The following is a 55,889-nucleotide window of genomic DNA, read 5'->3' on the forward strand; positions in this document are numbered from 1 at the left end:
TTTTTTGCTCTAACTTTTGCTTATGCTGCCCTTGCGGGTTTTCGACTTAACGAGCTTTTTTTTTCTTTTTTTATGCATTTATAGTTGTGGGCTTTTGAGAAGCTACAGGTGATGACTCCACCACCGGACCATCTAATGTTTGATTATAAACCATGAGTCCATGTCCATCGTCAACGTCGTTTGATTGGCGAGACTATGGGAGACTGGACTATTATTTTTCAGGATCTTACCTCTGAAGGAGTTAGATGGACTTGCCCCTGGTGGTAAATAGAGTGAGTCACAGTTTTCTCTTACATGCATTGTGTGCCCTTGTGTGGATTGTCTATGGCACTTGCTTATTATCTTAGCCGCATAGCTAGGCAGTACGATCATCATTAGGCTGTCCTTGATTACATGTGGTTTGAGGGTGGCCTTCTTATACAGCGATTCATGTCTCGCTTTATTTCCACCTGGCCTAGTCGCACGATTGTACCAATTTTTGATACGGCCGATACCTTTTCCTCAGATTTATATTGCACTTGGCTGTAGGCTTTTTCCGGAGTCAGTGCTAATTCAGAGTTGGTTGATCTATTGACAACTAGATTTTTATTAGGACCTAGCATGTAGATGCTTTTATCCTGATTTCTAATGAAATGTACTAAACAATGTGCAATTTATGAAATGTATGCACTTATTATGAATGAAATGACTTTTGCTTTAAAAATGTTTGATATATTTTCTGCTATTCTATTTCATCAAGGTGAATTCACAACATTTGCTTATTAACATAAACTTATCATAACAAGCTTCAAAGTTAATAAGAACACAAAAGGTGAATTTATTAATTGGGCTTGGCCATAAACGTTTCAACTCATACATAAAATTTCTTCAATATATCCATATTGACTAGTTCAGTAAACTCATTGCTTTCTATGTCCGATAACTTCACTGCAACTTTGGAAAACATCTTTTTAATCAAGAATAGGTCCTCCCAGTTAGGTTTGAACTTCCCCCTCGGTTCATGTGTGTTCGGCCGCATCTATTTCAGAACCAAATCCCCTACTCTAAGCAGCTTTGGATGAACTCTCTTGTTGAAGTGCTTAGCTGTCCTCCTCTTATATAATTGATCCATGAATCTGGCATTAAGCCTTTTTTCATCTAGGAGTGCTAATTCTTGACAGTGATTTTCTGTCCATTGATATTTTGGAATCTTAGATTCCATCATTATGCACAAGAACTGCACTTTTATCTCAATTGATAGTACAGCTTCCATCCCGTAGAATATAGAATAAGGAGCTGCCCCATTTGCAGATTTGGTTGTGGTCTGGTATCCCCATAAAGCATATTGTAGCTTGTTTGCCCAATCACGGTGATTTCTGCCATTTTCCTTAATATCTTCTTGATGTTTTTGTTTGCGGCTTCTATTGCCCATTAGCTTGTGGACTGTAAGGTGAAGACTTGTGCTGTTCGACTCCATATTTCTCTAATAGAGATTTTACTTCTGCTTGGAACTGAACTCCATTGTTTGTCACAAAATGATGGGGGATTCCATATCCACATATCAGGTTCTTTTCAATAAATTTGGCCATTTGCTTGGCACCTATATTCTTAAATGATTCTATTTCAACCCATCTTGAGAAATAGTCTACTGCAACCACTATAAACTCGTGGTGAAATCTTGCCAATGATATCTATTCCCCAAGCTGCAAATGGCCATGGCAAAATAGAAGGATGTAATTTTAGAGGAATGTGACTCCGGTGTCCATGTATTTGACATTCGAAGCACTTTTCATAAAATAAATACAATGCCTTTCCATTATCCACCAAAAGAAACCCTGTCTGAGAATTTTCTTAGCAAGCGCTTTTCCATTCATGTGGGTACTGCAAACCCTTGTATGGATCTGCTCCATAATCCCTTCAGCTTTTTTCTTCGATACACATTTTAACAATACCCCATCTGCCATTCTTTTGTACAACTTTTAGCCATCCAATGCAGAGGATATCATAAAACAATAGCTTCTCTTCTTCCTCAATATCCATAATCTTTTCACCTTCCTAACACGGGATGCTACCTAAAGACATCATAAACTGTTTCTTAAGCATTACCAAAATCTCTTCCCAAGCTGATGCTAAGTTAGCCAAGGCATTTGGTACTCGGTTATTTGCTCTGCTTGTATGTGTGAAGGTTACCTTCTTGAAGTTTTGAACAACAATGTGCAGATGGACAATGTAAACCTTCAGCTTGTACTCTTTAACTTCCCAATTGCAGTTAGCATGCTCGATTACCAATTTCGAATCACCAATAACCTTAACTTCTTTAGCTTTAACTACAATCAGAGCTTCTAACCCAAATAGGCAGGCTTCATATTCTACCATGTTATTCGTGATTGCAAATTGTAACCTCTTCAACATCGGGATAACCTCTCTTTGTGGGAATTCTAGTAAAATGCCTACTCCTGCTCCTTTACTATGAGCAAAACCATCAAAGTAGAGCTTCCACCCTTTCTTTTCTATCATACTCAAATGTTCATCGGGAAGATCGATCTCCCACTGTTCATTGTCTTCAACTAGATGTGCTGCTAGAAAGTCTGCAACCGGTCGTCCTTTGATGGTTTTCTTTATAGCATATTCGATATCAAATTCTGATAATAGGATTAGCCATCTTGTAGTTTCCCACCAGTGCTGGTGTTCCATATAAATATTTGACTGCATCCATTCTTGATACTGCTATCACTTTGTAGGACTAAAAGTAGTGTCGAAGTTTTCTAGCAGCCCATACTATTGCTAAGCAAGTTCTTTCAATCAAGTTATATTTATGTTCATTTGGAAGAAGCTTTTTACTCAAGTAATACACTACCTTCTCAACACCAGCTTCATCAGCTTGTGCTAACGTGACTCTAATTCCTGCATCTTCCACTGTCAAGTACAGATTTAGGCTTTGGTGGGCACAAAACCGGGGGACTTGACAAGTATTCATTGATTTTGTCAAAACCTATCTGGCAGTGATCATTCCACTTTACTGGTTGATCTTTCTTTAAAAGCTTAAAGATTGGATCACATAATATAAACAACTTCGATATGAACCTGCTAGTACACTGAATCTTTCCAAGAAAGCTTCTCAGTTGCTTTTCCATCTTGGGTGGCTCAATTTCTTGGATCGCCTTAATCTTGTTTGGAGCGATCTTTATTCCTTTAGGTCCTATTATGAATCCAAGCACTTTTCCGAAAGTTACCCCAAACATACATTTCTTCAGATTCAACTGCAACTTGTATTTAATCACTCTGTCCACGAACTGCCTCAAGGGCTACTGGATGCTCTTCTGATGTTTTTGTCATGACAATCATATCATCGATATACACCTCTAACTCCTTGTGGATTGTGTCATGAAATAATGTAGTTGTTGTCCTTTGATAAGTAGCCCCAACATTCTTTAAGCCAAACAGCATCACCCGGTAGCAGAACGTATCAAACTCCATCACAAATGTTGTCTTGCCTTTATCTAATAATGCCATGAGAATCTGTTTGCCCTGCAAATCCATCCATAATGGATTAGCATCCCATCATCGCTGCATTGTCGATCAGGATATCAATATGAGGGAGAGGAAAATCATCCTCCGGTGATGCTTTGTTCAAATCCCTGTGGTCCACACACACCTGAACCTTTCGTCTTTCTTAGGAACTGGAACTATATTTGCCAACCATTCTGGACAGTGAACCACTTCAAGAAACTTGCATCTATCTGTTTGGTCACTTCCTCTTTAATTTTCTGGGCCCATTCTGGTCTTATCCTTCTTCTTTTCTACTTCATTGGCTTGGCTCTAAGATACATAAGAATTGTGTGCTCAGCCATATACCTATCTATCCCTGGCATATCCTTATAACTCTATGCGAAGGCTTCCTTTTTGTCCATGAGTAGACTTTGAAATTTTATGTTTAATTCTGGTGTTAGGTTTGGCCCAATTAATAGAATTCATGAATTATCTTATGCCGATATTAAATTCAAGCATGCATGATGAGTTAATGTCAAATATGCACATGTGCTTATCTGCTCAATGAATGAAACCATTAGGAAAGACATCAAACAAGTAAGCAAAATTGAAGTTCATCTCATTAAATAATAAAGAAAGTTCATTATAATTACATTTTTCCTTGATAGAAATCAACACATAAGAAGGGGTCTCAGCTTCTTCAAAGCTCTCTTCTATGCAGGCCCGGATTAGCACTTGATCCGTAGGGTCCTCTTCTTCTTCAGTGCTTGCCTTCCCTTTATTCTTCTCTTCCTTCTTCACTTCCTGGGCCGCTTGCCCCTCTTCTGGTTCCTCTTTCTTTCTTTCCTCCTCGACCGCATGTGGCCCCTCAACCGCCTCTTTTTTGGGTGCTTTCTCTTCTTTCTCTTCTTCTAACTCAAGCGGCCGAAATCCTAAAGAAATACTACCCATCAACTGATAGTATTGTTCAAACCTTAAATGAGTGCAGTTTTAATTTAACAAATACTTTGATTTCACAACTTCTGGAAAGATTTAGCAATGATTGGGTTTTGGGATTTGGGGCTTTCATTTGGGCAAAAAATCAAACTGGTTATGTGCATCCACCTAAATTATATAGTTCTATGGTTGATATACCAGGGAAGCGCAAGAAATTCAACCTTGTGTGGGAATTACTCAAGGAAATGGAGAATTTAAAAGGGTATGTTTCATTGGTTACAATGAGTTAGGTGAAGAGGCGGCTAGCTAGAGCTGGCAAATATGAAGATGCTGTTGATGCATTTATAGGGATTGAGAAATGTGGTATAAGTCAAGATTTAGAGGCATTGAATACAGTAATGGACACATTGGTTAAGAAGGGAAGAGTTGAGCATACTTACAGTGTTGGTTAAGGAGGTACTGAAGGGGATAGTTCCTAAATATGACACATACAGTATGTTGGTGCAGGAACTTGAACAAAGCAACATGACAGAGCGAATTAAAGGATTGAGAAGTTGATGTTTCAAGCTAAAGAGCAATAGCTTTTAGTCTAGCCTTAAAAAAGTGTAGCAAGTTTTTGCCTATTCTTGACCTTAGCGTGCATTCCATTTTTTTTTTTTTTTTTGTTCCTAAAGAGATATTTTTTGCTATTCAAATCACCATATGATTATTAATTTAGTGCACCAAATACAAATTTGATAGTTGGATAAAAAAAAAAAAGACAAAGTCACTTCAAGATCATAAAGCTAGCTTCATTTATTTATATCTACGTACTAGAGTTAATAATGTGGTAATGGAGAGGGGTTTTGAGCTGAAATTATTTTCATTAAAATTGTGGTTCTGTTTGTGAAACTATAAGATTGATTTGAAACATTGTTCAAATATTAAAAAAATATCAAACAATTATTATCCACATCCAATAAAAATGTCTTTCTGGCTCCCCATCATCAAGGCAGGAAGGAAAGGGAAGAACTTGCTAAGTTCTTAAAAATAAGCGGTGCCACTATACTTTTTGGTCATAAAATCAACATTACTATAATTTAGAGCTAAGGCATCTAAACACGCCGTATCAATTCCCAACACGTCATTCGCCTTCCCCCGAAATATCCTCTACATGTTTCTTTTCGTTGTGCTCACTCACTCCTGCTCTCTCTCTCTCTCTCTCTCTCTCTCTCTCTCTCTCTGTGCATCTTTGGCTGGTCCTCGATCTCGCTCACTCTCTCAGCTCAAGTCTTACTGACCCAGGTAAGCTAGCCTCCGCCCGGCTCAATTATGTTGATTTTTAAATACCCTACCAAAATTGCAAAAAAGAGAAGATTTTGCAATATAGTTTAAGCCGCATTGCTTCTTGATTTTCTTGTTTACTGTTTTCCATAGTTTTTTTTTTCCTTTGCCTTAGGATTACTTGTGTAATTTTTTCCGAATAATTTTGAAGGAAAATGAATGGAAGTGATTCTTAATTATAGAGAAGAAGTAACATTGATAGACAATTCTAAATGGTTTATGGTATAAGATCAAATTATTAAGATAGATGTGAAATCTTGATGGATTCCCTTTCAATATTTTTTTCTTCTATTGCTGATTTTATTTTCATAATGAGATTCTCGCCATGTGTTTTTGGTTGCTTATTCTTGTACAATATCCACTTGCAGATTTGGATTTCAATTTTATTTTGCCCAATCTAGATCCACTATATATACAAATCCAACAACAAATCAGAAACCTGTGAATTAGTCAAAACCACATCGCACAAGGAATTGCTATCAATGAGTAACACATTTGCCGTGGTATAAGTGCCAGATTGCCAAAATAAGGAATTCCATGCCGATGCATCAAAGTATCTATCTAAGAAAAAAATTACATAGTAAAAAATTAATTTGGACTTGGGTATAGAAACTGAAGGACTTTGAAATGTTAGGTTTTAAAGTTGTGAAATTTAGGGATTTGTTATGATATGGTATTTTCTATAGAAATTGATAGAATTAAACTCCATATAAATTTTGCTTCGATTTGACGTATAATGGTGAGATTTCGGTATGCCACCCCTTCGACAACAGTGGACGCGACGACGGTTAGGAATGCTCCAAATAGGCAGAATTATATTTTTAATGCGTAAATTATGATTATCTAACCACTTTTACAATCAGACATGATTGGTATCCAATGTTTTAATCGAGTCACTAGGTAAATAGGCTTCAAAAACCGAATATAGCTGAAAATGACAAGAATAAGAATTAAATTAGAAAGAAATATTGTTAGCTAATTAGCTAAATGTTTACCGTTAATGATAACTAGAAACAGTTTGCAGTGTGAATTAATGATGGGAAAGATTCTAACTAGAAATAGTTTTTAGTGTGAATTAGTGAAGGGAAAGATTCTAACTGTTTAATGAAATTATTAGTTGAATGTTTTTCAAACTCCTTATTTTAATTAAAAAAATCATTTAATTCAATTTGATATTTTTACCAATCAAGATAATTACATAGACTTGTGAAATTGAAAATTTATAATTACTCTAATTTCACGAATTTAAAAATTTTATTAACTTGAAAATCCTCAATTTAAGGTTTTTCCTTGAAAAATATCATCGAATTGATTCTGCTGTGCACCGTACAATATAATTTTATAGATCACTGTCTTGATATTGATAACTTGAAAAAAAATACAGTGTCACGAATTCGTAAAAGATTGTTCTTGCAGTGCTATCACAAATAATAATTTTAATTTTTCAGGAACGGAATGGACTCAGTCTAACCAACCTTTGACCACGCCCCTCCTACGAATATTTCACTTACCAATGGGCCTTCAGACCAATAAGATCTACTGTTCTTACTCAACGGGCCCATATAGCAGAAAGCACCAAAATCAAAAAAAAAAAAAAAAAAGTTCCCCAACTCCATCTTATCGCGGCTGCTCTTTCGCGACCTCTTCGTTAGGGTTCGCAATTGCAGATATCTTTGATCTCTCTTCTTCCCCTTGGAGCTTCTCTATGTCGCTCAAATAAAGCTGCATTAAACCACATTTCATTTTAGCAGTAGGTTTATGGATTAGATCTGTAATTGTTTTTTTACTTTTCTCAATGGAAGGTTCGGCAGCGATCTCTCTTGAACCATTGGTGGCTTTACGAAACCCAACTGGGTGAAATGCAATATCCGTTGCCTACAGGCGATTTGGGCTGGCCTGTCATCGGCAATATGTGGTCGTTTCTCAGAGTCCGGATGCATAAATGCGCACCTTCGCCATCAGGTTTTTTGCTCATTCGTTGTCTCCTCCAATTTACACTTACACATATATACATATGTCTGTCTATCTAACTTGATTAACTGCTTCCTACCCTACCATGTGATTGTTAGGGGATTATATTTTGCATGTAATATGAGAAACTATTGTCACAAAAAGTAAATAGTAATAAATTTTTATTTGAAATTCTGAAGAATAACGGTTCTGAAAAAGAAAAGAAAGGACATAAAAGTGTCATTCTAGGCTTAGATGAGCAACTGACTCTTTTGGATCTTAATTATTTGTGTTCAACTATTCGTCAAACGGAGCAATTCAGGAATCAATTCTTCAACTACTATAATGTTTCTTTTGTTGATAGGCTTTATGGATGGGTTGCTTATTCTTGTACACTATCAAATGCTTTATTGGCTTCCTTTGATGTGTGGAATATGATCAATTCTTTTTCTGCAGGGTTAAATTGTGTGTACCGTGAAGAGGTTGAAACTCTTGCTTTATAAGTTGAGAAACTGTTGCTTCCCTGTACTCTGCACCATTTCTCTGCTTCGACTTTCAAGCTTTCCTCTTTTGCTTTGACCATTTCTGGGTTACAACGAAAATGGCATCCAAAAATCAAATTCTCAAGCTTTCTCAATTTTTTTTGTCCCAAAAAAGTACCCGAACTGTACCCTTATTAACTAAGCCGTCACAGATACCCCCTACTCCTGCCTCTCCCGAGTCACCTGATGTCCCCACTTGGCTCCGTGAGAGCAAAAACCCAGAACTAGCGGGAAACAATGACAATGATTTTGTCATTCCTTCACTCGCTAACTGGGTTGAGAACCACAACCTTGTAAATGAGAATAATGATCTCAATCACCTAATATTTGAAGCAGACGTTAGTGATGTGGATAAAGCTGCTGAAATCCTAAACAAACACTACCCATCAACGGATAGTGTTGTTCAAGCCTTGAACGAATGCAGTTTCAATGCAACAAATACTTTGATTTCACAGCTTTTGGAAAGGTTTAGCAATGATTGGATTCCGGCATTTGGGGCTTTCATTTGGGCGAAAAATCAAACAGGTTATGTGCATCCACCTGAATTATATAATTCTATGGTTGATATACTAGGGCGGCGCAAGAAATTCAACCTCATGTGGGAATTACTCAAGGAAATGGAGAATTTAGAAGGGTATGTTTCATTGTTTACCATGAGTAAGGTGATGAGGCGGCTAGCTAGAGCTGGCAAATATGAAGATGCTGTTGATGCATTTAGAGGGATTGAGAAATATGGTGTAAGTAAAGATTTAAAGGCGTTGAATATAGTAATGGACACATTGGTTAAGGAGGGAAGCGTTGAATATGCTTATAGTGTGTTTATGGAGTTTAAGGATTGTATACCTGTGGATTTAAGTAGTTTCAATATTTTGATACATGGATATTGCAAAGCAAGGAAATTAGAGGATGCGAAAGAGACTATGAATGAAATGGAGAAACATGGATTTCACCCTAATGTTGTTTCATACACTTGCTTCATTGAGTTATACTGTAGATTGAAAGACTTTCGAAATGTCAAGGCAACTTTAGATGAGATGCAAGAAAAGGGTTGCAAGCCTAATGTAATCACTTATACCATTGTTATGCTTGCTTTAGGGAAAGCAAATCAAATAAATGAAGCATTGGAGTTCTATGAGATAATGAAAAGAAATGGTTGTGTGCCGGATTCTTCATGCTATAGCTCTTTGATTTTTATCTTGAGTCAATCTGGAAGGCTCAAGGATGCTTGGAATGTTTTTGAGGATATGAAAAAACAAGGAGTCAGTCGGAATTTGTTGACCTATAATACCATGATATCTTGTGCTTGTACCCATTTGGAAGAAGAGAATGCCATAAAATTGCTGCAAAGAATGGAAGAGGATTCGTGCAAACCAGATATAAAGACATATGCACCATTATTGAAGATGTGCTGCAGAAAGAAGAGAATGAAGGTGCTCAAGTTTTTGTTGAGCCACATGTTTAAGAACAATGTTAGCATTGAACTTAGTACATATACTCTTTTGGTGCGTGGGCTTTGCAAGAGTGGGAAGCTTGATTATGCTTGCTCGGTCTATGAAGAAACAGTACTGAAGGGGATGGTTCCTAAATATGACACATACAAGATGTTGGTGCAGGAACTTGAACAAAGAAACATGATAGAAGCCAAGGAAAAGATTGAGAAGTTGATGTTTCAAGCTGAAGAACCACAGCTTTAGGGCTAGTTGCTTTTAATCTAGCCTTAAAGGTGTAGCAAGTTTTTGCCTATTCTTGACCTAGTGTGCTTTCCATTTTTTTTTGGTTATTCCTAATACGATCTTTTTTGTGCTTTCCATTTAGATTCTTCTCGCACTTTTTGAATTGAGGATAACTGTTACTTGATTATGGTTATCGCATTGGTAGTAAGTTTTATGTTATTGCAACTCTTTTAACTTTTTTCTAGTTGAATTAAATGTTTAGCAGGCAATTTGGGCCCTTATCAGTTGCGTGTAGAATTGAAGGTTGGAGGTTTAGTTGGTGTTCATAATATGTTGAGAGAATACAGCAGTGGCAATGCTACTGTGAAGATTGATTTTACGGACTTGAGGTAAGAAATCATTTTCTTGCAGATTCTGTTTGTTTTTTCACTGGACATGCAATTGCTTTTGTGATATTAGAAATTTAAGCATCCATGTAAGATATGTTACACCTTCCCATTCTGTTTGTTTGGCATGAATTTTCTAAATAGAAGTGTCCTTCTGTAGTTTTGTTCATTATATATTTGCAGTAATCTATGCATTATTTCGATAGGATTTTAAAGAATGAAGCTAGGTTCTAGTTTAATTTGGAAGCTATGTATATGAGAAATTATGAATTCCCAACTGTGGACTTGGGATTTGTAGAACGAGATGCTTTAATTTCATGCTTAGTTGAATTAAGAAAAAGAAAATTTGTGGGTGTTCCTGTGAGTTTGCTCATTCAAATGGCTGGAAGATAATCTAAATTATTAGCTCTTCCGCAACATTTATTTTTGGATTCTTAAATTTTAATTTTTATCTTCAGTTGTGGCTTGGAGTACCATCACTCTGTAGTAGATCTTATTTTGAAGCGTTTCTTTGTCTACTTGATTAATTTGGTTATGCTACTTGTGATAACTGCATGTGTTATTACAACTATATGTCAATCAAGAAACATTTTTTTTTTTTTTTTACAATATTCATTCTTCTAATTATCATCCTATTAACCAATGTTTTGTTCAATGCAGCTGTCCCCATTCATGGTACCCAAAAGCTTGGAGGAAGCATAGCAAGGTTTATCTGCATGTGGGACCCACAAATAGTGGTAAAACTTATCAAGCCCTAAAGCCGCTGTAGTCAAGCCCTTATGGTGTGCTATTACTACCTTTACAAAGATTTTTTTATTAATGTTGTCATCTAAATTACTTGTTCAAGAGTAAGACAGGAGTGCATAAGGCAAGGGTGAAAAATATATTTGCATTGGCTTTGTCACTTGGTAGGTATATATTGTGGTCCTTTGAGGTTGCTGGCATGGGAGGTGGCAAACAGGCTGAACAAGATAAACGTTCCTTGTGACCTAATAATGGGGCAGGAAAGAGAGGAAGTTGAGGGTGCAAAACACAAGGCCGTGACAGTTGAAATGGCTGATGTAAACTCCGATCATAGTTGTGCTGTTGTTGACGAAATTCAGGGACATTGATATGGACTATATGAAAGATTTACTTCAGGGATATCTTCCCAAACAATTGTAAGACTTATGATCAGTTGCAATGTAAAGTTGCAGAAAATAAAATGAAATACACATTTTTATTTTGAAATAATGCCTGTTAGTCATGTAATTTTTAATTTGAAATAGTCTCAATGATAAGGCAAAAAGTAAACAGATATTCATCATCCTCTATGATTACAGTGTCCATATCTGTCTGGTTCCAAGCACATTTTCTCAGTTTACTTTCCTTATTTAATATTGATAATCTTGTTTATTTTGTTGCTCTTCACACGGAAGGGGAATTTTAGCTTAATCTTTTCCTAGTCTTTAGTAAAGTATGATTGCCCTTAAAAATCTTGTTGTACCTGTAGCTGTAGAAGTTAAAAATGTGGATTTTAGAACAAGCAAGTAGGCATGGCCGGGTTCAGTGAACCGCCGGTTCGAGATGTTTAAAATTTTGAACCGGAACCGACCTTTGAATCTCTGGTTTTGGTTTCGGCACGGTTCCGGCGAACCGACGGTTCGAATTACTGTTCCGATTCGGTTTCGGCATTACGCAAATTTTTAAAAAAATAATAAAATTTTGATTTCGAATTCATAAATAAATAATAATTTTAAAATGTTTAAATTTTATTAACTAAATAAATTATTATAAAATTTTAAAAGAAAAACTTCTATTAACTAACTTAGAACTATTATTATATTAAATTTACAAATTTTGCTAATTCACTAATATAGAAAACTACAAATGGAATATAAAATTAATGAAATAAGTTGGAAATTATTATTTTCAAATACTAAGAAAATTATTAAAAAAATCAAATGAAGTAAATTTATGAATGGAAAAAATTGAGATTAGAGAAAGAATTTGGAATTAGATGTAAGAAAATAAAAAATAAACAATCCAATATTAAGAAAAATAAAGCAATAGAAAAAATAATGAAATATGGAAATTTGCGAGAACTTTGATTGAGAATAAGAGAAGAGTTATGATATAATTGGTTGTGAAATAAAAAATCATCAACTCATCATATTTATACATGTTTCTCATTTATTAGTTTCCCAAATTGTCCCTTATAATAAAAAAATAACAACTATATTTTTGGATAATTTAGTAAATAAATAAATAAATGATTAAAAAATGAATAAAATTTATTTACCAAAAAATAAATTAAAAAACACTTATTATATAAAAAACTATTCGTTACATTTTTTTTATACACTTGAAAGTATTTTTTTTTTTAAATCAACTATTCATGTTCCATTTTTTTGTATAAATTAAGTAAAAAATTGTGTATTTTTTTCACTACTTTTTATAATTTATGTACCATTGTACTTCTCTTCACCATAAATTAAATCAACTATAATCAAATAAAGTAATATAAATTTTTTTATAAAAATTTTAAGCTACAATTTTTTTGTGCATCCGGTTCGAACCGGACCGGAACCGCCGGTTCTGGTTCATATTTTAAGATTCACATGAACTTTAACCGGCCCTTGAACCGCCGGTTTCGGTTCAAAATTATGAACCGCCGGTTCCGATCCGGTTCCAATTCGTCTACAGTACGGTTCGGTTTCGGTTCGGTTCCGATTAAAACCGAACCGGTGGCCATCCCTACAAGCAAGGGCAGATCATCTGCATGCAGACAAGTCACCTCACCAACAGGGAATTTCAATCCATACCTACCAGCTCGCCCTAAAATCAATATGTACACAGTTGAAGGGAATGGATAAATGTACTAAAAGGTAAATCCATAGAACTTAATCTAAGCCTAAGCACAAATAGGAGGGGTCGTTATACATTAAAATGCTAAACCCAGCAGTTCAAGTAAACAAATAAAAACCAATAATTAACTGAAAAACAATAGAATAACTGGCATGCAGACAATGCAATGTACCTAAAATACATCATGGCACATTAACATATGACAACAACATAGCTATACAAATTTTTAATAAAATATAAAATTAGCTAAAATAAGGCCAAACAATTTACCAAACTGATATCCCTCATTTTAATCACATAGCTGCTATTTGTTTGACCTCTGGAACTGTTAGAGGCCGCATCTCAACACCATCAAACTTTTTAATTGTTGAAAATATGATTCTAGAAATGTTCAATTTAAGACCCATCTCAATGGCATCACTAGCCACAAGAATGTCAAATTCACTACTAGAATCATTGGACATGGTTGCCTGAAATCCTATAGAACATATTGACTGAGCAACTCATAATATAATACATGTATCACAGAAGGAGTGGCACAAATAATGACCACCTAGCTGCATATAAATTTCAAAATCCACCAAAAAAAAAAAAAAAAAGATTGAATAAACATTTCACATAAGGCACTTCAGTGAGAGGAGGCCAATTAAATAATGCACATAACAATTGAAAATAGCAAATTTGAAATATATGAATAGAAGTATCGTGTGAACTTGCAAGAAAAAGGGGATACAAGAAAAATTAGTAGGTCAATCAAAAGAGATGCTGCGTAGCTAACAGTCAAATAATCAGTAACATGAACAGCATATAAGAAAATGTAAATTCATTCTCCACCCTAGAACTATGATATTAATATTTATTTTCATTCTTGAGTTCAAGACTCAGCATTAGATAATAGAAAGGCAAGATGATAGCATTTTATTCAACAGTGCATCATCAAACATAAACACTGAAAAAATGTAAAGGAAATTGATGAAGAAATATGTAGAAGAAAATGAAAAGTGTACATAGTGGCATCTAAAGAGGATTTGGTGGGAGGGAATTGAAATGAAAATATTGAAGAAACTCTCTAACCTTCAATTTGTATATTTCACGACGTGAAAATGTTACAATGCAATCGTTTGTTTGTATATTAGAAAAGGATTCGAGAGGTATCTCTAATGGACTAACGGTGAAAGTCTCTAATAGCATTTATTCAACCTGGAAGTAATGCAAAAACAGTCAGAAATTTCAATAACAAGGTGTTTTGTATAATAGCTCCAATAATACATATTTACAGCCTGAATAGTCAATTATACATTTAATACAAATTTCCTTGCACCAATATACATGATTCCAAACTACAACATCAATTGTCACCATTAATTTTGTACCACCTAAAACAAAAGTCCCCTAACATTTGTTGTGCTTTCCCCTACTGGCATGGTTCTCTATAGCCAAAAGCAAAATAAATGCACTGAAAATTCATAGCAGCACCATAACTCTTGTTCACGTTACGAAAATATTAAATATCTTTCAATTTCTTAGGAAAGGATAAAACACGAGGGTGAAACCTAGAGGAAATTAGCATTTTTCCACAAAGACATTTCACGAAGAAAACCAACTACAAGGGCAACATGTTGTTGCATTCCTTCACAATTTATTTGCATTGTTCCCTCTCATTAAAGGCAAGACCACTAAACACGCTTGTATATGTGACTTTGAAAAAGTTAACAAAAAAAAAAAAAACAAAAGGATAAACCTAATATGCATTAAAAAAATTATGTTACCTTAACCTCATCGCCAATAACCTCGAGTATTTCCTCAATAAGAGGAACGGCAGCTAGATCTCCACAAGGGTGAAGTTCATCAGCAGAAATTCCCAAAAGAGCACGTGTAAATGAGAAACCCCTTGTCTTACACCCCAAAATCTGAAGAAAAACTAGAAGTAATGGACATTAGAAATCCACTAATGCTCAAATACAACATATCCAATATTTTAATCTTGAGGTTGACTACAAAAATTGTAATTTGTCAATCAGCTCTAAGATGACTTGTTACATTATATAACAGCCTATCCTGAGATCAGAAAAGACCCCAAGTTTTTTTCATATTGAAAATGATAAAGCTATTTGTTGGAGTACTTAGACAACTCAAGAAATAAAGCTAAAACATGTACTGGAAGTGTACATTAGAAAAGAAAACCTGTGCCCCCTCATGAGTTTAGCATCACACCATCTCCTAACATACGTTTTCTTCAGCTGATACCAACATAAAATCCACATTTTTAACTTCATATAGCTACAGGTACAACAAGATTTTTAAGGGCAATCATACTGTACTAAAGACTAGGAAAAGATTAAGCTAAAATTCCCCTTCCGTGTGAAGAGCAACAAAATAAACAAGATTATCAATATTAAATAAAGAAAGTAAACTGAGAAAATGTGCTTGAGAACCAGACAGATATGAACACTTTTTTCTTTTCTAGTTATTACATTCAAGAATTGCATTGACGATGTTTAAACTGATAATTAAGTTTTTTTTTTTTTTTTTTTTTTTTTTTTTTTTTTTTTTTTTTTTTTGCAATATAAGTTAATCCGGTCGCTCTCTTGATTGTCTTGTTTATTGTTTTCCATGGTTTTTTTTTTTGGCTTTAGGGTTACTTGTGTAATTTTTTGAATAATTTTGAAGGAAAATGAATGGAAACGATTCTTGATTGTAGAGAAGAATTAACATTGATTGACGATTCTAAATGGTTTATTGTATAAGATCAAATTATTAAGACGGATGTGAATGTTGGTACATTCCCTTTCAAAATATTTCTCTTCTTTTGCTGGTTTTATTTCCATAATGAGATTTCCGCCATGTGTTTTTCGTTGCTTATTCTTGTACAATATAAAATGCTTTATTGGTTTCCTTTGATGTGTGAAATATGGGTGATTCCTTTTCTGCAGGGTTAAATTGTGTGTACCATGAGAGGACAATGCCATGGAGTGAGCGGATTGATGTTATATCATTAGATGAATCTTCTTCATCAGATGGAGATAAAGAGACTAATGATGGAGTTGATCCACAACAATTGCCCCTTAACATTTCACTTGGTGAACCTACAAAAGAAATATCATCTGAAGGTATTAATTTCACTTTGATTTATATATTTTTTGGTCTTCTGGCATAACAACCAGTTTAAGTTTTTGGATTCAGGAACTGAAAATTGTCTCTACTAGGGTATGTATTTGCTAGGAAAGACAATTTTCTTTTTTTAATTTTTATTCTATTTGGCTAATAATTATGGATGATAATTATATATGCCCCTTGTGATATTCACTTGAATTTGATCGAATTGAGGTAGATAACACTTGCTTCATCTAAAAATAGAGTGAATATAAATTTGAAAAATAAAACCAGACCAATTCTGTAACTCAACTTTTTTTTTTTTACACTTAACTATCTAACTTTATAATAGAATTCGGCTCAATTTGTTTCGATGCAAGGCGGATAGTGTGACGAGTAAATATCTAATCTTGCAGGTTGAGTGTTGTTATTACAAAACCCATTCTATACTGGCCTTGTTTCCATCCTTTTTAATAATTCAATAATTAAATTACCAAATGGACCTCAATTACCAAAATAAAAAAATTTAAGTTGGTTTGAATTATAAGCTGCCTTTTATAATGTTTAAATTACATAATTAGTCCCGATCCATTTTATAGAAAAAAGAAGTGGTAATGGGCTTTCAACTTCCTGTTTGGGGACTAATAAATGAGTCAAATTGAAAATAATATTAGGGTTTGCATTTCGAAAACCAAACGAACCTATTTCCATCAAGATTTGGATTCACAGATATTTTGGGCCTGGCTACAACTAACTTTCGAGCATAGGAATATGTTTGCAACATACTTTAAGAAAACACGATAATAAAAAAACACAAAATTCACGGGCAATTGTTATATTTACAAATTCTTGTACCGTTCGACAATTGAGTATCTCCAATGCTTCCGGTGAAGAAGCATACTAGACTAGACTAGACATAAAGGCTTTCTATTCTTGCAGCGACTGCATGTTCTCCTTTGATTTCATTATTGCTTCACTATCTAAAATAGTATATACATATTCCATCATCAGCAACGGTAAAAAGTTCTCCGATCTACCAAGTGAGAAAGAGAATAGAGAACGAATATAACTGCTTTGTTACTTCACTTTCGCTATAGGAAGGTTTCAGCTTTGGGAATTTTTTGCCTTCTAAAAGGTTCAACTTTAGATTCTTCTTGCACTTGTTGAATTGAGGATAACTGTTATTTGATTATGGTCATCGCATTGGTAGTAAGTTTTATGTTATCGCAGATCTTTTAACTTTTTTTCTAGTTGAATTAAATGTTTAGCAGGCAATACGGACCTTATCAATTGCGTGTAGAATTGAAGGTTGGAGATTTAGTTGGTGTTCATAATATGTTGAGAGAAATAACAATGGCAATGCTACTGCGAAGATTGATTTTACGGACTTGACGTAAGAAATCATTTTCTTACAGATTTTGTTTTGGTTTGTCATGAGACATGCAATTGCTTTTGTGATATTAGAAATTTAAGCATCCATGTAAGGTATGTTACACCTTCCCATTCTGTTTGTCTGGCATGAATTTTTTAAATAGAAGAAGTGTCTTTCTATAGTTTTGATCATCATATATTTGCAATAATCTATGCATTATTTTGATTGGATTTTAAAGAATGAAGCTAGATTCTAGTTTTAATTTAGAAGCTATGTATATGAGAACATATGAATTCCCAACTGTGGACTTAGGATTTGTAGAACGAGGTGCTTTAATTTCACACTTAGTTGAATTAAGAAAAAGAAAATTTGTGGGTGTTCCTGTGAGTTTGCTCATTCAAATGGCTAGAAGATAATCTAAACTATTAGCTCTTTAGCAACATTTGAGGAAGCAATGCGCGAATTATGATTTGAGGGCATGATTCAGGTATAGCCCCCAGTTTGGAAATTTCGGATGTTTAGGTCTAATTTAAGGCTTTTGGGACTTTATGGTGGTTAGGTCGGTGTTTGAGGCTTTTGGTACTAAGTTGCTTAGGTCAGTTTTGAGGCTTTGGTGTTGAGGAAGCAATGCACGAATCAAGATTTGAGGGCATGATTCGGGCATTGCCCCCAATCCAGGAATTGTGAGTGCTTTGGTTTGATTTAAGGCTTTTGGGTATTTTGAGGTGCTCAGGTCGGTATTTGAGGTTTTTGGTAAGTGGGAAGTTTTAGTCGGGTCCATCCCCTCGGGTGAGGTTTAGTGTCTAGGTTATACCATTGGTTGGTATTTGGGTTAAACCATAGGTTTAGTGTTTGGGTTGGACCATAGGTTTGGGTTGGACCATGGGTTTGTGTTGGACCATGGGTTTAGTGTTTAGATTGGAACATGGGTTTGTATTGAACCATAGGTTTGGTTAGACCGTGGGTTTAGGTTGGACGATGGGTTTAGTGTTTAGGTTGGACTGTGGGTTTGTGTTGGACCATGGATTTAGTGTTTAGGTTGGACAATCGATTTGTGTTGAACCATGGGTTTAGTGTTTGGGTTGATTTTAGGTCCATGACATGAGATGCTTGACTGCGTTGATGTCATGTCAAAATAGTTTCATGAGTTTTGAGTGTATATAATCCTAAGGATCGGTTCTAGGGTCCTTACATGCTTTTGGTGGATTGGTTTAAGGGTTCCATCCGCTAGAGTTGGAATATACCTTGTCATTTGACCATGTCGTATCAAATGGAATGATTGGTACGCCAAACCCTTTACCTTATCGTAAGGAACGGAGGTGCGTAGGATTGGGTGAGCAGCTTTCTCGACCCAAGGCAGCTCGAAGGAAGATTGCCTCTAAATGATAATAGCAACTCGGTTTGCTTAGTTGTAACGATGGGAAAGGATCCCAAATGATGCATCTGAATGTATGCCAAGGCGATATCTCAATTAGACCCAAATTAGAGATTTGAAGCCTACTTGGTAGTCCTCTTACTACATTTTTTAGTTTAAAAAATGTTAAGTCCCCAGTGGAGTCACCCACTGTGAGCCCCCTCCCGAGCGCAATGGGAAAGATCTGAAGGATGGAGTCTAACCAGACAGGCCCATTGGTCAGTTCATCACGAAAATCGATAGGAACTCCTTATGGTTCCTTAGTTTGTTTGATTAGATTAGTTGTTAGATTATGGCTCATTTTAGCGCTTAAGTGATGTCGAGTTGGCTCTTTGGAGTGCTTTGACTACGTGTGGTGTGTTGAAGTTGCCACCTTAATTTGTTTTTGTTTTCAGAGAAAATATAAGATAAAACCCCCGCGTTGGACTCCATTTTCAATGTGCCACAAGGATAAAATGCACTAGCCTTGAATCATTGGGTTTGGGGACTAGGTTTTCAGCCTCTTTCAAATGAATCAATGATTTGGGTCATAATTGAGCAATCAAAATAGTTTTGCATGAATGTCAGTTTATCAATGCATGAACATACTTGTAATGCAGGGTAATATTAGAAATATAGCGCATTAAAAGTAATAATTGAAATGATGTGTAATTGGTCAGGGGCCCACTACCTAGACTGAAATTCGTAGTTATGCATTCGTACCTCGTTTATATGATGATTAGGGCGCAGGAAGTTTTATCATCGATTAGGATGGTAGAGTTTTGAGGGTGCCACTCGAGGAGTGGGCTTATAGGGCGTCGGACGAATAGGGCTTTAGGTTTTGAAAACTAGTTTTGTCGGTTTTGCCAGGCGAATTGGGCTTAATGTGCCGGATGAATCGGGCTTAAGGCATGCAATGTGTCGGATGGACTAAGCTTAATTGACAAAGTTTGAGTTTAGTGGTTATACCCTAGTGCTTGTGACGCAACCGGATCAAAGCTCCACGATTATAATGACCAAAGAGGTTGAGTCTTCCTGAAAATAAAGCTAGGTAGGGCATGAGGACCCGAATTATAGTCTTATATACTAGTGTTAATTATCGTATTATTAATTAATCTTTAAATTAATTCATAATAAATTAGCTAACTAATAGCTTTGGTTTAAGGAAGACCAAAGTGTGAGTGAAAGTCGAAAGGATTGACTTTTGAGAACTAAGTCGAGCCTCAACTCAGCTAAGGAAGAAGGACAAGGTCGGACTATATTGCTTTAGAATCGTTCACGAGGGAGAAATAGAGTCGTTGATACTTAAGAAGCACTCAATCAAGCAACAAGAGGTTTGGAAAATGAAGGGGGGGGGGGAGTGTGCCTTTTATAGGCCAAGGGAGTGTTGGACCAAGGACATGGTGGTACTAAGGTCCTCTTCTTCGGTACCGCAGTGCTCCTTTTTAAGTATTGATTAGGGCCTTCGATATGCCTTAGTTCAGTACCGAAAATAGGGTGGTCAGCGCTGGCGAGGGGCTAGTCGACACCAATCGAGGCATATTATTGCCCTACCCATGCCCTTTATTTTTAGGGGTTTTGGGCTTCTAGAGGTCTGTTCGAGGTGCAAACGATGTCTAATCGAGCTAATTCTTACATTATTGGAACCGTAGTGGAATTTCATAGAACCCGGTGCTAAAATCATGATCAACAAAGGCTCAGCGATGATAAACCGATTTTCACATAAGTTGGGATTGAGATTCTCGATCGGCATGATTCTCAAATCAACGGTTCATGGCTGAGATAATACATGGGTTCAACCAGTTTTAATTTTTTAGGTTATCGGACATTTTGCAACGAAACTGGGCCCGAGAAGCACAACGGGCTAGCCCATTGCACTTCCCAGTGCACAGTCTTGTTTTGCTAGCCACCCGGTCTGTTTGGTAAATGGACCGGCCCTATTTTGGGGCCCACTAGTGGCATTTTGCCACATTAGCCCTAAAATAGGGCCACACACCCATTTGCCTATAAATAGGACAATTAGGAGTGTGCTAAAGAGAGGATTTTTTGGATACTTGGGGAAACTCTTGCCATTCGAAAACTCAACTTAGAAATCAAAGAAAACTAGTGTTTCTCTTTATTTGAAGTTGTGATTTATTGTTTTTCAATCACCAAAACCCTTAAGGATCCATTAAAAATCCCAGAAACATATCTATTAAACCTCAATCTCGGATTGTTGGATCTAGAACTCAACCTTTGGGTCTTTTTATCCACTCTTGCATAAAACTTTGAGGAAATCTCCAAAAGGTAACACTTGAGAGCCTTTACTTTGTTCCTTCATCTTTTTCCTTTTTCTTTTGGGTGTTTAAGCACCATTTTTGGGTCTAGTTATGAGGAAAACCCGTGATCAACCAAAAAGGACCTCTGTGTCGTAGTGGCACAAGCCACTGCTTGTGGCGTGTACTATAGGTAAGTGGCTAGCGTCACTTCATCCCAGAACACCCCTGTTTGCCTTGTTCAAGCTCTATGACCTTCTTGATCAGGGAAGGGCCTAGCACCACTATGTGTGGCGCACGCCTCTTCCCTTGTGGCGCTAGATCCTTTAATTTAGAGGTTGAGAACATCAATAATCAATAAAATGGTGCTGATTCGGATGTCCTGTGGTAAAGCACCAACCTTAATTTGTTTAGAATGCATTCTGGTCCACAAATGGTCAAATAAACATTAAATAAACAAGATTGAGAGTAGTGATTGGTGTATTTATTCATCAATCATGATGAACATCAAGGCCATGAACTCTAATCTTGTTCAAATCTTTAAATTATTGCCTTTTAAATTCGTGTTCTTTACTTTTAAGCACTTTTATTATTCTTTCTTTTTAAATTATGCCTTTTTTTGTTGTATTATGATTATTGTTGCACTAACCTTCCATGCATTTATTTTTATTATGAACATGCATCATTTAATCATTTAGTGAATGAATGAGTGCCCTATGTTTCTGTATGTATGATTTAGTTCTATGAATGATGTTGTTTGTGTTGTATGGATGCTTTTTATTGTTTTGGTTCTATGTTATATTATGGCTAAATGTAAGAGACCTTAATAGGTGTCATTTATTGCTTGGTTGTAACAATTAAGGGGAATTGGGAAATTTGGAGGGATTAATGGGTATAATGGATATTAGGTGATTAGTTTGTATTTTTTTTCCTCACCACCTTCTTTGGATGTTTAATTTTATGTTATATGTGTTGTTAATTTGCATGATTGACATGATTTCCAAAATTGCATCAAAAAGTATTCACACATCAAAGTGTAGTTAATGGTACTATTGAGTAATTTGGAATTAATGGATAAAGAGGAGGCCTGTTTAACTAGGCGATATGGGTGCCTAACACCTTCCTAATATTGTACCTAACTTCCGGACCCTATCTCTGGTTTAAAACCGAGTTAGTTAATTCAAAAGAACGACCAATTTGAGAATTTTCCCTAATAAGGGTGGTGACTCCTAAACTAAAACTCTTACCAAAGTATGAGAACCTTTTCCTAAGGATATAATGAATGGGTTAAATAAAGATACACGACGGTGGCCTAAACAAAGTCGGGGTACTCAGTTACATCACCCCATGGGTACTTCACTATTTGTAAAAAACAAAAAAAAAAAAAAAGAAAGAAAAAAAGGCAAAAAAATGAGAGAGAAAAACAAAAATCAGAAATGATGTGAAGTTTCAAATTTACCCGGTCCCAAGCAAGGCCACTCAAGAGCTGCCGGAACACTGAAATTTCTGGTGTGGTGTAAGTATATTTTTGGCTAAACTTTCACGTCCGGCCTTGAGGAACGATCATCGAGCTAGTATCAGCGTCGAAACCATGCAACCTCGGCATAGGGAAGTGAGGACGCGTGATTTTTTCCAAAATTTTTTTTGGAAAGAACTGAATTGAATAGCCTTGATTTATTTTATTTAATAAAAATTATTTTCTTTTATTAAACCTGTTTAATCCTCGGAAAAAAGTTCTCTTACTTTGGTAAGACTTTTACTTTGGAGTCGCCATCCTTATTAGGAAAAATTCTTGAATTAGTCGATTCTCTGGAATCGACTAATTCGGTTTTAAATAAGAAATAGGGTACGAGAGTTAGGTATGAAATGGGAAAGTGTTAGGCACCCATTTTGCTTGGTTAAACCGGCCCCCATGTTGTCCAAAGATTCACAATTATCAATAATGCGATTAACTAAAATTCAGATGTAAAATGGTTTTCATGCAATTTTTAGAATACATGTCATTCATATAAGTTATTGCAAACATAATATAGTTGAGATATAAAACATTCATGAAGAAAGGGGAAGTAGAAAAGAGTACAAACCACTTCCTAACATACAATCTGCCCTTAAACCCCCCAAATTTCCCAATACCCATAAATTAATATATGCAAGCCAATATTAGGAATCCTTTTAAGGACCCCTTACACTTTGCAATAATAACTAACACAACACAACAAGAAATGATCATCCAACAAACAATCATAAAAACAAGGATGATAATCCAGACATTTGAGGGTAAGGTGGCCCCATCTAGGGTTGACGTGGCAAAATGCCATTGTTTGGACCCAGAATGCGACTGGGCCCACTTTTACAAAATCAGACCAAGTGGCATGCGAAATGAGGTGGAGCACTGGGAAGTGCGTTGGGCAGACCTGATGCACTCCTTGGGCCAATTTCAGCTCGAAACGCCCGGTAATTCGAAAGAATAAAAGTGGTTAAACACATGAATAATCTTAGCCACAGACCATTGGTCCGAGAACAGGTGCAATCGGGCATCTCGATCCAATTTTATATGAAAAACGTTGTATCATCACAGAACTTTTTAAGGACAAAATTTAAGCGTCTATAGGAGGACACGGTGCTTACAAGCCTAGATCTATATCATAAATAAGGCAGAAGTCAGTAAATAAAGTAGAAAGAATAAAAAGCATGGAAGAAGGAGAATAGTCAAGAAGAATACCTCAATAGCTCACCTGTAACCAACCTCAAGTGCACTTTGTGGACGCATAAGTCCATGCCATAATAATGATATGACAAGGCAGCAGCTCCCTAGTTATACTGCCTAGTCACATCTAAGTCCTGCAGCGGTGGTAGTAGTGCCAGATCTGCGTCGTTACCATGATTTGTGAATAAGGTAGTTGACAGCAGATAAAATAGATAAGCTCGAGCTATTACATCTACATCCATCTCAGCAACATAGTCTTGAGGCATAGTCTCGTAATGAGAGATGATACTCTCATAACGCACCTTTTGGTTGAAGATGGTAGGCTTCATGCCTATCGCAGCTTGGAGACTCTCCTGCAACCCAGTCAATCTAGAGTGCTCAGCTGGTCGTCAAAAATGACGGATCACCCTCTAAATGGGAGCCTGATAATGGCAGCAAAATCCACCGGTGTGATCGTCATCTCACCAAATGGTAGTATGGAAAGTATGGGTGGTATCCATCCATCACTCCATGAGCGCCATAATGCTTGCCAGGATGGTTCGCCCCTACATCTGAGGTAATATGTCGACAAGCGGCCAAATCTCAGACTCGATCCTGAACTCGAGGTTGTAACTGATCGAACCACTCGCCCTCCGTGTAGGTGTTACTGTCAAACTTTCCCCCTTCGCACTCTTCTGCAAAAATAAACCACTGTAAGTATGCTAATAAAATGCAAAGGCACGTGTTTTCATGTTTGGATGCATGCAAATGAGGAAACCAAGGAAAAATGATGAAAAATGCATACGATGCTGGTCACTAAGTAGTGGCCCAAGGCACTACTTTAGTCGGGTGCGACACTAGTGCTATAGAGCACGCCATAGATTTGCAGCAAACGCCAAACATACAAAGAAGTGGTGCACACCACAGCGGCCCACCATAGCCCTAAAACGCTCTAAATTTGCATGAAAAGCAAAATCTAACTTGATTTTTGGTTTCTAACCTAATGTTTGAATGTTTCTGGTCCTAATAATGCAGAAATAGTAATAAAAGTTCTTAGAATACCTAGGTCGAGCCCCAACAGATGTGGGTCGACAAATCATGCCGCAGGCTAATTGCAGTCCCTGCATCCGGAATAAACTCTCGAAGCTTCATTCAGTGGCTCATAGGTCGAGCACGGGGTCAATCACAACATCACCCGGAAGTCAGTCTACAACATTTTCGATGGCCATGAGTGTCAATTACGGAAAAGAGAGAGAAGAAGAAAAGAGAGAGTTGAAGTTTAAAAGTTAGGTTGAAAGTGAAAAATAAATGTCACTTTCACCTTTTATAAAGAATAATGGGCCTATAGGCACGACTTAAGCCTTTAGGCCCTGTTCGACCCAGAAGACCACTTGCTGCGTCCAGCTCTTATACTTAACTAGCAACTCGCCTAACTAGGGGCAACACATTACTAGCCACAAGTAAGTCACCTTGTTTTGCATGCCATGGCACAATTTTCAATAAAACTCACACGAATCCACATGAATTCAAACTCACACAAATATATGTGAACTCATGCGAATTCACATATTTTTATCACACGTCACACGCACAAGCTCTTTAGGGCCCAATCACGAAAATTTCTAATCATAACTGGCCAAAGAGCCTCTTCCTTTGCGTTGCTAGCATTGTTTTCCAAGTAACTCCCTGAGAAGAGCATTTCAGAACAAAGCTGTCCCTAGTGGCGCACCTAAGCCGTCCCAAGTGGCGCACCTAAGCCTTTCTGTATGGCGCTCCGTAAGTCCCCCTAGGCAGGTTTTTAAAGTGCCCCTAAGCATCGTCCGTTGGACAACCTCCCGTAGTGGAGCATTCTCAAATCAAACTCGCCAACTGGTACAATCATCGGCAAAAGCCGTCCATAACCACCATAATGCAATTCATTTGCCCAACAAATGTCGTAATGGCACCGTAAGTCCACTGAGGCAGGTTATTAAAGTGCCCCTAGGCACCGTCCGAAGGACAACCTCTTGCAGTGGAACATTAGCTGCGGAAGTCGCCAACAATCACCATGGCGCAATCCGTATGCTTGTCAATCACCGTAATGGCAATCCACATCAATAAAGCCGCCAAGATGATGCACGTCATTTGTCCAAGCCGTGCATGACATGCAAATTAGGTAATTATTTTCTTACTTATGCGTCTACTTTACACTTTGATTCATTTTGTTTGAAAAATAAAATATTATCAAAGTGGGGGCAAATTGTAGACGCTTAAATTTTGCACCTAAAAGGTTCAGTGATGATGCACCGTTTTTACATAAAATTGGATCGAGAATTAACCATTTTGCATAAAAGTGGATGGAAATTATTAACCAATTTTACTTTTTTAGGTTACCAGGCATTTGGGGACAAAATCGGGTCCTAGAAGCGTGTAAGGCCTGCCAAGCGCACTTCGCGATGCTTTGTCTCTTTTTGCGTGCAACCCGATTTGATTTTTAAAAGTGACCCCGGTCCCGTTGTGAGGCCCGATAGTGGCATTTTTGCCACGTCAGCCCTAAATGGGGCTACCCCACCCTCAAATGCCTAAAAATAGACATTGGGGGGTGTGCCTAAAGAGGACTTGTTGTAGTAGCGTAAGGAAACTCTTGAAATTTCAAAACTCAATCGAAGAAATCAAAGGAAACCATTATTTTCCCTTGGTTCTAAGATTGTGATTCGTAGATTCATTAATAAAAAAAACCCTTAAGCATATACCAGAAATCTCAAAAACACATTTTTGGTCTTGAATCTCAGATTATTGGATCAAAGACTAAGGAGTTGGGTTTCTTCATCCATTTTTTGAGGATAATGTTCATTTTATGTTTTTGTTGATTATGGATGTTTTATTCTTATTATGCTTTAATGTTGTATTATTGCAAAATGTAAAATGTCCTAAATGGATTCCTAATAATTGCATGTTTGTAATATTATTTGGGTTGAAAATTTTGGAGGGTAATGGGTAGATTATATATTAGGATTTGGTTTGTAATTCTTTTCTCCACCCTCCTTCTTTATGAATGTTTTACTTTATGTTTTCATGCTTTATATTTCATCTAAATGTATGATTGAAATGTTTTACAAAAATGCATAAAAAGGATTTTTTTTATCTTAATTAGAGTTAATCGCATTATTTATTATTATGAATTATTGGACAACGAGGAGGCCGGTTTAATTGGGCGTTATGGGTTCCTAACACCTTTCTAATATCGTACCTAACTCCTGGACCCTATCTCTAGTTCAAAATCAAGTTATTGATTCCAAAGAATTGACAAATTTGAGAGTTTTCCCTAATAAGGGTGGTGACACCAAAATTAATCAAACTCTTACCAAAGTAAGAGAACCATTTTTCGAGGATAAATCAATGGGTTAATAAAGAAAACTGATTTACAAAATAAAATGAACCAAGCCTATTCGACTTGATTCCTTTCCTTTTTGGAAAAATCTGACATCCTCAATCGGGAGCCCGCTACCTAGGCTGAAATTTGTAGGTATGCCTTCGTACCTCGTTTGTATGAGGATTAGGGCACACAAAGTTCTACCATTGATTAGGATGGTAGGGTTTTTTGGGCGCCACTCGGGGAGTGGGCTTATAGGTTGCCGGACGGATCGAACTTAAGGCATATAATGTGCCGGATGGACTGGGCTTTGACAATTTATAGGGTACTGGATGGATTGGACTTAATTGGCAGAGTTTGAGTTTTGTGGTTATACCCTAGTGCTTGTGACGCGACTGGATCGTAGCTCCACAATTATAATGACCAAAGAGGTCAAGTCTTCCTCCAAATAAAGTTAGGGTAGGGCACGAGGACTCGAATTATAGTCATATATACTGGTGTTAATTAACATATTATTAATTAATCCTTAAATTAATTAATAATAAAGTAACTAACTAACTAATAGCTTTGGTCTAAGGAAGACCAAAGTGTGAGTGAAAGTCGAAAGGATCGACTTTTGAGAAATATGTCGAGCCTTAACTCAACTAAGGAAGAAGAGCAAGGTCGGACTATATAGCCTTAGAATTATTTATGAGAGACAAATAAAGTCATTGATGCTTGAGAAGCGCTCAATCAAGCAACAAGAGGTGTGGAAAATGAAGGGGGAGTGTGTCTTTTATAAGCAAAGGGGGTGCTGGACCAATGACACGGCGATACCAAGGTCCTCTTCTTCGGTATCGAAGTGCTCCTTTTCGGTACCAATTAGGGCCTTCAATATGCCTTAGTTCAATACTGAAAATAGGCTTATCGACGCTGTTGGGGCAGATTACTGCCCTGCCCCTGCCCTTTATTTTTAAGGTTTTCGGGCTTCCTAAGGTCTGTTCGAGGCCTAAACGACGTTTGATCAAGCTGATTCTCATGCCGTTGGAACCATAGCAAAATTTCCAAGAACCCAATGCAAAATCATGTCAATAACGGCTCAGTGATGATAAATCGTTTTTCGTATATGTTTGGATCGAGATTTTTTATCACCTCGATTCTCAGACCAATGGTCCGTGGCTAAGATAATACATGTGTTCAACCATTTTTACTTTTTCAGGCTACCGGGCGTTTTATAAAGAAACCGAGCTCGAGAAGTGTGTCGAGCCCGCTCGGCATACTTCCTAGTGCATCGCGTCGTTTTGCATGCCACCTAGTCTAATTTAGTAAAAATGGGCTTGGCCCTATTTTGAGGGCCCACCAGTGGCATTTTGCCACGTCAGCTTGAAAATAGGGCCACAGCCCCATTTGCCTATAAATAGGACATTAGGGAGTGTGTCAAAGAGAGGATTTTTTTTAGATACTTGGGGAAAATCTTGCCATTTGAAAACTCAACTTAGAAATCAAAGAAAACTAGTGTTTCTCTTTGTTTTAGGTTGTGATTTATTATATTTCAATAACCAAAACTGTCAAGGATCCATTAAAAACACGTCTATTAAACCTCAATCTCAGATTGTTGGATTTAGAACTCAACCTTTGGGGCTCTTATCCACTCTTGCACAAAACTTTGACTTTACTTCATTCCTTCATCTTTTCCTTTTTCTTTTTGGTGTTTAAGCACCATTTTTGGGCCTGGTTGTGAGGGAAATCCGTGATCAACCAAAAGGGACACTCTGTACTGAAGTGGCGCACTGCCAACTATAGTGGCGCAAGCCACTACATGTGGTGTGCGCCATAGGCAAATGGCTCGTGCCAATTCATCCCAGAACACCTTTTTTTGCCCTGTTCAAGATCTGACCTTCCTTGTTAGGGAGCAGCCTAACGCCACTGTGTGTGGCGCATGCCATTCCCCTATGGCGCAAGGCCCTTCAATTCAGAGGTTCAGAACATCAATAATCAATAAAATGGTCCTGATTCGGATATCCAGTGGTAAAGCTCCAACCTTAATTTGTTTGGGATGCATTCTTGTCCACAAATGGATCAAATAAACATTAATAAACAAGGTTGAGAGTAGTGATTGATGTATTTGTTCAACATTTATGATGAACATCAAGGCCATGAAATCTAATCTTGTTCAAATCTTTAAATTATTGCCTTTAAAATTCATGTTCTTTACTTTTAAGCACTTTTATTATTCTATCTTTTAAAATTGTGCCTTTTTATTCATTTTATTATGATTATTGTTGCACTAACCCTTTGTTCATTAATTTTGTATTAATCATTTAGTAAATGAATGAGTGCCCTATATTTCTGGATGTATGATTTAGTTTTGTGAATGATTTTGTTGATGTTGTTTGTGTTATATAGATGCTTTTTATTGTTTTGGTTCTATGTTATATTGTGGTTAAATGTAAGAGACCTTAATGGGTCTCATTTATTGCTTGGTTGTAATAATTAAAGGGAATTGGGAAATTTGGAGGGATTAATGGGTAGAATGTATATTAGGTGATTGGTTTGTATTCTTTTTTTCCTCACCCTCTTCTTTGGATGTTTAATTTTATATTATATGTGTTGTTAATTTGCATGATTGACATGATTTTCGAAATTGCATCAAAAAGTATTTACACCTCAAATTTTAGTTAATGGTAATATTAAGTAATTGTGAATGAATGGACAATAAGGAGGCTGGTTTAGTCGAGCGATATGGGTGCCTAACACCTTCCCAATATTGTATTTAACTCTCGGACCCTATCTTTGATTTAAACCCAGGCGAGTTGATTCCAAAGAATCGATTAATTCAAGAATTTTCCCTAAAAAGGGTGGCGACTACTAACATAAACTCTTAACAAAGTAAGAGAACCTTTTTGTAAGGAATAATGAATGGGTTAAATAAAGAAAATTGATTTATTAAATAAAATCAATCAAGCCGTTCTGAGTCGATTCTTTCCTCTTATGGAAAAATCATGCATCCTCACACACCTCGGCAAACTCCCTTTTCCCTTGTATACTGGAACGAAGCAATAGAACCAATAGAGATAGGCATCCCCAGCAAAAGAACAGCTGAACACGAAGAGCTTGACATCAATGAAAGTTTGAAAATCGACCTAGACTTAGCAGAGGAGCTTAGAGAAGATGCAGCAGTCCGAGTCGAGGCATGTAAGCAAATGATGCAAAGGTACTTCAATAGGCGAGTTCAAAGCAGGCAATTCAAAGAAGGAGATAAAGTATGGCAAAAAACGGAGATAACAAAGGGCTCGGTAGGAGTAGGCAAATTAGGGTAGAACTAGGAAGGCCCATAAGAAATTACAAAGCAACTAAATTCAAGTACATACAAACTCAGAAAGATTAATGGAATCGAGGTACCTCAAACATGGAACGTAGACAACCTAAAGAAAACATACTGTATTTCCATTCAATAAAGTGTAAGGTAGTTTTAGGATGAAATAATATAGAAGATCTCAGGTTTTTTCACTTAATATGTCATGTCTCATAAAGGTTAGAAAGACATGATATATTAAGTTTTTCCTAGAAGATCTTATTTAGAAAAATATTTCAATAGTCTTGTACTTCTTTTCCTAGCCATGCCTATCAATTCGAACTTAAGCTGTCCATTAGTTCGGACTTAAGCAGTCCATAACTCAGATTTAAAAATAGTTCAGACTCGTATAGTCCATCAAGTTTGGATTTAAGTAATCCATCAGTTCAAAACTCCAAACAATTCATCAGCTCAGATTTCAGCAATCTATCAAGTTCGGACTTAAACATCCAATGATCTAAAAGGGAACAACTTTAACACAATTCACACTTAGCCACAATATTGGTATATGTTGGCTCAAGGGTCAAATATTTATCTCGAGATTTTGATGATTGAAACAAAACAAATAAATTTAAATTATATTATTTGTGCTAATAATATTTTTATGCGGATTATATAAGGAAGGTAATAAATAAACAAGGCAAGTCCTACAATTTCAAGGATCATGAAGACTTTTGAAGACCTTAGTGGTTGGATTTTTAGGATTCATTGTAGGACAGAGAGAACATCTATTTATAAGCACAAAATTAATTTCTTCTCTCTTTATCAAAAGGGTTTTTCGAAAATAACTCTTTAAAAATCAAAAGCTTTTTTGTTCCTTGATTATCTTACTAAAATGGAAAGAGATCTTGTCTCAATCTGTAACGCCCCAAAATTTTCAAATCTTAAAATGATATTATTTTATCGGGTCATGAATGGTGCTACAGAGAGGGGGATAATATTTTATTTAGACCCGAGGAAGATATTGAGTATAATTAACTATGAATGGATAGTGATTTACCGGTCAGTGAATAGTACAACCGGTCTGTGAATAGTACTATCGGTCCGGGAGTCGGTATTATTTTGGTCCGAAAAAATTATTATATATGTTTAATATTTTCTTTAATATTTTTAGAGTATGTATGCATGATTTTTATGGGTAGAAAGTAAGTAATGAATATTTTTGGAGCATTTAGAGAATTAGTGAATTATGATGCTTTATTAATTAAGGAAATTGGAGGAATTATTTTTATGGAATAAATGAGAGAGTTTTGTGGAGATATATAATATTTTGAAGGAATTTCATTGGAGAATATTTGGAGCCATTAGATTAGTAGTGACTTAATCTTAGCCATCCAATTTGGGGAAAAGACCAAAATACCCCTTAGTTGCTTTATTAAAGGCAACCATCAATTATTGAGCAACAAAATTTGTCCTTCTTCTTCTTCTCTACACGTCTCCTCCTTCTCCTCCTTCTTCTTCTTCTTCTTCTTCTTCTTCATTTTCTTCAATTCTTACTTAGTAAACACATCAAATTCACCCATCCAACTTGATTTAAATAATTAATCTTAGAGAGTGAAGCTAGAGAAGTAATATTTGGTGACTAATTTCAAGGAATTTGGTGATTTTCCTACTTGGGTCAAAGGGTGGAGAGCCTTCTAACAAAGATAAGGGCAAGACCAAAGCTTGAGAAGCTTTGATTAAAGCTTGTTAAAGCTTGTTTTAAAGGTTAGTATTCATAAACACAATTACTTTGTTAAACTTTTTGATTTTGTGAAGTTTATACTATTTTGTGACAATTGGGAATTTTATATGAAATGATTTGATTATTGAATTTTGGTGGTATAAATGTGTTCTTGGGAGATTTCTAAGCATGCCTATATGTTGAATTGATAAGGAAAACATTTTCTTCTTCATCTTCCAAGAGTGGCAGAATCTATTGATGAATAAGGCCTTAAGTTTTCTTGTTATTCCTTGTTGGTTTATGCTCTTAGGATGATGTTTGATGAGTATTTAGTATGTGGTAGAAATCTCTACCTTGTATCTTTGTTGTTCATGTTCTTTTCATGGTGGAAGAAAACTGAATTTGGGAAACAGTGTTATTAGGTGAGATTAAGGACTAGTTTTCGACCATTTCTATTTTCCATTTGTGTCTGAGTCCTTCATGAAAGTTGTAGGTATACTTCTTAGCTTTCCAACCCATCCTCTTGTGTCTAATTTGGAGATATATAGCTCAAATTATGATTGAAATACCCAAACTGACTCTGTTATGTCGGGCCATATGCATCACTGAATTGAGTGCCCATTTTGACCACTATAATGACAAGATTAGGTTCTGAGTTCTTCATGAAAGTTGTTTCCCTGTGTCTTGAGACTTCTATGGTTTTGGATTGGTTTAATTTGAGTGTTTGGTTAAGTTTTAATGCTGGAAATTTCCTATGCCTTGACTCATAGGTTTATTTGGATAAATGTATGTATGAATCATATGTGATGAGGTTCTCTTGATTATTTTTATGCTTGAGGATTGATTTGACAAAAATAAGATATAAGGTTGAAAAGTGGTATTGTGGATATGTTTAAATGGATATAAATGGGAAAAATTGTTGAAAATTTTGGAATAAAGTGTGGAATTAGTTTAGATAATGCATGATGAGGATAGAAATGGATACCTTGGTGCATAAGAGTTATGTTAGTATGCTTGGTTGGAGAAGGAAATTCCTCCCCTTGGTTTTCATTAAGAGGCCAAACCACTCTAGGGTGGTAAGGCTTACTTAATTATTTTTTTATGGTATAAGTATGACATAAGTATGATTTTATATGATAAGAAGTTTCTTATGATAAATTTCATTATGATGTTAAGAAAGTTTTAAAAGAAAAGGAATTTATGAGAAATTTACCTATATTAAGTATATATATCTATATATATATATATATATATATATATATATATATATATATATATATATATATATATATATATTTTCAATATTTCCTTTGAAGAATGTGGTAATTTTTGTAAGTTGTAAGTTGAGAAATTTTGAAATGATGGGTATTAAGAAATGAAGAGTTTTGTGAAAGAATGATTGAAGAATTATTACTTTTGTGAAAGAATGATTTTGATTTGGGCTCTACTATACATGATTGAAACGTGGTATGATGAGATTGATTTTGTTACGTGAAGCTATGATCATATGCTAGGGTTATCAGCCCTTATAAATAGGCGGACGCGCTTATTTGTGTGATGGGGGTGGTGCTTTCATAGGCCACGATGGTGCTTTCATAGGCCACGGTGGTGCTTTCACAGGCCACGATTGTGTGATGGGGGTGGTGCTTTCATAGGCCACGGTGGTGCTTTCATAGGCCACGATCAAATCTGCTTATGTTCATTCTGTATTAGTACGAGCCTTAACTAAAGAATGAAAATATTTGTATTTATAATCATCTTATTGCTTTCAAAGTATTTGAATTAAACGAATGAGATCATATTATTTTAGTAAACCTTACTTTGGAAATTAATGATTATGTTATCAAATGAATTTTCAAAGCATGATATTCAGGTACATGTGTATTGGTATAATAAATGTGCAAGTAATGATTTAATAAATGTAAATGTAATTTGATATTTCTTTATGTTATTAATTAATAGTTTATTTAATATTTCTTTTGCTATAAATGTAAATGTCTATGGAAATTTAATGATTTTATGTAATTTGTTTTTTAAGTAAGTTGTCATCGCAACTTTAGTAAGTATGTGAATTATGAGCACCACTAAGTTTTATACTCAGCGCGTCAATTTTTATCACGCGCAGGTTAAACACTGTGGTTGCTACTGTGAACCCCTCCCCCAAATATCATAGGCATATGAATGCATATGATTAAGGACAGAAATGCACGTGAGTGTGTGAGTCGCCACCTTGTTTAATTATTTTAGGGTAAACTAGGAAAAAACCCTGAGTGACTCCAATTTTAATTAACCTAGTTACTAGATTAATTATCCCAATGTTTAAGGCACAATCTACGAACCCGAGGTGGATCCCGAGACCATGTCATGCTGATTAACTAACCAAAAAGAGTGAATGCTTTGCAAGGTGAATGATGTAATTGGACCAAATGAAATGTTTAAGTGATTTCGACTTGCCGCTCGGGGTTAAATCCCTAACGTGCCTACGTACTTCCGTTTGAATGGAAGATCAAAGTCAACGTAGTTCGATAGGCCTTCTTTGAAGGGCTTTGAGGGTGTATGCTTAATGCATGAGTGTGTATATGCTTCGTGCATGTTTGTTTAGGCATTTTGCCAAAGGATCGATTGATTCGATTAGGCGTTCGTTGCCAAAAATGTTGGTTTTAAGGCATTTGTGCCAAAAACGGTTGTCGGGCGATTTGTCGCCAAAATTGATATTTGGGCTTATTATTGCCAAAATTGATGTTCGGGCTTATTATTGCCGAAATGATTGATTTTAAGGTTTTTAGCCAAAAAGTGTTGATTTAAGCAATTCGTTTGCTAAAATGTGTAATTTAGGCGATTGTCGCCAAAATGGTTGATTTTAGGGCCTTTGGCCGAAATGAGTTGATTTAGGCAATTTTTGCCAAAAGTTGATGTGATTTAGGCGATTGTCGCCAAAATGATTGTTTGAAGGCTTTTAGCCAAAAGATTGATTAATTCTAAGGCATTTTGCCAAAGCTTCTGATTTAAGCGATTTGTCGCTAAAAAGTGGTTAATCTAATTTATAGGCAATTTGTTTGCCAAAAATTGATTGGACCGTGGATAATTTGTTGCCAAAATGTGATTGATTAAACTGTAGGCAATTTGTTGCCAAAACGCGATTGATTAAGGCTTTTAGCCACAATTATCGATTAATCGGACCTTTAGGCGAAGTGTTCGAAATAAAGGCGATTACACCGTAGTTATTGATTAACTAGGCATTTTAACCAATATTGTCGGATTTAAACTTTAATACCACGATTATTAATTAACCGGACATTTAAGCTTAATCGTGTTTAATTAAGACAGTTTATTTGTCTAAATGATGACGTGAATGCATTTATGCAGTTGTAGAATTATTAAGAGTAGAAGAGAAATATGCATGAAGTGCTAAAATTAAATGAGCAGAGTTTCGTTTGTGTACCTGATTTAATCGACGGCCGCTTCTTAGCTCCAGATTAAGCTCCTCGTTTAGGAAATATTAATTAATTTTATTTTGTTTAATTTTAGTGGGCAAATATCACAATAAAAATGCAATAAAAATTAAATTAAATGCAAAAAGCGGTAAAGAAATCGCAAGGAGCGTGGGAGGGAGGAAGATCGTCCGTCAACACAGACAGGGGTGTCAAAATTGAAGAGGTAAGTGGCCTTTTATAGGCAAAAATGTGCCGCCGCCAGCAGGTGCCGCGGTGCCGGCTGCAGGTGCCGCCGGATGTCCGGCGGCAGGTGCAGCCGGTGCCGGTGGCGGGTGCCACGGTGGCCGGAGCCACCGTGCTCGGCCGCGGTTACTTGGGCTTTTTCACTCCGGAGGAGTTTTCGGGAGTTCCGGGTCTCCGAAAAATATTCCGGGACCTGTTCCGTGATCGTTGCGACATTCCGGACATTTTAAGTGTCATATTGGCATATTTTCGATGATTTTCCGAAATGGCCTTTGGTCCGGTCGGACTGTCTGTAGTCTAGAAAAATAGGCTTTTCGAGCCTCAAAATTTGAGTATTCACAGTTGCCCCCCACCGGCGACCATAAAAATGATTTATGGGAGTCGGTGGTTAGCTGAAACACAAATTTTGAAGGCGAAAGTCGGACGCGTCTAGAAGACCCGCGCTTTAGCCATTTGCTTATAAATAGCTTGAATTTTTCATTTTCATTCATTCTAAGCTTTTCAAGTTACAAAGCTTTCTTCAAGTTCTCTCAACCTTCAAGGCTTGAAGCTTCTTCTCTCCATGGATTCTTCGGATCTCAGCGGTGAGGATTTTCTGGGTTCTCTAGGCATTTCTCTTGAAGAAGTCAATCTCACGGTGGATTCTGATACTCATGCCTCCGTAACTGGCATCTTCGCCCAGGTAAGCCCCTTTTTGCTCCCCTTTGTTTGCAATTTTTTTTTTTTTTGAGCCTTGGATTGCACTAGGGATATTCGGGCCTTCGTGGCCGGGTTATCAATTTGCGGACCTCCTTAGCCTGATTGTGAATTTTTTGGCCTCCGTGGTCGGATTGTGAATTGTTGGGCCTCCGTGGCCGAATTGTGAATTGTGGGCCTCTGTGGCCGAATTGTGATTTTTGTGGGCGTCCGTGGCCGGATTGTGATAATTTTTTGGCATACTGCTTTTATTAGTATGCATGCTAGGGTGAAACTAAGATATTATCCTTAGTAAGGAACCGAGGAATAACTCTTAGATTGCTTTACCGTTTCAGGACCCTTATATCAAAGTGGATGTGGGTGAGACCTCCATGTCTGAAATCCCGCTCGAGATATTTGATCCTGAACATCCGATTGGGGCGATTATCAGTCCGTCCCATTTAGGTTACCTGAGGCACCAGGACATGGGCCGGATCAGTCACAAGGAGTTACTGTGTGCTTTGGCCGAGAGATGGTGGGACACCACCAATAATTTCCATTTTTCTTGGGGCGAGTTGACAATGACCCCTGTAGATTTTTCAATGATTTCCGGAATCCCGTTTGGCACTCGACCGATCGAATTATATGACGACTGGAGGACAGAGATTTCCTCTGACCAGATGGTGGAGCTGATCGGGATAGACTTGCCTCGGATCGTCGGGCCAAACTCCGCTACTCCGCCTTTGAGCGTCTCTAGACACTGGCTATACCTTCAGGCCCCCAACACTTATGCTAAATACAGGCGGGGAGAGCTGACGACTACTCAGGCAGCTAGGTTCACCTTGTTACTGTTGTTTGCTTCGACCTTCTGGTCCAACAGGAAGGAGAGTTTTAACCCTTCTATCTTGAAGAGTTTAGAAAATCTCGCTCATCTCAAGGAGTACGACTGGGCCGGTGCTATTCTGAGCCGCATGTATGATGACATGTGTGATCTGAGTCGGGGCCATTGTAAACTCAGTGGGACTTACTACTTCTGGGAGGTAATGTAAAGGCCGTTCTCCCTTCTTTTTTTTTTGTGTGTTTTTTTTTATTAACTTTCTTCTTTGTTTTTTTTTTTTTTTTTTTTTTTTTTTTTGCAGTCTTGGGCATATGAGTATTTTCCTTTCACTCGCCCAGAGCAGGTTCATGCTGATCTCGGATTGGGGCTGGTACCTTTGGCTTGGAGATGGTACCAATCAAATCTTCATACTGTTCAACACAAGAAATCGCTAAAGGATTTGAGAGCCTTTTTTGATACTTGTAAATTGGAGCAGGTATGTGCTTAGTGATTCTCAAATATGTTGGATAAAAAGGATTTATTAACATAATTGCATTTTTCATAGGTGGAGATAGGGGCAATGATTTCCCGCCTGCAGAGCTGGATTCAAGCTAATCCCCAATTCCAGCGGTCGGATGCCTTGTCTCGGTGGAGGGTGGTCCTGTCGCACCCCGTCCTGAGGCGATATTACTTAGGTGAGAGAGTAAACATTCAAATAAGAGGCTGCCGCTCTATTCCTCATTCCCCTCCTGAAGACATGCGAGCGGGCAAACATATGACGTTGACCGACGCTCATACTGAGGGTATTCCGCATGTGGAGTTCATCCTGGAGGGAGATTATGATGAGTTCTGTAGAATTTTCCTGATGCAACCCATCGGATCCCGGCTTGATAGTTTCCAGAGATTGGCACCTTCTCAGCCACTTGGCACTCGTTCTTCTCGGGCTTCGGGCCCCTCGACTAGGACTCCAAGGAGGAGGCCCACGATTGATCCCACTTTTTCCACCCCGGTTGAGGGTCCATCGCAGGCCGAGCCTAGCCGATCGGCTGGTCCTAGCCGATCGACCGGTCCTTCTAGGGCTCCCCGGGCTATTTTGGAGGCTACCGGGCCACTTCATTCAGACCTGGTCAACCTACGTCTGCCATACAGTATTCCTTACTATGTTCCTGGCAGCCCTCCGTCTTTTCGAGAGGTTGGCCTGGAGATTGTGGATCATTCGACTCTTCCTTCCGAGGACATCACCGAGGTAAAACCTGATATATCTCTCACAAAAATGATTTATAAGAGATTTGATATGGACTCGTATCTTCCTTTGTATGATTTTCAGGTTCCTGTCGGGCTGGTCAATCAGATGATGGAGCTGATTCTTGGGATGCAGCAGGAACTAACTACGGCCTGGACTCAGATGGCCTTTGATGATCGAAGGGGGAGGAGGCCCCGTCGCTGAAGCCATGGTTGCTGGATTTTTATTTTCCTTTGTACTGAACTTTTACTGTACTTTTGTGCCGAATTCTGACTGTATTTCTGTACTGAATGTCATTCGTACCTGTAATCAGTTAGTACTGAAAATATGTATGCATGCTTAAAATGAAAATGGGGTTTCACCGTACTTTATTTTTTGTTTGTTTATTTATTTACCTTCTCTTTCTCTTTTTTTTTTTTTTTTGTGTAGCCCCCACTGTAGGCGGTCGCTGCCGCTGTTGTTTGGCGGTTGCTGCCGCCATCATTTAGCGGCACTTCGGCGGCTGCTGCCGCCATCGTTCGGCGCGTTTTTCTATAAAAACTAGTTTTTTGTTTGGTTCTTCACTCATCCTTTCTTTTCTCTCTTCTTCTTAATTTCAAAGAATGAATCCCTTTTTTACTCACAGCATGCACAGCTGGATTAGGAGTCTCTCCAAAGTCGAAAAGATCAACTTGGGGAGGTATGGTCTCTCTCCTATCATTACCCTTAGGGGGGTAGTAATCGATTGGAACTTTTTATGGGCCTGCATCAGACTTTGGGACCCTGAGGCCCATGTGTTCCGGTTTGGAGCCATGATGGAGGAGATGTGTCCTCTTTTTGAGGAATTCTGTGCTATCATAGGGTGTGACCCCATTGCCCCTTTGGTCAGGCACGAGGTCAAGATTGGGTATGTTCGGTCGTTTGAAAGTCTATTTCAGTTCGGTCGACCACAAGCTAGGGCCATGATTGTTGTTGATCAGAAAGCAATTCTGCTGCCCCTGATTGATGAGTTTTCAGAGGTCCGTTCAGACGACTCGGACCGGATGAGGCTGAGAATGCGGGCCTTGGTTTTTTGCTTATTGGCTGGTTTCTTGTTCAACAAGGATCCAGGTTTCGGGGATTTGCGACTTTGTCCCATGGTTCGGCAGATGGAGGATATGGGTTGCATAGGTGGTATTGTGCTGGCAGAAACTATTAGGAGCCTTGACAGAGCTGCTTTAGGCTTCGAGGATTGGACGGTTTCTCCTATTATTCTCCAGGTACTTCTCTTATTATCATTTTTTTTTTGGCCTGTTCCTTTGTAATAGAAAGGATCCATTACTCAGGTTTGGTTAAAGGACCACCTCCAAGTGGTTGCTGCTCCTACTTCGTTGCCTTATAACCCTGTCCAGTATCGTATGCGGAGGATCTTGATCACCTACCCATCTGCCGATGCATGGACCTCATGGCTGATTGAATTGGGTCCAAATGAGGTGTTGTGGTTCGTATCCTGGTACGACATCACCCGCTTTATCCAGGTTAGCTTTCGCCATACCCAGGTTTACCTTTTAGGCCTTACACATTGTACCTGGTACTGCGCTTCGCGCGTTTTGAGGCAGATGGGGATATATCAGACTGTTCCGATTATGGATGATCCTTTAGCTGATTCAGCCATCACTGCGGGAGTTACCCGAGCTGTCCTTAGGGCTTGGGTTAGGGACCATCATATGGTTAGGCCTTTACCTAATCCTGTTGGTATTCAGACTTCTCCTGAGTATCGAACCTGGTTCATGGCCGCTGTCTGGCCGATTGAAAGGCCAAGGAGGAAAGCACTGCTGAGCGCACTTGAAGGTTGGACTCAGGCTGACGCTGGTGAGGAGATTGTGTTGGCTTCTCGGACAGGCGAGATTGGAGAGAGTTCAATAGTTAGGGATGACTCGGAAGACGTTGCCCCACGGAGGCGACGGGCCACCTAGATTTCTTACAGGCTTTTGGACTTTTGGTGTTTTGGCTTTGTTTTGACTCTTTGTTTGGGACTTTGGCTTTGGATTTTGGATGTTATTGTTTTTTGGACTTGGATTTTCATTATTTATTTTTATTTTTTTGGTTTCTTTGGCTTTCTGCTTAACTTTAAATTGTTTGACTTTATTGCTTTTAATTGGGCACGTCACTCGTCTTTTAAGCTTTCCAAGCATTTTCCAACTTTATTTATTCAAGCTCTGATTTTTGCCTAAGCCGCCCTCTCGGGTTTTCAACTTAGCGAGCTACCCATTTTTGCCTAAGCCGCCCTTTTCGGGTTTTCAATTTAGCGGGCCCCGACTTTTGCCTAAGCCGCCCTTCCGGGTTTTCGACTTAGCGGGGTTTTTTTTTTATTATTTATTATTTTTTGTTTTTTTTTTGAATTAAAATTTTTTTTTATTGTTGGCAAAGAAGAAAGGATTAGGGAATGATTTTCATTAATGTTTAGACCGTACCCAATGAGGGTTGCCTACATATCTCCAATACATAATTTCTTTTTTCCAAAGAGAATCAGGTCTAATGTAGTTCATTTTACATTATGCAATGCTTGTCACATAAAATATCTTTTTAACTGATCTAAATTACACGGATTCGTGAATTCCAAACCATCTAAATCAGTCAAGATGACGGCTCCGCCGGACAATATTTTCTTCAACACATAGGGTCCAGCCCAATGAGGACGAAACTTCCCATGTTGGTCTACGATTGGCTGTCTAATCTCTTTCAGGACCAAACAACCTTCTTCCAGTTTCCGGTCTTTGACCTTCTTATTAAAATGCCGTGCCATTCTTCTCTGGTAGACTTGAGTTTGGTGGATTGCTTGCAGTCGCTTTTCGTCCATACTCAAGAGTTGCAGGTGATAATTCTTAGCCCAGTTTGCTTCGCTAATCTGGCTTTCCTGAATAATCCTTGCCGACTGAACTTCCAGCTCAATAGGCAACACTGCTTCCATGCCATATATCAAAGAATACGGAGTTGCTCCGGTGGGTATTCTAATTGAAGTCCTATATCCCCATAGGGCATTCGGTAACTGTTCGTGCCAAGCTTTGTGCTTTTTAACCGTTTTCTGCAAAATGACTTTTATAGCCTTATTTGCAGCTTCTACAGCCCCGTTTGTTTGTGGACGATAGGGTGAGGACTTATGATGTTGGATTCTTGTTTCTTTCAACAAATTAGAAAATTCACTCTGAAAGTGAGACCCATTATCTGTGATGATCTCGAATGGTGTTCCGTACCGACAAAGGATGTTTGTACGGACAAACTGTGCTGCCTTCTTGGCATTTAGAACTGAATAAGAGGCTGCCTCGATCCACTTAGTGAAATAATCTACAGCAACCAGGATGAATTGATGGCCGTTAGAGGCCTTCGGGTGGATTTTTCCGATCACGTCTATGCCCCAAGTCGCGAAAGGCCATGGTGAAGCAATAGGATTCAAATTGACCGGAGGCTGTCTTTGCAGCTTAGCAAAAATTTGACATTCGTGACACTTCTGCGCGTGCCTCACGCAATCTGCATTCATGGTTGACCAGTAATAACCCAGGTTCATGATTTTCCGAGCCAAAGCTATCCCGTGCATGTGTGGACCAGACTCCCCATTATGTAGGGAATCCATGATGGTTTGAGCTTCTCCCTCATCAACGCATCTTAGGTGCAGGCCGCTCCAACTTCTCTTGTACAGAATTCCTCCGGTAAGGAAGTATCCGGATGCTAACTGTCTCAATGTCCGTTGATCAGTCTTGGTGGATCCCTCCGGGTAGGTTTCATTTTGGAGATAATTCTGTATATCCCAATACCAAGGTTTGTCATCGACCAAATTCATGATATGTGCTGGCTGTTTCTGTAGCCGCACTGTCAGAGGTCGGATGACTCGGTCTCCTTCTACATTGACCATGGAGGCTAAAGTAGCTAGAGCATCTGCGAACTGATTTTTGGCTCGCGGCAAGTAGTGGAAGGATAAATCATCAAATTGCTAAGCCAACTCGTCCAAGCGTTGTAGGTAGGGAACCAAACGCTCTTCTTTAATTTTCCATTTCCTTAAAGCTTGGGAGACTATTAAATTAGAATCTCCGAAAACCTTGAGGCCCTTTATCTCTTTTTCCAGGGCTGCTTCTAACCCCTTTATGCAGGCTTCGTACTCGGCTTCATTGTTAGTGCAGTCGAAATCTAACTTGACTGCGATTGGGACGTATTCTCCACAGGGGGTTTTGAATACGACTCCAACCCCATTTCCATGGTAGTTCGAAGCTCCATCGAAGTACATTTCCCAGACTTCACTTTCCAGGTTCACCACGTCTTCATCGGGAAATTCTACCTCCGGCATTTGATCTTCGACTGGTAATTCTGCTAGTTGGTCAGCCAAGGCTCCACCTTTCACTGCCTTCCGTTGTACAAATTTTAAATCATAGGCTGCGAGCACTGACACCCACTTAGCCATTTTGCTATCGAGAACCGGCCTCTCCATAAGGAATTTCAAGGGGTTCGATTCAGAAATAACATAAGTGGTGTAGGACGAGAGATAGTGCTGCAGCTTTGTACACGCCCATACTAGAGCCAAACACAACTTCTCTATCTTGTTGTATTTTAGCTCGTAGTCTAGCATCCTTTTGCTGAGGTAATACACGGCATTTTCTACCCTTGTATCTTCTGCTTGTTGGGCTAGCATCGCACCCATCGCTTCTTCTGTCACTGATAGGTACAGTAGCAAAGGCTTTCCTAGCCTTGGTGGCTGTAACACTGGCGGGGATAATAGATATTGCTTGACTTGGTCAAAAGCTTTCTGACAATCCTCATTCCATTTGATGGCTACTCCTTTCCTGAGCAATTTGAAAATCGGATCACAAGTATCGACCAATTGATTGATGAACCGGCTGATGTACTGTAGCCTTCCCAGGAAACCTCGAACTTCCTTTTCCGTTCTCGGTGCTGGCATTTCCAGAATGGCTTTGGCTTTTGAAGGGTCAATTTCTATGCCCTTTCGGCTGACCATATGCCCCAGAAACACTCCGGATGTAGCTCCAAACAGACACTTTGCCGGGTTGAGCTTTAAATTATACTTTCGAAGTCTAAGGAAGAACTTCTCAAGTGCTATTGTATGCTCTTTAGCTGTTTTTGATTTAACAACCATATCGTCCACGTACACTTCTACTTCTTCATGAATCATGTCATGGAAGATGGCTGTCGGCATTCTTTGATAGGTTGCCCCGGCATTTTTGAGCCCAAAAGGCATAACTCTGTAGCAGTAGGTTCCCCATTCCGTGATGAATGTCGTTTTCTCTTTGTCTGGCACATGCATCATTATTTGATTGTATCCGATAGCAAGATCGGTCAAGGAGACCATCTCGTGTCCCGCCATTCGGTCCACTAACAAGTCAATATGCGGCAGGGGGAAGTCGTCCTTCGGACATGCCTTATTCAAATCCCGATAGTCCACACACATTCTGACTTTGCCATCTTTCTTCGGCACCGGCACAATATTTGCTAACCATGTTGGGTAAGCAATGGGTTCTATGAACTTATTCTCCAGTTGCTTGGCTACCTCCTCCTTGATTTTCAAGGACCATTCTGTTTTTAGCCTTCTTAGCTTCTGTTTCACTGGCTTAGCCTCAGGGTATACTGGAATCTTATGCACCACTATTGCTGGGTCAATTCCCGTGATGTCACTTGCCTTCCACATGAAGCAATCGGCAAACTTCTTTAAGCATTCACTGACTTGTTCCCTGTTCACACAGTCAGATGCAATGTATGTATGTTCATTTTCTTCTTTGCCAATTATTATTTTTTCTTTATCATTTTTCATTTCATTTATTTCTTTTTCATTATTTTTGCTTGGAAATGCTTGGAAAGATAGATATGCGGGGTAGTCAATAATTTGCAAGCCTTTATTGATAATGACGGAATCGTCTTCAAAAATTACATCAAATTTGAAATCTGGATTTTCAAAATCCGACACAGACGACTCAAGACTAGAACTAGACTCTGACTCGGTTTCATACTCAGGGTCAGACTCGGACTCAATACAGGACTTGATCACATATTTTGATTCTAGGTTGGACTCGGGAGGGGGTGTATCAGCAGTGCGCTCCTCCTCGGCGTACCAATTGGTGAGAGGTCCTTCATTTGGCTTGATCAGGCTCAGTAAATCTTGGTCCCCATCATTTCCTGTAATGACTGTAACCTCATCAAAGAGACTAGGCTGCATGAAGTCTTCCACTTCCATTTCAGTCACTATTTCGGGCTCGTTACCCCAGACATCAGAGAATATTTCTAACCCAGGTAGCATCTTCTTAGCAGCCGGGCAGTAAAACGGTTCTTGGAAGCTATGATAAGGAATCGTCTCTCCCGATTTGCAGAAGTAACTGTTTAAAGTCAAAAAGTGTGATGGCATCTGGATGTTTTTCTTCTTTCCTCTTCTGGTCTTCTCAGCACGGTCTTCGTCAGTAGGCTGATAACCCAGCCCAAAAGTCCCTTCATTCACTGGACACTCCCATGCTTGTAGCGTGGGGTAGGTCTTCCCGGACCTTGCCATATTCATTCCCGGCAGGTAGGACATCTTTAGCATCAAAGGAACTATGCAGTTTATTTGCACCGTCCCGAAATCAAAGAGAATTCGGGAGTTCGCAGCCTTTCCTTCTATGAATTGCACAGTGTCATATTCAAATCCTGAGAGGGGAAAATTGGCATTTTCGGGGTTGACCTCAAAGAGAGGCTGGCCCTTGGGTTTCTTGAGTTGACTGTAATCATCTCCTTGAACCGTTATAATCTTACCCTCGTAGGGGAATTTGACCTTTTGGTGCAAAGAGGAAGGTACTGCTTTGGTGTGGTGTATCCATGGCCGCCCTAACAGCAGGTTGAAACTGGTGGGCACATCAATGACTTGGAACGGTACCTCCATTATGGCTGGCCCAATCACTAATTTTAGTGTAACAACCCCCAATACTTCTCTCCGGGTGCTGTCATATGCTTTCACTATCTGGTCGGACGGAATGAAATCTGTTTCTTCCAATCCCAGGCAGCTGGCCACCTTTAGTGGGCAAACGTTCAGTGCTGACCCATTATCAATGAGAACCATGGGCACAGTTTTGTCTCTGGTTTGAACAGTGATGTAAAGGGCATCGTTGTGACTGTCTCCCTCCTTGGGTAAGTCATCCTCAGAAAATTCGATGCTTTGCACCTTTGATGATTGGGTGAGGGTGGATACCAACACTTCAGGGCTGACTTCCACCGATGTTTGAAGTTGACTCAAAGCCTTGCAAAGAGCTTGGCGATGAGGAAAGGATGATGCTAGAAGTTCCCAAATCGAAACCCTAGCTTGTGTCTTTTTCAACTGCAAGAGCACTGGGTCTTCCTTTGGTTCATCAGTCCTTTGGTAAGGGTTATGCGAGACTTTGTCCAAGACTAATGGTTCATATTGTCTCCCGCTCCTGGTTATAGCGTCGAGTTCCTCAGTTAGGTCATTCAGGTCTAGGACACAGATTTCGTTCATTCCTAGGAATAGGTCGAAAGGATCGATCAATTCCTGGTCAGAACTAATAGCATTTACCCCGTGATTTGGTAAGGGATTAGTGCTAATGTTTGGTTTACTTCTCGGGATGATCAAACCACTATCTACCAAGTCCTGGATGCGGTTCTTAAGCGTCCAGCACGCTTCAGTTTTATGCCCATGTGCTTGGTGGTATTCACAGTATTCATTGGCTTTGAAATTCCTTGGTAAGGGGTTGGGTGGTGGTCTTGCCTCCAAAGGTTTGATGTAGTTTGCTTTGACAGCTTCTCGGAACACCAAAAGGATTGGCATCCCGAGATCAGTGTATGTTCTTCTTGACTGACTGCCATTTCGCATGTTTCCCATGTTTCCCACACATAAAGGATTCGTGGGGGTGATGCTTGCCACTTCGTGGACTTTGCCAGTTTGGCTAGGTTTCTTGTACTTCGAGGTTCCCGGGTCTTCTTTCAATTGTCCCATTTGAAGTAAATCTTCTACCTTCGTAGCAGTGGCAATGAGCGACTGGAACGATGGTAGGTATTGAGTTTGTAGTTGGTGTTGGTAGACAGGCTGTAGGTTCTTTATTATTATATCCACCTGTTCTTGCTCAGAAGGTCGGTTAATCATTTGGGCGGCCTTGGCTCTCCACCTCGTAAGGAACGAGGAGAAAGGTTCATTGTTCCTTTGTTTAGTGGTTTCTAGCTCCCTTCGGGTTACATCCACTTCCATATTGTAGTGATACTGTGAGTTGAATGCATTACAGATGTCCTCCCAAGTCTTCATCTTAGACCGGTCTAGACTGACAAACCATCTTAATGCAGCACCGGTGAGAGATTGTTGGAACAACTGAGCAAGGAGCTCGCTGCTCAATCCAAACGGGTTAAGGGCACCTACATACATTTTCAAGTGAGTTTTAGGACAAGTAGTTCCATCAAATTTGTCCATGTTTGGCATTTTGAACTTGGTTGGTAGTCTTGCTTCGGGGAACAGGGACAAGGAGTCCATGTCCACCACTTCTTTGTGTGTTTTAAGGGCAGTAACAGATCTTTCTAACAATTCCAATTTTTCTCTCATTTTCTGAGCTTCCAACTCAGAAGCAGTTTTGGAGGACATGTCTTCCAAGTTAGGGATAGGGTTTGAGGATGCAGATGCAGCACCAGGTCCTTGATTGGAGGCAGCATTATCATTTCCCCCAACTGGAGCCCCATTTCCATTACTACCGCCTAGTTCAGCTAATAGAGCAATTCTTTGGGCAGCCAATGCCTCATTCATTTTAGCTTCCATTCTGGCTTCCATTTGTTCTATGAGGTTTTGGATGTCAGACAATGATGCCATTGGTGTAGTTGAAGTTGATGAGGTCGGTGATAGCACAGTAGGTGTAGTTGACACTTGAACAGGGGGTACCTGTAAGTATGAGGGTAACTGGATTAAGGGTATAGTAGTATCAGGGTAGCTGATATGAGAGAGAATGACTCTTTGTCCAACTGTGCATGACCAAAGGAAATATTTTTTTGTGTTCTCCATGTGTTTACCCAATGTTTATAATATGTCGTGAATGCATAACAACACATCATAATCTGTTTTAATGAGATGCTTCATATCATGGGGTGCATACAGCCCTAAAGGATAGGTTCTATAGGCTATGACACAAATAGAGAATCGGCTTATTAAGGGACCCTTGAACCTTGAGTATGGATATACCTAACCATATGTGAAACAAGGAGTTTCGCGTGGGTCCAACGGTACGCATACCCATGTGCCACCCCCAAAAGGATTAAGGACGGTTTGCGGTAACAGGGAGGACGCTTTGGCTGTCCGTCGACATAATCAAAGAGACCTGCCGATCAGCGCTACTTGCTATCCAGACTCAGAAGTTTGAATAGAGAGAGAAGAAATTCATTTGAAATTCATTTTTTATGCAATGGAGAAAAAGATTCTCAATCGTGCAAATAAATCAACAAGTTTTAATGTTTTAATCACGCTTTACGATTAAGTCCAAATTTCCTGATCAAGTATTCTTAAAGAAAGAACACTCGATTCGTGCTATGATATCCTGCAAAACAAGGCACAACAAAATAATACCCTAAAGAAGGGCAGGTTAGTTTACACAGCAATTGTAGTCCACTTTTATGCAAAAAGATTACATAATTAATTTTCCCCAGTGAAGTCGCCAAACTGTGAACCCCTCCCCCAAATATCATAGGCATATGAATGCATATGATTAAGGACAGAAATGCACGTGAGTGTGTGAGTCGCCACCTTGTTTAATTATTTTAGGGTAAACTAGGAAAAAACCCTGAGTGACTCCAATTTTAATTAACCTAGTTACTAGATTAATTATCCCAATGTTTAAGGCACAATCTACGAACCCGAGGTGGATCCCGAGACCATGTCATGCTAATTAACTAACCAAAAAGAGTGAATGCTTTGCAAGGTGAATGATGTAATTGGACCAAATGAAATGTTTAAGTGATTTCGACTTGCCGCTCGGGGTTAAATCCCTAACGTGCCTACGTACTTCCGTTTGACTGGAAGATCAAAGTCAACGTAGTTCGATAGGCCTTCTTTGAAGGGCTTTGAGGGTGTATGCTTAATGCATGAGTGTGTATATGCTTCGTGCATGTTTGTTTAGGCATTTTGCCAAAGGATCGATTGATTCGATTAGGCGTTCGTTGCCAAAAATGTTGGTTTTAAGGCATTTGTGCCAAAAACGGTTGTCGGGCGATTTGTCGCCAAAATTGATATTTGGGCTTATTATTGCCAAAATTGATGTTCGGGCTTATTATTGCCGAAATGATTGATTTTAAGGCTTTTAGCCAAAAAGTGTTGATTTAAGCAATTCGTTTGCTAAAATGTGTAATTTAGGCGATTGTCGCCAAAATGGTTGATTTTAGGGCCTTTGGCCGAAATGAGTTGATTTAGGCAATTTTTGCCAAAAGTTGATGTGATTTAGGCGATTGTCGCCAAAATGATTGTTTGAAGGCTTTTAGCCAAAAGATTGATTAATTCTAAGACATTTTGCCAAAGCTTCTGATTTAAGCGATTTGTCGCTAAAAAGTGGTTAATCTAATTTATAGGCAATTTGTTTGCCAAAAATTGATTGGACCGTGGGTAATTTGTTGCCAAAATGTGATTGATTAAACTGTAGGCAATTTGTTGCCAAAACGCGATTGATTAAGGCTTTTAGCCACAATTATCGATTAATCGGACCTTTAGGCGAAGTGTTCGAAATAAAGGCGATTACACCGTAGTTATTGATTAACTAGGCATTTTAACCAATATTGTCGGATTTAAACTTTAATACCACGGTTATTAATTAACCGGACATTTAAGCTTAATCGTGTTTAATTAAGACAGTTTATTTGTCTAAATGATGACGTGAATGCATTTATGCAGTTGTAGAATTATTAAGAGTAGAAGAGAAATATGCATGAAGTGCTAAAATTAAATGAGCAGAGTTTCGTTTGTGTACCTGATTTAATCGACGGCCGCTTCTTAGCTCCAGATTAAGCTCCTCGTTTAGGAAATATTAATTAATTTTATTTTGTTTAATTTTAGTGGGCAAATATCACAATAAAAATGCAATAAAAATTAAATTAAATGCAAAAAGCGGTAAAGAAATCGCAAGGAGCATGGGAGGGAGGAAGATCGTCCGTCAACACAGACAGGGGTGTCAAAATTGAAGAGGTAAGTGGCCTTTTATAGGCAAAAATGGGTCGCCGGCGGCAGGTGCCGCCGGCGGTCCGGCGACAGGGGCCGCCGGTGGCCGGCGGCAGGTGCCGCCGGTGCCGGTGGCGGGTGCCACGGTGGCCGGAGCCACCGTGCTCGGCCGCGGTTACTTGGGCTTTTTCACTCCGGAGGAGTTTTCGGGAGTTCCGGGTCTCCGAAAAATATTCCGGGACCTGTTTCGTGATCGTTGCGACATTCCGAACATTTTAAGTACCATATTGTCATATTTTCGGTGATTTTCCGAAATGGCCTTTGGTCCGGTCGGACTGTCTGTAGTCTAGAAAAAATAGGCTTTTCGAGCCTCAAAATTTGAGTATTCACAGCTACTTGAAAACTAGAAGAGTAGCATCAGAGCAGAAGTGACTATTGTGGTAGTAGTAGATTGAAATTTATGTAATTAAGAATTATGACATGTATAAGTATTATATTTTCGGAGATTGTGTTATTTGCATTATAACTTAAGCATGTAATTAGCAATTATGTTGGTGTATATAAATTCAGAGATAAGCATAAGATTCATATACTGAATGTATTTAAGTGATGATTATTAAAATGTTATTGAGGAATTATGTAGTTATGAAAATATAGAAGTGCTATTGTGTTGTTATTGGAGTTTGATGGGGTTTGGAGTTTGAATTTAGGAGTGCTTTGTATTCATATGTTTGGCAACTTCTATTTTTAGGGGAAACTCTTGCAGTTTTTCTGTAGGACTCTCCCAAATCATTTTCAAAACAAAATATTATTACTTGCTAAACTTGTGAATACTCAATCACTTCTAATTCATAATATGGAAATTGATTTATATGGAGGTTAGGACGGTGCCTCCAGCACCGAATGTGGCATCCACCGTCGGGTCTTTCAAGATTGGGCGGCGGGTGTTACACAATCGTTTTTAGTAATAAATATCTTAGAAAAAGCTTGTTTTAGTTTTTCGAAAATTATCCTCATAAAGGTTCGAAATTTATTCACTTACCTAAATTAAAGAGACTTTGTCTCAAACGATTTTGGAATAAGAATAAATTGAATAAGATTTTTATGTTCTTCATTTTCGGAAAAAAATTTTTTAAAGAGATCCAAAATCTTGATTTTGTTTTCTTACCTAAACAAAAGAGATACTATCTCAACTCGTTTTTGGTAAATATTTATTTCGAAAATCTTGCTTTTAAAGGAAAGTTAGATATTCTTTTATTCACTTACTAAAAAGAAAGAATATTGACTCAAAAGATTTGGTAACAAAGATTTCCGTATCTTCTAAAAATAGAAAGTCAATATTCTGATTTGAAAAAGGGATTTCACTTTCTAAGTACGAGATTCTCATCCCTCTCTATAAAAAGGTATTTCGTCTTTAACAGATGTGACGAAAAGGGTTTTCATTTTAAGAGTATTCGTCCATTGATCATATCTTTTATCTCTCAAAACTTACTCTATCCCCTTATTTCTTTTCATCTTAATACTTTACGTTTTATCTTTAAAAGAGAAAAGAAATTTTATAAGAACTTCTTTTGAAAAACAGTTTTGATTTCTAAGATGATTTTCTAATCTTATAAATTGTTTTTCCTGCGCTTATATTTGCATTTCCGTCTGTCTATTTAGATTCTGTAATCTTTAGCAGATATGTTTTTATTTGATAAACTTTTGTGTAATAGCTTAGGTGAAAAGCTATTGTGAAATAGGTTATCAAGCGACATTCTCCATGACAGAGCTTCTAATGTCTTGAATTGAGTTTCTGTTCTCTACCAAAAATAGAAAGGGTTGAGGTTAACTAGAACCTTTAGAAAATCTAGTGGGACAAAGGGTAGATCTAGGAGTTGATCTATTGCCTTGTACTATTGGTTTGTCTCTTATCTTTGAAAAGAGATAACATAGTTAAGGATCTCAAGATGAGTCTTGGGAGTGGATGTAGGCGAGTTAGTGCCGAACCATTATAAACCACTGTGTTGATCTTTTTATTTTCTGAAATTCTGCTTGATACTATTTTACTCACACTTTTGTTTATATTTTAGAAATGCTAAAGTTGTTAAAGGTTTTGATGTTCTAAACTAGAATAAGCTCTATCTTTTCTTAGCATTAGCACTCTAGACTTCTGCTCAGTGAATATACCAAATTCTAAATTGTTCTTCTATTTTCAGTATATTTCATCACTTGGGTTTCTGATCAGTTTTCTAATCTTGATTGAAGCTTTGTGAAGCAGTTCAGATTTCAATAACTATCTCTCATATAGTCTTTTATATTTATCTAAACTTTATCAGGAAGTTCTAAACATAATAGCTTTCCTTCATAAAGTAGTTTTTGATATTGCATAAGAAATTGTGAAGTAGTTCTAATCAATAACTGTACTTTGCAAAGTCTTTCTATTTTCTACGTAAGGGCATTGTGAGGAAGTTCTAATCAATAACTTATTCTCACAAGTGCATTTTACTTTTCCGCTGCAACAGAATTCTGAGTTTTTTTTAAGTTAAAATTTTTTTTATTTTTAGAAAACATAATTCACCCCCTCCTCTTGGGTTATGCCATACATATTCGGAACCCACAATATATTCAGTATCTAACAAGTTATCAAAAGGGATGTTATCAAAAGTATTTAGATATAAAAACACACCCAAGAAGTTAAACAAAGGACTTTTTTCATTAAATAAACCAAAAAATAGTACAAGGAATTTCCCTACACTAATACAAAAGAGTATACACCTAAAGATCTAAGCTAGCCTCATCTACAAAAGGCACTTCAACATTCAAGCTTTGTTCCACAAGAGCATCTGAAGAGATCTCAATTCCCCTCTGATGTTCGCCCTTAGGATCAGCCGAGGGGCCTCTAAATGGAGGATCCTGGCAAATAGGTAAGGTGGAAAGAAGATCCCCAATATAGGGGCATCATCAACAAGTTCTTCTTCTTCTTCCTCTTCATCATCAGGATAGATCTTATTAACTCAGCTCCAATCTTTTTCTAGATCCTGAGCCTTTAACTCCGTAAGAATATTTGAACTGAGGCTTAGGCATGCCTTAGCCAGATCCTCCTCCATCGACCCCTCTAGATCTCGAAGCCTCTGAAGTTCATCCTCCCCCTCCTAGTTCTTAGCCTCCAAGATCTTTACTTTCTCAACAAGAGCTCGATTTTCCCCATGAAGCTTTTCAAGCTCGACATCTTGAGCTACAATCTTAGCCTTACACTGGACCTTCTGCTCCTTCATTGTAGTATCTATGCTCTTTAGTGCATCCTCCATCTTATTCTTCTTCACTTCCATAGTCATGTAGGCACCCTTCAGTTTGGTTATTCGACCAAAGCTAAGGTTATTAGCATTTAGAGCTTAAAAGAGACACTAGTTAACAAAATCTCTCCTTGCCAAGTCATCATATACTCAAACTGATGAACATCTGTAGGAAAGAGGTAGTGTCAAGACATCTCATGGCTAGGCTCATCATTCTGAAGACTATAGTTCAACCCATACTTCTTCAAAAAGTAAGCTCGGATGTCTAGAGCTTTGCAGCCCATAGAGGGAAGAGGGGGAGGAATGAGAATTGACACTTTTCTTGGCCTTTTTCTACTCAGCTCAATAGAGGGACTTATAGGAGTATGATCAGCTTGAGTAGGCTCTGAAGTAGCTCCACCTTCAATGGATTAATGATCAAGAATCACCAAGGGTACCCCCTTATCTAAGCCCTCCACCTCAGCCTTTCCCTTCATCGCCTCGACCACCTTCAATGGACTGACGATCAAGAATCGCCTTCACTTTCTTAGCAACCATCCCTACACAAAAAAAAAAAAAAAAAAAAAAAAAAAAAAAATTAAGGCATATCAGTATAAGAACAATGCTTAGGCAATTAGGAGCAAAACTTACCAGAAGGTGAAGGGTGAGGTCTCAAAGGTCCGCTAGGAGAATATATTGGATAACTCTCAGCAATTACTTGCCTCAAGTTCACCGATCTTAATCCTCTAGCCTTTATTAAATCCACATATTGCTGATCTTCAGGGGTAGGTGAAGCAAGGAGGTGGCGCATTGGGTCATTAGACTATTGGTTCGGTATCCCGAACCCTCCCAAATCCTGAACAATAAAAAACTTTAGTTTTCATTTCTTCAAAGAAGAAATCTTCAACTACTTGAAGAAAATATTGCAGTTATTCCTTACTTGAAGGAAGCAGTGGTCCTTATTTAGTAGATTGTACATATGATAAAGTTCTCACACTCCTTGAGCTGTAAAAGTCATCCCATCACGGCAAGCCAACGCGGTTATACCACATAAAAGTCTCAAGCCGTTAGGGTGAAGTTGATTGCTGATAATAAAATGACTTCAAGGGCTCAGATAAGGGAAATCGAAGCTGAGATCCAAAACTCTCCTCGTACAACATAATAGACTCACTATCCAGTGCAGTATTTAGCCTCATATCTGCTGAATGTCGAACTAACTTATATTCTGGCATAATATCATACTTCGAGTATATGTTAAGAGCTCGCTTTCATCGATATGTCACGCCCCGACTCTAATCACCAGAGGAATTGTCCGCTTTGGTGTAGTCCACGAACGCCCTACACCGCAGTGTAGTCCACGAACGCCCTACACCGCAGTGTAGTCCCCGTACGCCCTACACCTCACGGTTTTGTCCCGCAGGTGAAACGGGAAACTTCCCAGGAGGTCACCCATCCTGAGATTTCTATTAAGCGAGCACGCTTAACCCTGGAGTTCTTCCAACTCTCCAGCCATTACACCCAAAGGTGCCTCTCACACATGTTTGAAACCGCCCACCTTAAATACATAACTTCCCTCTCGCACTTAACCGATGTGGGATTCGCCTAAGGTGAGTGCACTGCTTCCTGCAGCCACCGCTCACCCCCTTTGGGGACTCAACGTCCTCGCTGAGGTTTGCCCCACCACCGGCCAAAGGAGCGAGGCTTCGGCTCTAATACCAAATGTAATGGCCCAGCCCATGTGTGATATTGTCCGCTCTGGGCCCTACGGCCCCCACGATTTTGTTCTTGGGGGAAATGGGGAAACTTCTCAGAAGATCACCCATCCTAGGATTTCCGTTAAGCGAGCACGCTTAACCCTGGAGTTCTTCCAACTCTCCAGCCATTCCACCAAAAGGTGCCTCTAACGATTAGTTTCCCCCTTTTCGATATATGATTCGATTCATTTCTGTGTCCCGCATTCCACTACCCTAGCTAGCCTGCCATCCTAGGATCGCTTTGCCGAGTCGGGATGTCACAGGCCCACCAGCTTTCGCATGGTTCGTCCTCAAACCATACATCTACTGGAGGGGGTCCGGCTCTGATACCAACTGTCACGCCCCGACTCTAATCACCAGAGGAATTTTCCGCTTTGGTGTAGTCCACGGACGCCCTATACCGTAGTGTAGTCCCCGCACGCCCTACACCTCACGGTTTTGTCCCGCAGGTGAAATGGGAAACTTCACAGGAGGTCACCCATCCTGAGATTTCTATTAAGCGAGCACGCTTAACCCTGGAGTTCTTCCAACTCTCCAGCCATTACACCAAAAGGTGCCTCTCACACATGTTTGAAACCGCCCACCTTAAGTACATCACTTCCCTCTCGCACTTAATCGATGTGGGATTCGCCTAAGGTGAGTGCACTGCTTCCTGCAGCCACCGCTAGTATCAGAGTCGGACCCCCTCTAGTAGATGTATGATTCGAGGACGAACCACGCGGAAGCTGGTGGGCCTGTGACATCCCGACCCGGCAAAACGATCCTAGGATGGCAGGCTAGCTAGGGTAGTGGAATGCGGGACACAAGAATGAATCGAATCATATATCGAAAAGGGGGAAACTAATCGTTAGAGGCGCCTTTTGGTGGAATGGCTGGAGAGTTGGAAGAACTCCAAGGTTGAGCGTGCTTGCTTAACGGAAATCCTAGGATGGGTGACCTCCTGGGAAGTTTTCCATTTCACCTGCGGGTAGGGCGTCCGTGGACTACACCAAAGCGGACAATTCAACAACCTCAACGTTTTCATCCTCAGAGTGATCAACTGAAACTTGAATGTCTTCATCGCTAGACAAACCCATGACC

General features: G+C 38.6%; 3 protein-coding genes across 5 annotated transcripts; 1 reads left to right on the forward strand and 2 right to left on the reverse strand.

The window, feature by feature from the left end:
• Positions 1 to 1,018: 1,018 nt before the first annotated feature.
• LOC149494168 (uncharacterized) lies at positions 1,019 to 1,456 on the reverse strand. The gene has a single exon (XM_089724986.1). It carries the CDS (start codon positions 1,454 to 1,456, stop codon positions 1,019 to 1,021), a length of 438 nt encoding a protein of 145 aa, XP_089581112.1.
• Positions 1,457 to 2,034: 578 nt separating this feature from the next.
• On the reverse strand, positions 2,035 to 2,673 carry LOC149494169 (uncharacterized). Its single transcript, XM_089724987.1, has one exon. It carries the CDS (start codon positions 2,671 to 2,673, stop codon positions 2,035 to 2,037), a length of 639 nt encoding a protein of 212 aa, XP_089581113.1.
• Positions 2,674 to 7,313: 4,640 nt separating this feature from the next.
• LOC105645308 (pentatricopeptide repeat-containing protein At3g22670, mitochondrial) lies at positions 7,314 to 11,511 on the forward strand. Of its 3 annotated transcripts, XM_089725112.1 has the most exons (5): positions 7,314 to 7,689; positions 8,134 to 9,942; positions 10,158 to 10,281; positions 10,939 to 11,060; positions 11,191 to 11,511. In XM_089725112.1, exon 2 carries the CDS (start codon positions 8,279 to 8,281, stop codon positions 9,911 to 9,913), a length of 1,635 nt encoding a protein of 544 aa, XP_089581238.1. In that variant the 5' UTR covers positions 7,314 to 7,689; positions 8,134 to 8,278; the 3' UTR covers positions 9,914 to 9,942; positions 10,158 to 10,281; positions 10,939 to 11,060; positions 11,191 to 11,511. The 3 variants fall into 3 exon arrangements, with proteins under 3 accessions (XP_089581238.1, XP_089581237.1, XP_089581239.1); XM_089725111.1 differs by having other exon boundaries at positions 8,134 to 10,281; XM_089725113.1 differs by having other exon boundaries at positions 8,134 to 10,281; positions 10,939 to 11,015.
• Positions 11,512 to 55,889: the final 44,378 nt, after the last annotated feature.

Source organism: Jatropha curcas, chromosome 8 (assembly GCF_041381405.1).
Source record: "Jatropha curcas cultivar XTBG-Jc1 chromosome 8, XTBG_Jcur_1.0, whole genome shotgun sequence".
Taxonomy (NCBI): Eukaryota; Viridiplantae; Streptophyta; class Magnoliopsida; order Malpighiales; family Euphorbiaceae; genus Jatropha; species Jatropha curcas.

Coding starts and splice junctions, on each gene's coding strand:
- LOC149494168 (XM_089724986.1), bottom strand. CDS start 1,456: ATGGAGTCGAACAGCACAAGTCTTCACCTTACAGTCCACAAGCTAATG.
- LOC149494169 (XM_089724987.1), bottom strand. CDS start 2,673: ATGGAACACCAGCACTGGTGGGAAACTACAAGATGGCTAATCCTATTA.
- LOC105645308 (XM_089725111.1), top strand. CDS start 8,279: ATGGCATCCAAAAATCAAATTCTCAAGCTTTCTCAATTTTTTTTGTCC.